This window comes from Salarias fasciatus, chromosome 10, assembly GCF_902148845.1.
Source record: "Salarias fasciatus chromosome 10, fSalaFa1.1, whole genome shotgun sequence".
Taxonomy (NCBI): Eukaryota; Metazoa; Chordata; class Actinopteri; order Blenniiformes; family Blenniidae; genus Salarias; species Salarias fasciatus.
The window spans coordinates 14003190-14066714 of NC_043754.1; the positions used below are offsets into that span (position 1 = coordinate 14003190).

The 63525-nt window shown below is 39.9% G+C and overlaps 1 protein-coding gene across 1 annotated transcript; it reads right to left on the reverse strand.

Moving 5' to 3' along the window:
* Nucleotides 1-12540: 12540 nt before the first annotated feature.
* Nucleotides 12541-40247, reverse strand: gabra1 (gamma-aminobutyric acid type A receptor subunit alpha1). The gene is made up of 10 exons (XM_030100508.1): nt 39961-40247; nt 38263-38368; nt 34347-34444; nt 33275-33342; nt 31277-31497; nt 29168-29250; nt 27235-27378; nt 25000-25152; nt 13498-13700; nt 12541-13070 (listed from the first exon to the last, which is right to left on the reverse strand). The coding sequence occupies exons 2-10, from the start codon at nt 38343-38345 to the stop codon at nt 12750-12752; spliced, it is 1374 nt and encodes a 457-aa protein (XP_029956368.1). The 5' UTR covers nt 38346-38368; nt 39961-40247; the 3' UTR covers nt 12541-12749.
* Nucleotides 40248-63525: the final 23278 nt, after the last annotated feature.

Here is a 63525-nt window from a genome sequence, read left to right on the forward strand (position 1 = left end):
CCTACCAAACAAATTGAACGTGAATCCAATGAAAAAAAAAAAAGGAAAGGAAAGCAATTTCGTAAATGACAAAGCGGCTTTTGTCTTGTTAAAGTCCACTATACATATTTTGAAATAGAAGAGGAGGACAGTGTTGTTCAGGGAGCAGAGAAGAAAGATGTCTTTGTCCTGCATTAAAAAAAAAATATAAATAAATCGAGATTTTAAAGTACGGAAATGTAAGTAAAAGGATGTATTTGAAAGAAACTGAAGTCAAAAGGGCAAAGTTGGAGACAGACAAAGAAAAGGATGATCGAACAATAATTACGCTATATTTTAAAAACCTTCCCTTTTATTTAAACATCTTTTATTGAGTTGTATTTGATATCGAACAAGTGTTTCACGCTCCACTACGTCCCTGCTACCTATGCTCCAACCATTTGAGTTTCACTGCTCGTTTCTCATCTGAATATCTCCCTCCTGCACTATTTCTCTTCTGCTGCCTATATGGCTTCACTCCCCTCCACAAATTTCCAAACTTTTCCCATTTCCCTGTATGATTGCACTCATTTTTCTCCTTCTGCCTCCCATTCACAACTTCTGCTTTCCGTTACCCGCAGAATTTCCTCAGACTCTCCTGTGAAACCTCACTCATCCTCGTTGATCCTCCATTTAAATCCGTATTCTACGACCTTAAATGCCCTTCTGCAACCTCTCCCTCTCATGTGCCTTCTTTCCCTTTACTATATCCTTTCCACTTTCTTCTTATCGCTTCGGATACTCCTGGGCATTCTGCATTCTGTTCATTATATTCTGGGAACTTTTTTTGTTTTCAGGAGAGCAAAGCAAAAACATATCAGTTGCTGACTTCAAAACAAGGCAAGAAACAACAAAAAGAAGATAGAACAAGGGGAAATATATAAAGATCTCTGGAAACAACCGCGAATCTTTCTGTGATCCAACATTTAAATGAGGACGACAGAAGAAAACATCATTTAAAGGGATTTGTGTGATTTGATGGAAACAGGATTGTGATTGCCTTGAGTCTTGTTCTTGTCCATCCACCAGCCTCTCCACTGGACTGACGAGGCTCGCCCTCGGCTGCTTCCTACCATCATTATCTGATGCCCAGTGTTCTGCAGCGTTCAACCAAGACCTAACGACTAGCCTGTTCAGATAAACCTGTCACTGTGGTGGCTCTGCAAATGTCCTGGTATATGACTAACATCGTTCTTATTGCAGAGAACAGCTTGTGGGCCAAAGTCTGCGCGCTGCACCGCGTCCGTGAGCGGGTTTGGTCAAGATTAGTCATTTCCGTTGCAGCGTTATTACAGAAAAATTATCAAATACCCCCAAAGGGACTTGTGTTTGTAATATTTGCATCCAAGCACATACAGGATTCATGTTGTTGTACATGGGGATGTGCTGGGTTTTAATAATTTGTGGAAATCTCATACAGTACGGTACTTACTGGAGTTTCTTTGTATCAGTTTGAAGACAAGCCATAACCCTAAAACCAATCAGCACCTTGTGACCAGAAGAATGAAGACGTATAACTACAAAGACATGTATTACTACACTGATGTAGTATTCTTTATTAAGCCACTTTTTTGAAATTTGAACAAAGTTTTTGATATTGTATCGATTCTGAAGTAAATCACATGACACCCACAGAGACGTTTCTCCTTCATCATATTTTTTTAATAAAGAATTTGACTCTGAATAAATCCCGGTGTGTCTAATGTTGCCGCACTGGCATATTAGGCATATACGGCCTAATATGCTGTTACATAAGCTTCTTTATGGGTTGCCAAAACAGCACTGACTTGCCAGAACACGGCTTGTGTTATCTGGCTGCAGCCATGAACGGCGGATCCATTAGGTCCTGTAACTTGTGAGTAGAGGCATTGGACGAGTTCCATGCTCCAGTCTATTGCTCCCACTGTGCAAGAGGAGGACATATCACTGCTGCAGCAGCTACACCACGAGGCTTAGTATGTGTTTCAGATTCCTGATTTTACCATTGGGCCATTATGCTTTTCTTTATTTTGTCAGAAATTACCACTTACACCGAACAAAAGTTTATTTCTGACAAAATAACGGTCTGAGTGCTACAAAGAAAGAAAAAAAAAAAAATCAGATTTCTGTATTTCAAATTGTGTGTACTTCTGCTATGGATCAATATGGTGGTTGATTGTTCACCACACTTGGGAATTTTCCATTGATCCAGGCAGATTCCACCTGTGTTCAAAAAGTGAATCCAATTTTCTACAAACCTGATAAAATCTCAAACTGTATTTGAATACTGAAACACCATCACTTTCCCATTAGCACGTTTCTGAAGACATTAAAATTTTTCTCCCGACATTTATACACAAATATTAAGTTTCCCTTACAAATATTTCAAATATTGATTCCTTATTTCCCAAACTGGATCATTACTTGTTCTGACCAAGCCTGGGTGGACAGTTGAGTCAGAAAAAAAAAAATCAGCTTCAGACTTCAGGACCCTCCATCACCACTGAATGATGAGCCGTGACCCAAAGCTATAAACACTTTCAACTTCTCAAATTTACCGAATGACGAGACCGTTTGAACCTGAGATAGCGGAATAGAAAATCCCAGTATGATGAAACACTCACAAAGGTAGAACTGTTCTCTTCCCAGAGCTGCATCACAACTGAAGAGACTTCATCAACCTGCACTCAAAAACACTGAGGCTGACCTGAGTTTCTCTGGTGTCAAATGGTGAGTGTCGACCCGCCTCACAGGAAATTAGTGCCTTCTATTATTAGGGAGTATCAATAAACCTTCAGACATAATTTAGACCCACAGCCCATTGAAAACGGGGCTCTGACCCACTTTTAGGTTGCAACCCACCAGTTGAGAAACACTGATCTAAATGAATAATGCATGGCCAAGAAAAAAAAAAAAAAAGATTTTGCAACAGTTCAGCTCAACTTACATACTGTTTTCAAGTCAAAATGAAAAACTTTTGCTCATACCACGTCAGCGCTCAGAGCCACTGAAAATGCAATTTTTGGGAAACGGCTCACAAAATGGAAGTTTTTTCTGAATGTTCCGACCCATCTCCATGGAAACTGGTTAAAAAAAAAAAAGCTTTTCTGAATCTTTAAAAATCTCTATAAATCTTGTAATCGCAGTCCAACTTGGTCAGAGTGCATGTCTGTGTGCTCGACATTCTTAATGCTTATATCGTATTGTGTATTTCATTCCAAACAAAAACCAACACCCACTTGTGGCGCAGTGTAAAAACCACGTCGTTTTCAATGTTTCTGGTGTTTCTGTGGAAATGCATAATCTTGAAAATGTTCCCACACAAACGTGAAACTTTTTCTGAAATGAAAACACATAAATGTTGAGTTTTTGCTTAATTTTTTTTTGCACAAACGGAGACTTACTTAATCCACAAAGTTACTGTTACTCATATAGATTTATATACATTTTGTCTGTATTTTTTCTCTTTTATAGCTTTTCACTTTTGTGATTTTAGTCAAATTTCTGTTATTGCTCAAAACGCAAGCCTTATTTTATTAAGAATATGTATTGAAAGTGCATCCCCATCATTATGTATACATTTTGTGAATCTTTTCCATACCAGGGTCTGTAGGTGAATGAGTTAAATCAGCACGCAAGTTTCTGTACTTCCATCAACTGTTTCAAGTTAGTATTCATACTGTAAAAGTTGCACTTTAGTTTCATTTCATTTATCACATTGTATTTTTCCCATTGTTGTAGAGTTACTTTATTTGATATTTGCTCTTTTTGTGCATGGGGGTTTTCTTTGTTGCAGCTGATGTTCCTTTCACTCTGTTGTCCTTTTTTATTTTTCTGAGTATTCTTCATTCATCTGCCCCCCCCTGTACTGTTGCTGTCTGCTGGCATCAGAGGTAGTAACAGAGGAGAAACAGCAGCAGGGCCGGGTCTTTGTGAATGGGCGAGCAGGCACAGTTGGACGAGACATACAATGAGTAGCATGTTGTGTCTTTGCTACTGCAGGAAGCCGGCTCTTTGTATAAACTCAAACAATAGGCAGTCTTACCTTGGTTGTATACGTGAAGCCATGATCTGCATTTCAAAGCAGATGAGGCGATTTTACATGAATGTATCGTCTTCTGTGTATGTATTTGTTTTGTTTCCAACAATGGAACACTTCTGCATTCCATATGGGTTTTTTCATGGGAATGTGCTTCTTTGTTGAGTTTTAAACTGTAAGCTTTTAATTATCCATCCATCCATCCATCCATCAATCCAACAATGTATTTCTTTTTAAAAATGCAGAAAAAACAGAATTCAACAAAAAAATTGCTATTTTGCCTCAAACAGTGTGTAAAATGTGAGCATTTGTTGTTCTTTCAGTGTATTGGAGTTCTGCTTTACCAAAGAAGCTTTTATCACCCTGAGAGGGGAATAAATTTTAATTTGCCCTCCAGTAAAAATAATTAGCAGAAGGAGGCTTAAATAGAGCAGAAGGGCGGTCATCCATAAGTATCAGCCACTTTCTCAAAGGTTTACTGTTCTATGATAAAAAAAATAATACCATCAATAATTACATAACCTGACATTTTTGGTGAGATATGTCTCACAAGACGACTTGGAACTTAACTTAGAATTTATACAAAAACCCAAAACAAAAAACAAAAACAAAAAAAAAAAAAAAAAACGGCAACAAAAAGAAAAGGAAAAACAATATAAGCACGATTTTTTTTAATCTACTTTAAGTTTTGGAACATGAGCTGGAACAAATTCTAAAAATGTAAAATAAGGATAGACCATGCCAATCTCTAACATTTAAAAGAATGAGGCTAATTGTGTTGTTGTATTTAACATTTAGCAAATTTATCAAGCATAACAGAGCCAGTGGTACAAAAAGCAGCGTATGCAGAAAGCAGGGGGGACGGATTTCTAATTATTTCAATCCAATATTAAAATTATATGACCTGTCTTAAGCTATTGCATTCAAATTGCAGTCCTGTTGAAACTTCAGACTTCTAAAAATCAACCAGCACTTACCAAATCTGCCAGTTGGACTGTATTTTCTGTAACATGCCTTGAACATGATTTATCATATTACAGTCACAGCAGTCCTGTTTCTGGAGGTTCTGGGTAAGAATTTCTTAAATTGCATGGATGCCTCTTCAACGAAAAAACACAATTCATGAGCAGTTTAATTAGATTTTAAAGAGAAATTATCCCCAAAAATTCAATTCATCAGCATCTTGGATGCCATGCATGCGCAGTAACCCAAATCATGTAATAAACACTGGATTTTCATTAGAAACGGCGATAAAGCAGACAAAGTGGGACTTGTGTCCCCACAATTGCTGCAAAGGAGGTAAAAGTGAGAGAGAGAGAGAGAGAGAGAGAGAGAGTTGGGGCGAGGAGGAGAAGCTAAGTAGAGAAAAAAGAGGGGGAAAAAAAGATCTTCTTCCCGCTCTCCTACCAGGGAGACGCAGCTTTATTACATAACAGTCTCAGGGTTTGGCAGCTCACATGCTTTTAAGGAAGGAGCGCACGTTCCCCTGCACCTGAAGTCTCATGGCACATTGGGAAAAGAGGCGAGGATGAAGTGGAGGCTTTTAAGCAGGGGCGGGAGAGAGAGAGAGAGAGAGAGGGTAGAGTAAGGAGAAAAATTCAGGGGAACAATTTTTAGATAGTTGGATGACTTTTTAGTGGCTTGAGGACAGGCATTAGCTGATTGCCACAAAAACCGCCCTCTGAAAGAACATGATAATAATAAAGCATGTGCAACATTTGCTGTCTTGGTTTGCTTAAACCCACAAAAGCTCAAATATCACACGGAATTAGAGTCAAGTTTGAAGTTATCGTGTGAATTCATTGTCAGTGTTTAATTCAGTCAGTTTGTTCTCTTGTGCCTGAGCCTGCTTCCCTCCGATGAAAGCTATCGCACGTTATAAATTGAACCGGGTGTCGGTGCCAACTTTCCCACGAAATCACAAGCTGCGCACAGTCAGGGATCACCCAGCAGTGGTTGTTACTCCAGAGAGAGTGTAAGCAGAATGAACACAACAGATTTACTCTTCATCTCAGTTCTGTATGAAGCTCCTTGACACAAAATTTAGAGGAAAAAAAAAAAAAACACAACAGCAACCATCCTTCACTGCCAAATATTGTGCACAAAAGAACTAGAGGGATGTTCTTTAAGTAATCTATCAGTAGAGCATATTGATTTGGGGTCAGAGGTCAGGATGGGCACGTGGCAAGGCAGTCCAGCGATATTTTGAGCAACATATTGGTGCATAATCACTTTTGGAATCCTAACATGTCAACAGAAAATGGCTGTAGTTGTTTACAGCACACTTTCAACTGAGAATAGATAGAGCTGCCGGGCAAAAGGAGAAGAAGAAGGCTTCATGGATGTAGCTAATGAGGCCGTGGAGATGGGAGAAGCAGTTGGCTCACAGGTTCAAATTCCTCTGCTGTCAGATTACTATAGGTCTCTGAGCAAGGCCCTTGCTCTCCAGACGCCTCGGCATAGCAGCCCACCACGTTGGTCGGGTTAACTATGAATAGAAGGGGTTAAATGCAGGGGTTAGAGAAGTGGGACTGGGAGTCTGCGGGTTCGAATCCCACAGCTGACGGGTCACCGCTGAGTCTCACTGAGCAAGACACTTAACCCCCATCAGCTGTCTGGAGGTCTTCAACATGGCTGCAGCTCATGTTCTATATGCATCAATAACACGTTTCCCTAAGGGGATTAATAAAATACAACTTTTATATTTCCTGGCATGCATGAAGAAATCTCTATTTAGAAAAAGTACAGGCTTCAATAAAATAGCAGCTATGTAATTATAAATTAATGTGAATCAAAGCGAAGACCACTACTGAGTTAAGAAGAGACTGCATCGACAAAAGAAAAAAGCCGTGTTGTGTGATGATGCCAGTTTGTGAGTCTCAGACTCAGAGTTGGCAGCCGTGATTCTTGATTTGTTTCTCAGTTGGTAGATCAGCTTGTCTTCCAGTGTGCAGGGTTGCTGGTTTGCCCTGTCCATGTGTGAAAGTGGACTTGAGCAAGGCACTGAACCCTCTGCTCTCAGTACTGGTTCAGTACCTTGCATGGCAGTTATCAGCATTGGTGTGTGTGTGTATATGTGTATGTGTTTGTGATAGTGACCAGCAGTGTGAAACTTAGGGGAAACACTTTTACCATTAAATACTTACCAATGCATTTCAATATGAATCTATGTAAGAAACTGATATTTTGAGCATGCTTTCCCAGAAGGAGAAAAAAAAACTTTTTGCATAAATATTTCACTGAAAGAGCATTTAGAAGATATTTTCTTTACTGTTAGTTTGTCTCACTTAGCTGGTGCAGTATTCCAGTCCAATCGGAGTCTCATTAAACATCCAGAGCACCCTGCTTGGCCACGATTTTAGTTTTAGGAAACCTTTGAACCATTCAGGCATTTTTCCATCACAGATGGTTTAACCGTTTTGAGCAAAAGCAGCTTTTGATTTATAAATTTGCCATATGGTAACTAATGATTTTATCCCTAGTTTTTCGTAATATCTATATATAAAGTTGTTTTTATTACTGTATAAAAATGCACATATTCAAATAAAGACAGAGTGCTGTTTTAATGACAGTCTGAAAATGACAGATCTTTAAAGCATATGCTTCATGAGTCATACTTTAAGCCAAGGGTGGGCAATTAATTTCCCAAAGGGCCCACATGATAAACTAGGACTGCTGGGGCGGGCTGAACTGTGAATTGAACTCAATTCTACAAAGAAAAACAGCATATCTCTCCATGTAAAGCACCAAGTTTCACAGTTTTGCTTTTCCACCTTTAAATCATAAATAAGCACTTTGATGTACGCACATGTTGACGCTTCGTGCTGTATCTGTCTGTTTTTGTGCTGTGAGTAAGGTGACAGTTTTTATTTCAGGAAGTCAACACAGTGAAGCTGGGTGAAAAGAACACCCACAAGCATGAACTCTGTACGCTGAGTAAAAATAAAGCTACCACCTTCACAGTGGAAAAACTCAAGCATTTGTATTGAATGTATTATTTCTGTGTTTTTTTTTAGATTATTATTAATATTATTATGAAATGTAACCTAAAAATCTCATTCACCCCACTTGGACTATGTAAGACTCAGAAATGATCTCAGCCAGAGGTGTCAAATATAAATTCCTCTTCCCAAAACTGGATCATAAGAGGCTCCAATGCAGCTCAGGAAAAGACAGCAAATCGTAAAAATAACAACAAAACTGTCAAATTACGTTTGTTTTCTTATGAGTAGCGGGCAGTCTAGTGTTCACCTCAATGCCACTGTCTAAAAATGCAAGTGAAAGACTGCATAATGCAGCAGTTACTGATTTTTTTTTTTTTTTTTTTTTTTTGTCCTCTTTAAAAAGACGTTTCATTGTATTTTGCAGCAGGAAGTGTCATTAAATTGGCTTTATGCTGAGACTGTGGTCATTTTTGGAACTGATTGTGGAACATTTTGCAAAAAAATGCAATTTTTCCAAACTTATACTTTATGCTACAATAGAGAAAAACTGTAAAGTCAAAATTTGAAGGATATTGTAGCTCTCATGACGACACTGGGCTTTATATAACCCCTTAACTAACGTGTTTGACACCCCCGCTCTAAACCCTTGTGTGTGAACAGTGCATTTGAGATTCCTGTAACGTGCATAAATGTGTATGTCATAGCACACAAACAGGTATAGAATTTATAACAACCACAACGTTCATTTGTTTTCTTTTTATTTAAAGACTAATGCAGAGAATCAGATTTTACAGGGCCATATCATAACCAAAAGAAACAAAAGAAAACATTTACAGAAGGTCCACCCTTTCATCTACATCCATCAGAACCTCTTGTCAGTATCATTGAACTACCGGCATACTGTATGTACCTCATGTGAGTGTGTGAAGGTGTGTGCAGATAGTGTGTTTTCTTTTAATGTCTGTGTTCATATCCTCGCTGTAACTTCTCTTATCCTAATCAACGTTTGTGCTTTAGAAAATTAGTTTATTTTTTACATTTCAGTGAAAATCAGAACATATTTTGCTTGATAAAAATACAAGAAAAACTCCAGTAGGTATCTAGGAATAACCAAAGACTCGATGTTTGAAAAGCAAATGCTGCTGAGAACTGCAATGGACCTTGCATTGAACATAATGAAATAAATGAATGGTGTGCCTACAAATGTGATATTTACATGGATGCTCTGCTTATGAGTGTGAAGGTAAAGGTTGGAAGCTCATGATTGCACTGTGCCTCATATTTCACATTCGATTTCTGGAGCATTAAATGTAGCAAAACCAGACCTGGCTCAAAAATGTGTGTATATTGTTCATAACTTTTGTATTTTCCTGCTTGAAATGCAAGATTAGAGATACTTCTAACATAAAAGTACAAAATTGATGCTCACTCTGTCAGTGTCAAAACTCTCTGGTACTCCCTATAATGTCACTGAAAATCCAAAATCAAGAGAGAAACAAAATGAAATTAATGAACCAACAGTTTCACCTGCCTCAATTTCAGTGATGGCAAACAAACTAAACAAACTAAGCAAAAATATTAACAAGGTGATCTTGATACAGTTTTGCTCCTGTTTTTTTTTTGTGGATTTTTATTTATTTATTTATTTTTTTTCACTTCAATCACTTTATTGCATGTCTCGGGAGAAAAAGTGCAATCAACAATGAAAGCCGTTTTCCCTTCAACCACCGACAAATCCAAAGCGCAAACAAAAGAGATAATCCACTGTTTTCTTTGATGTCACCCTGTATAGCCATGGTTGTGGGGGGCGGGGAGCTAATGGGTGCACAGCTGATATAAAAAGCTAAGCTTTCTGTCTTTTTTTTTTTTTTTTCCTTTTTTTTTTTAATAATAGCTTGTAAATCTGAAGCACAATGGTCAGGGAGAGAAGGTCAATGATGTGGTTCAAAGCTGTCCTTGCATAGCACGAAGCTGACTACATAAATGTAATGTTATTGTTCTTCTAAATGTGCAAAATGCATAACAATAGGTTGATAATACAAACAATATTCATCATCATCTTAGCTAATATCTTCAATAATAGAATCAAATACTGTATGCATTATGTATTTTACATATGTATATATATATTTTTCTTCATGGTAACAAACATACATACAATAGTTTAGAATTCAATATCTTTATACAACTCTTCACCCTGAACTTTGCAGTTCCTTGACCCTCTGCTTGTAGGTTAAGTGGCTGTGAACAGTAGACTGCTTGCATAATGCTTATAAAGATGTCTGCCATTAGGGGATAGACTCAGTGTTAGTCACAATGATAATGCAAATAATAACAATAGCAACAACCACCGATTAGCTTTTCAGTTCCCTCCGGTGAAAGCATGATCTATTCGCCCCCAGCGCACAAACACACAGAGAATTCTGCACAATTCTGATATACCTTTTGGCCCGTTCAGTGCCCTGTAAAACATATTCAGCAAAGCATACTGAATCAATAATGCGATGCAACGCACGCCGTAACTATTGAGTCTTCCTCAAACAAGGTTGGAGCGAGAGCCAAATGCTTCAGAACCCAAGTATGGATGCAGAATGCAAAGCCTGTTTTCCTAAAACCAAATCTAAATAGAATAGATTAAATTTACCATGTACAGCATACATATGAAACTACAAGTAGAGAGGGGTCAGTGTAAAGCTACAATGGATTTTACCCCCACACTGAGTGCCAGGTTCAGGTCCTAGAAAAGCCCTTGCTAATTAATATTGCTACATTAACATAATTTAAAATGGACTGTTCAGAAACCTTAACATGCCACATCAGAGAAGAAGCAACTCCCTATAGTGTGTCTTTTTCTAAGTCAAAAGAAAATGTTTAAAAAAAAAAAGAAAAGAAGAAGAAGAGGAAGCAAGCAATGTTCAAGACAAAAACAACAGCATTCTTTTTTCACATTTTGCGTTAGTTTCTGTTGGTTTTTCTCGGAAGAGGGATTGACATCATGCTACAAAAATATATTCATCTTCACTATCGTAGAACTACAAGACAAGTCCTCTGTGCGAAACAAAGCGCCGGCTAAAGTAAGATTACAGTGCCACTCCAACTCCGTGTCTCCTTCCTCTTTGTCTTTCTGTCTCTGTCCCTGTCTCTCGCTGTTGCTCACCAACAAGCAGCAACAAATGAGTCCAAACGGGCATGTGATACTGAAGGCAGTGTAGCTGGTACTTTCTGAGTGTTATGTCTCAATTTTCAACTGAATGGGCAATGGGGGGGGGGGGGGGGGGGGGGGGGGGGGGGGACTATGGTAAACACGGTCAGGGGACACAGTGGGATGGAAAATGCAGATGCGCCATCAATCCACAAAGTACTAGCCATCACAGCTTCAACTCTGAAAATGGAAAAGGCACTTCTCCCCCGTCTCGGCGTGCCCAACCCCTCTGTTTTTCTAGTAAGTGACGCTAGCTGGACTTTGCTATAAACGTTTTTTTTTTTTTTTTTGGGCAAACAAGGCCCCCACCATGAATAGACAAAATCCCCCCCCGAAAAGTAAATAAAAACAAACACAAACCAAAAATTAAGTAAATAAGGAGTGTTTTAATTCTAAATGTAAAATGCACTCTGGAGTTCGAGATGATTTTTACATTCTTACTAGTAACTAGCCAATCTCCATTTTATACCATTGGTATTGTTGTTGTTGCTGTTGTTGCGGACAGTGTGTACACAAACACACAGGTGAATGTTTTTTTTGTTTTTTGTTTTTTTACTTTGTCGTGAAAGCAGCTTTCAATGGAACGTCAACTTGGCGAGAAACAGTCACTTAAGCATGATCCAGACCAGTATATACTCTTTTTTTGTAGAAAGTATCATAAAATGAACCAAAAATAAATAAAGGTTATTTCCATGTATTCAATAAACATACCCTTTTAGTTACACTTTGCAAAGCTGAAACAATGAAATAATATTGACATCTCTAAACACCTGATAATATTTACAATGATTTAAAAAAAAAAAAAAAAGTGAAAATAGTTTCAATGCAGATCACAGAAATGATTGGATTCTTATTTAGTTTTTTTTTTTTTTTTTTAACCCTAAATAAATGGTGTGTCCACTGAGACATGTTTTATTGCTATTGCAGAAACCCCTAAAAATATTTCAGAATCAAATGAAATCTACAGAGAATGGAAGGTATTTTGAAACAGATTGAGCGTAGCGATTTGCCGCTGATATCAAACAAAGAAGCCACCAGTTGATCTGTATTTTAAAGAAATGAAAACAAAAGATAAAACAAGTATGCCCTGCCCATGCATATACATAAGTGCCTTTTTCTGTGTTGGTGATTCCTTGTTTGAATTAAAAAAAAAAAGATTGAAATGGCAACAAAACAACAAAAGAGAAAGAAAAAAAACATGAAAACAGAGAAACAAAAGCCCCTTCAAACAATTTGGGCTATGTGCAGCTGTTGAATAGCATTTTCTTGGCTATATATTTATAGTAGCATTTTCTTAGTAGCATCATCCCAGACCTGAACAACACCCTCTCAAAAGTTTGTATTTTTTTTTTAAATCGTTCTTTTTTTTTCTGCATTTTGTTTTTTTCAAAATCTTCAAAATTTAGATAAACATAGAAGCAATGCAACAAGTGGGAGTTGAAACCAGCATGGACACCATGTTTGTCTGAAAATAAACACCTTTTTTTCTTTTTGTTTTTTTCTCAAGAGGGATAAGAAAGAAATGAAATCATTACGGGTATAATTTTAAAAGGAATGGAAACATGGATTAGTGTGGAGTCATCCCCTGCAATTTGGGCTTCTTATTCAAGTATGTCGCCCAGTAGACCAAGTTAAAGGTTCCAAAGAGCAGAGGGAAGGCTATTCTGGCAATCCTGTCTATCTTGCTCACACTGTTAAAGGTCTTCTTGGCCTCTGGAGGTTTGGGCTTTGGCTCCTCCTTGGGCTCGGTAGGGGGTGGTGGGGCGCTTTTGGCGATTGTGGCCAATCCAGGGTCCCTGGCAATATTGGGGGCGAAGGCCGTAGCAGTAGCAGCTGGGTAGGCTGTGGTGTTGTTCTTCTTCAGAAGAGATTCCTTCTTCTTCTTTTGCTAATTGCGTTTGATGGAGAAACGGAACAAAGAGCTCAGGTTACAGGTTTAATCAAGGCTCAGACACCATTCATAAGCACGGTTACTTCTATTCTGTCATCCACGTATTTTCAACATGATAGCAATAATCTCAACAATCTATGAGTTAATGTTGGGTGCTATTGTCTCAGAAACAGCTGGAGATGACAGCGTACGCTGCTGCTAAGTGTGGCATTAAGACAACTGGAGCAGAAAGATGAACACTAAACTATTAATGTTCATTGCATGTTATCCACATTGCATTTTCTATTAGGGAAAGTGGTGACAGCAAATGAATGTTCCCCGCCTGACGTAGCTCGATCAGCAGTCAAATACCGCCCTGCTGCAACAAAGAGTGACTGAAAATAATGGCTTAGCAAGACGGTTAAAAAATATTTTTTCCGCATACCTTCTCTGGTACCACACTTTTCCCATCCCAAGCGTAACCCCTCTTGGTGAAGTAGTTGACAGTGGCAAACTCGATGAGGGCCGAGAAGACAAAGGCATAACAGACAGCAATGAACCAGTCCATAGCTGTGGCGTAGGCCACTTTAGGGAGAGAGTTCCTGGCACTGATACTCAGTGTGGTCATGGTCAGTACAGTGGTCACTCCTGCAGAGAGAAAAACAGGCAGGTCAGATACGTTAACTCTCGTCACATCTTGAAAAAGAAATGACGACGAGGCTCTTGGTCCTATAATGCAAATTACATCCAATATAAGAATTCCAAGTATTCTGCAAGTTTTTTTTTTTCTTAACTCAAGCATTTTATTTGCATAAATCTGTGCGATGAGTCCTACTGTGCCTGCTTTTAACAACCCTACAAAGGTAGCGCTTTCTTCAGATGCAGGTGGGGAGGAGATGTAGAGGCACTGCTGATAACTAATAACAAATAAAATTAAACACTTTTCTTCCCAACTGTGACTTACACACCAATGCACGCACAAGTACTATAAAATACCAAAATGAATGCAAACAAAAAAAGCAGAAATTAAAGACAGATGCCTCATTTCGAATCCTATTTCTCTAGTGCAAATCAGCATGATGCTGAAACATGAGCTCCAGAATGCAGAGCAGAGCCGCTATAGAGAGGAAGAGGAAGTAGGTCAGAGCATAATCATCAATGCAGTGCTCATTACAGAACAGGCTACCGCAGATGTTTACACTTAGAACAACATGAGTCCAAGCAATGAAAGATCCACCGGCTAAGTCTGGACGACCATGAATAACATCTGGCTTGTAGAGAGACTATAAAATATGCAGAGAGGGTCCTCCCATGCGCACGCTGCATGTGGGGCCATGGCTGTGTACAAACATATAGAAAATGCTGACTTTTATGAATAAAAGATCTACTAGAAGGTGTTGACAGTTTTTTTAAATTTGATTATAATAAATTCTATTCTCTCTAAACAGAAATAATTGAAAAAAAAACAAAATATGTAACTGATGTGTTTTCTAGTCACTAAAGAATTGAGTGGGAGGGAGAAAAGTTAAAATGATATTTGTATGAACACAGAACCCAAACAACAGGAGCGAGCAAGCGAGCGACAAAAGGCAACCTCTGAGACCCGTTTCCACGACAATGTTTCAAGTGAAACGTATTGTATTTGCAGTTTTGTTTCAGAAAAAATGAAGAGGTTTACACCACAACATTTTGATAAAAAAGTTATTTTACATGGAAATGGGATAAACGCTGAAAACGGGGTAGTTGTCATGTAGGACCACTAGTGGATGCTCTTGTTTGTTTTTGTACTGAAACCACAGAGAACAATACCCTATGAACATTAACAATGGTGAGCATGTGCATATTCGATTGGATAGAGTGGATTGATGTTACACTGACTGTGAAACTGCTAAGTCTCAGGAGTTTATCGACTGGGAGTCATGACTCTCTGGACGCTGCAATTGTTGTTATTTTTCATCTACTTGTGCAGAAGAACTATTTACTATGGCTGCAGTTCGCATAAGCAGTAGCACTGTTTCCTCTGTCAATACGGAGATGGAGCTCGAATGTTTTCAAAAATGTTTGTTTCCGCCATTTGCACGGACTTGGAAGCCATTTTCAAAAACTTGTATTTTCATTAACTCTCAGTTATCATGTCAATGCACACCCAAAAATCATAACTGGGGCACAACTTCTGTCAACAATGTGTTTGCAGTTTTGAAACGTGAGTGTAAATATTTAGTTACTTTTGGTCATATTGTGGTTTCGACTGATACGTTTCTATGTGATGCTACATATAATAACAGCATCAACACTCACCTCAATGAGCCCTTTATGAGTTTAGATATCATTCCTCTTTCTGCATGAGTTTTTCTTTTGCCCTTCCCCCCCATAGTCCAAAAACATGTTGAAGGCTGTTTGTTGACTTAAAATTTCCCACTGTCTGTCCCTCTGTGGTGTTTTCCCGGTGATGGACTGGTGATCTGTCCAGGGTGCACCGTGTCTTCCTTCCCACATTGTTTGCTCGGATTGGCCGCAGCCCCTCAGGACCCTCTGGGCGCTTAAGAAGATTGATATGATGCCAAAACGGTTCGAGCCTGCCTGGTTGCTCACTTTGTGGCTGTGTCATCAATTCGCACAGCAACTGTCCGGTCTGTGTGAATCAGCAGGTGCATCGTGCTTTTTGCATGCAGATACTGAATCATCACAATGTGCTGTTTGGTGCATATCCAAGGAAACATTTTGGGTACTGTTTTCATATTTACACATCATTTCTTTTAGGTAATACAAGGTTTTCTTAAACATCTTAAATGTTAAATTAATCTGATCTGCTCAGATAATGAAGAACAGCTGTCATAAGGTCCAAGAAAATATGGACTGAATTCGTAAAAATCTTTTGACTGCTGTGTTGTTAAACACCACTGAAATACAATATACACTGTTCCGGTTATTGTGTCCATCACTTCCGCCGAGTTTTACACTGGTTCTGAAATGTAACTGTTTCCTGTCAGAATTATGACTTTTTTCTTCTTCTTCTTTTTCTTCCCTTAGTCCTGGTCAAGTGTTAAGTGATGAATCACTGACTCCTCATCCTCCCACTCTCTTTTCACTTGCTTTGCCTTTGCTGACTTGGTGCTGTGACATGAACCATAAAGGATGAATGTTATATTCACATTACTCATAGCCGAATAAGAGGCTGGTTAGTAGCGAAAACTGAGAAAGATACCTCTGATGGATTTACGGGATTTACGGCATTTCTGGTGTTTATTATGGTAGTGAAGGGAATAATAAATACGTAGGTCAAACTTGTTTATTTCCAAGTAATTTATTGCTAAAACCTTTTTTTTTTTAAATGAGTGTCCCAGAAAGACAGATAATTTGTTGAAGTCCATTAAAATAGACAAAAATGATCAAGACAAACACCTGTTTGTTCATATGTGGCATAATTACACTTGGCAGTGGCACAGTTTGAACAAACAAAAACAAATGAAAGGTTCACTTGAAAGCGATGATATTCATATCCAGTTCAGTAGAAAGACATAACTCAGCCACCCACATATGTGATGCACGCAGATGGAGAGGCAGCACTGGGAGATTAAAGGTAGCAGCAGTTAAATGCAGGCAGCGAGATGTGCCTTATGACGGGAGTTTTGAGCTACAGCAGGTGTAATAATAGAGCTACATATTCTGCACGGCAACCACGGTCAGGAAATCCACCGCCGGGTTTGATTATTTAGAATGTATGGCAGGGAGAGATATGGAAACAATTTAGGATTCCTACCAGATTTTCCATTTCCTGCCAGTTTATGATTTAAAATTAAGTTCATCTGCAGCTAATCTATGTGAGGATGTGCAAGGGAAGTAATTTTAGGAGAACAGTATGCTGCTTTTTACAATTCAAAAACAACCACACTGACAAAACAATCATAAATATTACTTTTTTTTTGCTTGTCTTGTCTAAAACCGATAATTGATCAGACACATTCCAGTAAAAGTCATTGATGAAACACATACATTAACTCGCATGAAGATGTAATCTAAGCGGAAACACCAGCTTTGTGTAAATCAGCAGCATCATCTTGAGACTGCAGTGGAGTGACAGTATAATATCAAGGTGTCATTGCTTTTGAGCTGGGTGCCAGAACAGTCTCCTTTGGAGAACAGCCAGTACAGCGTGATTTTGCTCGCAATCATGTGCACTTGTATCCACAGCAGGAGCAATTTCACAGGCGCCTCCGATTCACCACATCCGAGCTGTGTATGTTTTACATTTACGCTTTAAAGGAAATGAAGGAAGCAATAAGAGACAGATTGCATTTGTGGCAGCTGTTGGTCTGTCAGTGTTGTTTGTCAGTAAATCAGTTAATTTTGTGGGGGAGGAGGAAGGCGGCACCACTGGGTATTACACAAGTCCTCGCAAAAGCAGCCTGATGCTCAGTATCATATATACTTTACTGTGTTTGACAAGCTCTGTTGTCATGGAAACAAGACTCCCAACTCCTCCAATACCCTAATACCACGAGAGAGAGAGAGAACGAGTGGAAAAGAAAGAAAAAGACTTTGATATTAATACTTAAAATGATGCACAGATTCAACCATGATTGAAAGACGGTTTGTTTGCACTCATTAATCCTAAAATTAAAAGGGTGTCTATCATGTGCATATACGTGTGGAGATTACTGGCTGTGCTATTCCTACCTCGAAGATGGACAATTCTGCTTTGCGTCTGTTTAGTGATGGGCCTAGTTAGGACTCATTTAGAACACTGGGAAGCTGATTCATTAGTACATGACTCCAGAGCTGGTTTTAAATGACTCTATCTGACATGTTGTTACTAATAGTCTTGAGGCTTTGAAGGCTGTTAATGAACAAAATCGCTGATCTGGAAAGTTCTAACTGGATTATTAGTGGTGTAACTCAATTCTTGAGAGTCCCTTTCACTCAATTTAGCTCAGTGTGCACAAGCAATGCCACTTGATTTATTTGATACATATCTTCTTTGTGTAAATTTTGCCTTTGCTCAGATTCAACTACTCGCACAAACACTGAGACGAGGGGAAAAGAGGTTAAAACAAAATGAAAAATACTGCCAGATTGCAAATTTGGAGAAGGTAAATTGGGAGACCTCAGATGATGAATCACAAGGTTGGCCTGACAGCTTTAAAGTGGGAAGACAGTCACTGTTGCCTCCGGGAAAGGGAGGTTCAATATGAGGTTCAAAAAGGAACATTTGGGAGGAAATACGGTGCAGACAATGTCCTCTTGGTTAATGGGTTTCGGACAGAATATGGCTTGAAGAAAATTGGTCTAATGCCTATCAGTTTAATCAGCCCATTTAATTCTTAGCTGCTGGTCAGAGGCAGTCGATCTGAAAAAAGTCTATCCTTTTTTGTGTAAAGTGCAAAATCTGTGTTTTTTGTTAAGATTGTTGATATCTCTGATAGTGTGTTGTTTGTTTTGTCCCAATTCAAGCAATAGACCACAAGTGCTTCAAGTACTCTGGTCAATCTCAAGTAAGTGAATAAGATATACTGTCCAATCATTCATTCACAACCACAGACAGCCCTCCGTGTGGCAGAGAGGAATATCCCCCTCTTTTTACCGACATTGTCCCTGAGTGCAGGCATAAATTTCCCTCTGATCAGGATTTGACTGAGTAGGCCACCAATCAAACATGACAATCAAAGTATGGGGCAAGGTCAAAACTGTCTTCTTGCTCAAACATCTAGTCTGTGGGTGCTTTGAGGATTTTAAAGTAAAGCAGTTTTTTTTTTTTTTTTTTTTTTTTTTAATGTTTTGTTTCAGAAATCATTCAACAGTATTAGAAGGTAACATCTAAACAGGAATGCAAGAATAGTTTTTAAGTGCAAATGGTGTTTACACTTGAGACTTCAGGGACTTTTAAAACAGCTACACCGAGGTGCATCATACACAGAAATAGCAAAGACGCCAAATGAAGGATGACAAGGTGGAATCCATTGTCTTTTTACATTATTGGAAGAATATTACAGGAATTGTATCTTTAGCCATGATAATGTTCTTCACCAAGATCGTTCATAAAGCATGCAAAATACACATTAGACTGTGATATCAGTTTGCCTGATGATTTTTTTTATGATTTAAGAAATTTAAATGAGGTTCTTGCATGGTTTTACACCGTGTTTACAGGAGATCGATCAGGTGGAAACGGTGTCTCTTCTGGGTTGGTTTGCTTGCATGTGATTGGCAAACAGGAGTCGAGCTGAGGAATGCTGAGCCAGTTTGTACCATGGTTTCATAGGTGGCAGAAAAAAGATGCATATCAATAAAATATCAAGTATTTTCAGCGAGAGCCGATTGCATTGTTTACCATTGTTTCAGCACGTCTCAATTTTCATTTTGAAAATATATTACAACTTATAACATTTAAGAGTTTGCCAGCATTCATAGCAGTGAATTTAGTCACAGTGGATCTGGATACTTTGTCTTTTTTTAACCCATAGGAGCATGAGCATGACAGGTCCGATCTTATATTAATACATCTGAGAGAGGAGCAGTGGTGAAACTCGTAAATCTGATGAATGAACATGATTCTTGTGTAGGGACTTGTCGAACAACTTTTTTTATGCTCCCTTAACCAGTCCCAGGAGTGAAGCTGTCTTTGCTGGATGTCTGTCAACCCTTCCCCTGCACCGTACTGCGGCTACTCATTTATTCATGCCTTATCAATAACGTAAGCCTCAGGGAAGCCTGACCCAGAAACACATTACCTACAGCGTCACTACGTCACCTCCCATTTGCATAAGTGAAGGAACCAACTGACATCTTGATTGGCGGGCGAGGCAAATGACTGTGCCTGCAACACAGCCGTGAGATTTCAGCCACACATGCACACGTAAACACCCACACACACACACATATATACATCATATAGTAGCACTGCCTACAATGCTGTCAGCCAGGAAAATTGATGGCCACCCACTGGCACACAACCAGCGTGATCAAATATAACAAACATGTGCCCATACACACGCCTCAAATCCAAACTCAAACATACACATTCACTCACACACAAGGTGTTGTTTCCTAATGAGGGGATACATTAAACCACATCATGGGAAAACCAATAAATACGCAGCCAGTCGCTGTTAAAGAGGAGAGAAGGAAGCGAGCTAATCTTCTGAGCACTTCTGTCCCTGACAGCTTAGAAACAGAGAAACGCAGGAAGGGAGGGCGGAAGAGGAGAGAGAAAGCACCAGATCAACCATCAGTGACTGTTTCCTTTTGGTTTACATTTGGACTGCAAATAAATAAATTGCCAACAGTTTTCCACTACACCGAACTAGCTATAAACTAATCAGCCTCTTAATCGGTACAGTGATAAATAAGATAACTCTACCCACTGCTGTGCTTTTAAATTGCCTATTCATCTACAGGGAAGGCTTTAGGAAAAAAGATTTAGTGCAGTGGCTGTGCTTCATAGTCACATAATGTAATTTAAACGGGGTTTTCAACGCCGTGTTTGTTCGTGGTAATATTGTTTCTGTGCCAGCTTTGGACGATTCTGTAGGACACATTAAGCTGATCACATCTGTAGTAATCACAAAGCGGCACATTGTATTACAGTAGCTGTTTGCTTCTTCTTCGTATCAGTGCGGCTTTTGATACACTGTGATGTCGCTCTGTAATAAAGACAAGAGGACACCAAGCTGTGAAGGTGTGTGAGGGAGGAATGAGTGAAGTATATTAGCACCTTTAAGTCATTTGTCTTTCATAGAAAAAAAAAAAAAACCTTGAATCTCTGTCTGTGGAGTTGTTATCTCACATGTAGCAATGGCTTCATACAGTGTTTACTTATGGCTTAATTCAGATGTAACACAACTGTAACTGAAAGAGCCACAGTGATTACATAACATCTAGCACTTGGGGCAAATGAGAATATGATGGCACAATCCCAGCGGCGATTCAAAATTTATTGATATCAAGGAAAATAGGGTCTTTCTATACTATCATTGTTGCATGTATAACTGTTTGTGAAGATCCATTTGTGATAAAGATTAATGACCATTACGGGGAAGAATGCTGCGCGTTCCTACTGCTCATCCAGTGAAAGCAAATTCTCATTATTTCACTAATTTATTAGATAATTGTGCAGCCTACCCTTTAATCTCTGATACACAGACAGGTAAAGCATTAATTTTGGCCCCTTATTGAATTTAGATCGTCCCACATGTTGTATGTGAAGAAATATTTCAAGTCTTTATTCATTCATCCATGCAGGTGGCATTATTAAAAACCAAAATGAGCGGGCGCAGTGTTGGTGTGATTGTCATTTCGGTTGCATGGTTCATCAAACCAATTATACTTTATTGACACATGAAAGGTGAACATTAGCTAATGCATAACTGGCACTCTTTCTAATGCTGAATTATGTGCAGATGATATTTTAACCTGAATGCATGTGACTTAAAACTGGTACATTTTTGACTACAATAACGTGTCAAAAAAGCAAATGGAACATTATAAATGCCCGTGTTCGGGTGCGCAGTGGAATAGTGATTGGCACGAGCTGTTCGAAGTGATGAGGTTATGCTGGCTGATCTTTTCCTTCATGATCTAACTGTTCGTATCTGTGTTGTGAGATCTACTTCGAATACATGTTTGAGGATAAATGTGTCTGCCTGCCTCTGTGTTTGTCCTGTGATGGACTGACGACGGGTCCACGGTGCCTTTGCCCATAGTCAGATGGGACTGGCTCAAATACCCCCCAACCCAAATAGAGAGATGGATAGATGTGTGTGTGTCTGTTAGTATGAAGGCAGATGTGGATATTTAGCCACACTGTGCTGAAAGAGACTGAAAACAGATATTCTAAGAGATAGTACTCCCTGAAGACATTGTGAATTCCACAACCACATAAAACTTCTGAACTGTTTCTGCCAGGGAGCTTCTTATTTCAGCTGCAATTTGAGCATAAACCCAACATAATAAAATATGGGGGTGTATGTTTTCTCACTACTTCATATAGTGCAAGAATTCTATTTTAACCTATTTGATGAACTGACTTACATATCTGCTGTCGCGCATGATGCACGTTAGCCACTTGAATGACCAATCAACTATCCTGGGACATTGTGTTGATCTGTGTGTTTATGAAAATGCGAACATGCGCTTATTTAGCTGCGTATGTGAGTGAAGGCACACGCATGCATGCACACACGACATACGTGTAATCTCATGAAGCTGAACCAGCAGTAATAGCATGAGGGACACACACATGGCCTAGATAGTTGTTTGAATCCAATCTAGGCCATCCTCATTTCTCCGACACGTGACAAGCACCGCAGGTACCGAGCCGTGCCGCACACACAGCACACACACGTACATGAAAGTACTCACTAACCTAATCAATCAGACACCAAAACATTACGGGAACAGTTAAAAAAAAAAAAAAAAAAAAAGACTGCAGAGCTGTAAAATCCGGTGTCTGGATCACGATTTTCGGAAAGCTCTTTAACTAGTGGGCCAGGGGAGACACTGACATCCATGAGAAGAAAATGAAGACGGAAAGAGAGAGGGAAGCACAGAGAAGGGAAAGAACAAGAAAGAGTGTGGGGAGAGGTAACTCAAGGACATTCTGCCTGCTGCTGTGCTGTGTTGCTACAGAGCATGCTGCAGACTAGCAAGAGCTTTCCTTTTGGGCGGTATTATGTAAGACGTTAGTGTGACAGACAGACAGATATACACACACACACACAGCCGCATACAAATACGCAGGCCAATGCGCACACACGTGCACAGACGCACACAGTCGCACACATTGATGAATGCTTACATCACACACGGGCGGGCACAAAGCAAGCACACACACACACACGCGCACACACACACACACACACACACACACACACACACACTCACTTGTAGTGAAATATTCAGAGCACGTAAATCTAAATTCATTCCGAGCTTTGTGCTTGAAATTCTGCTGCAGCGGGCCACAACTGATTAAGACTCATGTTCATCTCATTGGTGCAAAGACAGAACAGACGAGAACAGTATGGATAAATTATACAAGGATATTTTGAACTCCCACAACCAGCAGTTCAATCAGTTTTAGCATTTGATGCCCTTTAAAAGAATAACTTGGCCTTTCAGGTAACAAACCACTCTGCGTTCTTGTTGAGAATTAATCTGTATAATTAACAGATATCTGCATATGAATGTAAAATGCGTGGGCAACACTTTGGCGCTGTCAGTATCCTTGTTTCTATTTTCTGTCTGGTTGAAGTGTCAGTCGCAGCAACACGCCGTGGCGAGTTTTGGTTGCAGGTGCACTGAGGTGATGGACACCCCAGGAGCAGTGAGATCTTGTGACTCTGGTTAGTTTTGGACTACAATTTCAGGAATGTTCATCTGTATCCATGTACCTCCCCATGGTGAGCAGCTGAACGATCTTGTGGCACTGTCTGATTATGTCTGAGTGTGATCATGCCATTAAACTGCTGCTTTTCTGTGCAGCTGAGTCTCTCATCCATGAGATCTGGAGCGCCGGGGCAAAGAGTTCCATAGGATATAAAAAGCTAGCTTTCTGCGGCTCTCGGGTTCTTTGTCTTAGCCTTGGCAGACCTTGCAGGCTGTTCTTTCTTATTTTGTTTTTTGCACTCAAGCCCCTCACAAAATATCTACGTCAAAAAATCTCCACAAATGGCAATGACACCAAAATCCCCCCATATTGTCAGTTCAACTTGAATTTCTTTTGGAAATAATATATTTTTATCTTGTGGGTATTCTATGTTTGACGTGATCTTGAGCCAAGTTAAAAAAATGTATATCTAAATATCTCAGATATACAGATTAAACAACAAATCTATTGTCTCAAGATGCTAATAAGACCACAAGCACTGACCTCCACACAAAAAGAGGAAGTGTGGAGCTCCGAGGGGTTAGACTGTCATCGGACAGATGGGCCTGCCAGTTGGCTTTCAGATTGGATTTGTAATATGAATCATATGAGAAGATGGATGCTGCAGTTGGTCATCATGTTGCAGTTTCTGCACAGTCATTACAGACTCCACAGGGTAAAGTCATTAAAGAATTCTTAAAGCGTGAATGTTTTGAAAGGCTGCAAATGGGACACGTCAGATGAATCTGCAACTTCAATCCTCTTTTTTTTACCTTGTTTATATCTAAACACAGTTTTTAATCTGCGCCTTGCTTAATACTTCAGGCTGCAGCTCTCCCCTTTTCATGGTAAAAACCATTGATGTATAATTCTCAGATTGCTTAACTATCCCTTTAATGTGTTTATGCTTTTATCCATGTCCAAAAAAAAAGGAAAAAAAAAAACTGAAGATGATCAGACACAACAATGAAACTGCAGCAGCTCCTTTTTACTAAAAACATGACATTTAAATGTGTTGTTGACAACACATGAAGAGTGACAAATATCATTATATATAAAGGTTGTGCATCACTTGTTTGTGTTGTGTGCTAAATACAGAAATTCTGAGTTTGCACGATGCAGGAGTACATGAGTCAGACTGCTTTATGATGTGACTGTTTGAGAACAAGAAAACCATAATCCTTCTTTTTGCTTGATTCCTATATGAGAATGTGCAAAAAAAAAAAAAAAAGCCACAGTGTATTGTTGTAATAGAATAATTAGAGGAAAGTGCAATTCCACATCAGTATCATGTAATAGTAAGTAATAAATACAATTTAAAAATTGGCTTTAAAAAATCATAATGATTACAAATCTAGACATCGCACTAAATATTTGTTTTAATTTTAGAATAGATTCCCAATTAACTAGAAGTAATCCAATGTGTGTAGTGGCTCGCTCTATGCCACTATAGTTTTGAGCGAGTGCCGAATGTGTCAGCATTGTATCTTCCTCAGTGATTTCCAAAGAACAGATTTGAAACCTTCTGGTCATGGGCTCATTTCTCTAGCCACAGATGTTTCAGAGACAACAGAGTAGACAACTCACCAAAGACAGTTCTGGCAGGGACCGACTCTCTGTTGAGCCAGAAAGACACTTGGGAGAGGATGACTGTCATGATGCAGGGTAGATAAGTCTGGATCACAAAGTAGCCGATTTTCCTCTTCAGGTGGAAGTGGGTAGTCATCACAATATACTCTCCTGTTGTCCGCAGACAAAAAAAAAAGGACAGGTTACACAAATCTTCAAAGGGAAGTTACAATACATTATAATAGTGTTAAAGTTCATTAAGCTTTGAATTCATTTGGGTTATAGCTGTATAGGAAGACCTGTGTGGTATCACCCTTTTAGCACATGATTCCCAAATTGCTGTGGTGGTTCAGGAGTAATTAGGTCGGCTTGGTAAATGGCTTTTAAATGTGTTTTTGTGGGACCACACTGTGGTTTAGTAGATTGTACTCTTGCCACGCCATGTAAAAACCCAAGCTGGCCTTTGGCTGGAATATTGGTTCCCATATTTTCTTAGTTCTTGAACAGGTTCTCTCCAGGTACGCCTTTCTTAGAGTTCATAAGTCATAGGTGGGAGTGTGTGTGTGTGTGTGTGTGTGTGTGTGTGTGTGTGGGGGGGGGGGGGGGGGGGGGGGGGGGGGTTCAGGTGTCAGCCCTGTGACACACTAATGACCTCGAGGATACACCCTACCTTTACCAGGTATTACCTGGATTACAATCCCTACAACCTTTACTTGAATAAAGTACTTGTCATACAAGAATGTACGTTTCTTGTGTTATGTCAACATGACACGTTCTCACATTGAAAGTGTTAAGTTGCCATTTTGATGTGTAATTATTACCATTTTAATTGTGAATATTAATAACAATCTCCCTGATTCAAGACTTGGCTTTAGCTTCACAAACAATCATTCAATGGATAAACAATAAAGTGGTTCAACAAATGAACAGCGTGAACCCTTGTTGATCCCATCACTGTTTGGACACATGTGGCAGCTGATTGGAACTGCAGACCTTTTAACAATCAGCAGTGCAATAACCCTTAATATGGGGCCAGAACTATCAGGGAGGTTTTTTTTTTTTTTGTTATTTGTTTTTGTTTTTTTTGTTTTTTTTTTATGGAGGATCTGAACAATTCTGGACTGGCCAACCAGTTTATTTAGCTGATCTCAGTCTGATTGAACATTGACTGCACTTGTTTTGTTGACGAACAGCCAGTCAACAAACCATCAAGCTTGTTTCTGTTAAAGGCCATTTGGAAAACCGTGAAAAGGAAAAATACAGTCACTGACTGCAAAAGGTTTTCATGACATTATCATTTTTTACATGTTGTGAATCCTTGAATCCTAGTCAGTCGGAGTTAACATTCTATACTGTTAAATCTTTGCCCATAAACCTCTTCAAACCTATTGATGAACCTATTCGAGACTTGGCACGCTAACACACTGCTAAAGATTATATTTCAAACCAAATATGGTCAACCGCAGAGACTCAAGAGCAGAAAAATTGTAAGTTACTGTCTTTTGTAGCTGCCTTGATAGTGGAAAGTGTTTGTTTTAAAAGGTTTGTTGTGTTGTGTCCTACAGTTTTATTGTTCTTGAGTTTTATTGGCACAGTTATGGGTGTCATTTGTCAACAAACTCAATATCCAGGCATGATCCACTTCATCAGCGCTTTCACAGCCAGTCGCACACAGAATGCAACAGTGGCAGGAGCAGCACAGGGGTTTGAAGTAGTTCTAACAACATGTTGATTTTGAGGTTTTCCAGAAACAAAAATAACCAACTGTTACAGTGCATTTAAATCAAATGGGACACCGTTGCCAGTAGAAATAAGGCAAAGATGAAGGTAAAGGGATGTCTCAAGCATTGCTTTCTGCCTACAGCTACCAATTCAGCAAACAGGTCACCCATTTCATGCTGTGACTAATTTTTGCCAGTATCAATTGACCAAAATGAGTTGGTGGGGGAAGGGAGAGGTGAAATGGCCAGTTGGGAAATGAAGAATCTGGGACATGGTCTGTCATTTTTAAAGTGACGCAGTGATGCCACTGAAGATCCATTTGAACTCATGCAGTTTTCTCAATGTGCATTTTCAACCCACTGACACCACAAGTCAGAGTGAAGCGATGAATGTGGAGCGGGACATCTTTGTTTCATTTAGTAATAATAATAACGATGCTTACACATGGCCTCGATTTGAAATGCTGGCCCCTGCTCGTAAAACATTTATCTCCTTCAAAGGAAGTCGCACTGCAGCCAAACTGAAGCCTACCTGTGCTGGACTGAACCACGCCAGAATCCACGCTCTGTCCCATCAGATCGTACTGGTTTAATCTGGATCCATCCTCTGCAACCACCACCGAATTGGCAGCCCCCCTGGTCCACACGTACACCACCTCTGCTCGAGTGTAGGCATCTGGCGAGGGCAAAACAAGAGTAAAACCTCATAAATAATTTTGCTGCTGCGTGTCTGTCCTCACATGTTGCCATGTTGTATTTTTGGAGCAAGAAGGGATGCCTGATGACAAACAGATCTGAAAACAAGTGCGCCCAAACAGATTTTGGAGTTCTGTCTTTCCTCTTCCCACTTCCTGTCTTCTTGTCTAGTTCCCTCTCATCTCCACGCCAGCTGTCTTTTCTACTTTGCTTTTTAAAGATATTATCCCTTTCTTCACCCGGGTAGAGTGTCAGCGGGCAAAACATGCTTTAACCATGAACAACCTGCCTATGCTTTATTGTGTCTTCTCTAACATTGTATGATGTGATATGGTGTTGTGTCACATTATGTCGTGGCACATCATGTCACCACCCCCCCCCCCCCCCCCCCCCCCCACTCAATTTATAAGAAAAGCAAACAACAACATCCCAACAGGACAACATGACCTTAAAACAGCCAAGTCAGTCTCTTCTTCCCTTCGGCCACCCAACCTGTCAAAGCTGCAATGTGGCTCGACCACTGCAGAGGAAAGGATGGCTCAACTGCACACTGCAGCATAAGGAAGAGAGCTCATCACTAAAATATTTAGGGAGTGAGTTCAATTTAAAGGCGGTTAAGGCTCGTTCCTCTCACTCACGCTGTGCAGCTGTCTGAAGGATGGCACCCAGACAGTGTGATGCTCACTTCTCTGTGGGTTTGGTGTGTTTTAGCTCCTGGTTCTTTGTCCCATCCCCCAACCAGCCAAGCCCATTTGCTCTCTGTAGTTTTTCTCTCATTCTCTATTCTAGTCTCAAACCTCCATCAGTCTATCTGCTGTTATATCTTCCCAAAGTTGATGCAGGGACAGGGAAGATGTCAGCAGCGAGCAGCTGGCCTGAAGCCCCGGTAACAGTCGGCGCAGCGTTAGATAATTGCAGGTCTGCATTCTTCATGCATGCCAAGGTCTTACAGGGTCCTGGAAGTTCTGCAGGAGTCAAATTGGGTTGTGATACTGCACTGTCATGCCTTATCAGGCCTTTTTGCTGGGGTCATAGCTCCATTTAAGCAAGAGTGATGATGGCATGCCAGTCAAGTATTTGTGTGTGTATGCATGGAGCTTTTAGGAGCATTTATACATGTGGAGCACAGGTTTTTTTGTTGTTGTCTTTTTTTTTTTTTTTTTTTTTTTTTGCAGAATTTATGAATTTCATAAAATACAGATTTGTTGTTATTTAAAAAATAATTTGTCAGTTACCAAATATTGAAATGAATGTTTTTCGTGTGTTTTTTAATGACTGCTTCAGTCTCAAGTCAGTCATATTCACCTATTTGTGCAGACAGTCCCACACCAGTAAAGGCAGCTGTAATACCAGGTGCTGCCCCGGCACACTTTGGCACACAGAAAGGTGGGATCGAGGACTGAACCACCAAGACCTTCTGATTAGATAACAACCTCCTTTATGAGGTGAGCCAGAGCCACCTCAAACTGCTTTTTGCACCCAATGGTTTGCTCTTGGGCATAATTATCTGGGACGGTCAGTCTTGAATAAATTGGTATTGAAATGAAGTCTACACCAACTACATATTGTTTTCTCCCTGAAGGGAATTGTTTTATATATACATACTGTATATATTCAGAGGCATTGCTTAGAATAAAGAAATACTTTTATCCAAACCCATATTATAAAGACCTTTGGGATCACTTCACTGTTACACTTGTGGTTGTGACCTTATGTCTTTGGAGATGTGATAAATGAAAAGGTATATTATTTTTTTTCTGATGACTTACAGCTGCCAAACTTCAGCGGACAAGCATGGGCATCCATAGGGAAATCTTCCAGGTGCATGGGACACTCTGCTCTTACTGTAAGCCTGAAAAAGAACAGACAGTAAGCCAGAATAGCAACATGTAAAATAGGAAAATCGGAGCATGTGTTAAAGCAAGAAAAAATAAAACGCAGGGACAGAAGAGTAGGAAGGCTCGAAGAATTAAGGCAGAATGACAATAGAGTACAGTTAGGCACCATGTGGCGTTCTTTTTTTTTTTTTTTTTTTTTTTTTTTTTTTGTGCGCCAATCTCTCGGCACCAAACAATGCTGAATGAAACTGCACTTCTTTTCCCCAATCCAACAGAAATGCTCCAGCTCCCCGAGCTGTGAGCTTCTATTTCCTGACAGCTTGGTGAAAAACAGCATGTCAGGCCACCCGTGACACACTAATCTCCCATCTATCCCTCATCTCACTCATCTGTGACAGCAATATGGGCTCCGCCTCTCCCCCTCCCCCCGTCCAGTAAACATGTTGAAACAAATGTTTTACGATCCTTGCCATAGACATCTCACATTAGCATCACTCTGTGCTGAGCATCAAGGTTTGTTCTGTCATGAAGGGTTTATTTACCCGCCCTCCGCTGAAGGCTACTGAGCTACTGAGGTGCTGAGAGTAGCTGGAAACTCAGCTCGGCTGGCCGTACACCTTATCGTCTTGCTTGTGACTGTCAAGTAGCATCCCCAAAGACATAAATCATGACAGAATAAAACAATTTTATTTTTCCTGCTGAACACTGTCGTGGAAAGATGGCAATGTGTAATGAAAATGTATGCGCCTGGTGATAATATTTACTAGGGAACAACAAAAAAAGATAGAATGCAGAAATATAAGCTGGTAATAATCTAGCCGTTAAATCAATCATCAATCAACTTTGTGTAAAAAGAACCATTCATATACATCTCGTACAAAAATACAAGCTGTATTCACAGTTGCATTATACATGGTAGAGTTGATGGACGGAATTATACTGCTAAATAAAATGTTATAATAAAGAAAGCCTATTACTTCAGTCAGTATATGGAATCATAAATTCTAATAATATACACCAAAACTCCTGCCATGTATGGTGTTTTAACATAAAGGCACCACCTCTACTGTTAGCCAGTAAAATCGCCTAAAAACACAAGAGACAAAGGTCAAAGGTTCATTCATTATATGAATGTGGTTGTCATGGACAGAGATCATTAAATACAAACACTTCATGCATTTGCTCAAATACTTTTCTCTCTCTCTCTCTCTCTCTCTCTCTCTCTCACTCACACACACACACACACACACACACAAGCACCTCCTGTGCAGTGAATTTAAAACATACAGATGTTGCACATTTCAACTATTTATCATTCATATTTTAGGAAGCATTTCAGTTTTTGCCTTCAACGCCTCAGTCACATTCACACTCAAATACACTAAAATACACGAATGCACAAAAATGGCAACAGAGCTGTCATGACATTTTGCCAAGCTTCGATATGGTCTTGTCCAAGAACATGGCAATACATAGATCCAGCTGGAAAACAACGCGATAAGCCATTGCCACCTTGCTCATAACTGTAACATAAACTCGATAAGCAGAAAGACATAACCTCCCACAAATGGGCCATCAGATTTGAGTACTGTTGGATCAAACAACAGGTCCTCATTTGTTTTTGGAAACTACAGATACTCTGTATTGTTGATACACTCTGAAGAACAAATGATCTTCACGTGAAAAACTGAATTGCATGTATCCGTACCAACCAGTCAGGATAATTTCTTTCCTCCTGTAAAATAACAATAACTTGGATAATGGTTAATGATAGTCACTCATGGAGCACTATCTTTCCCTGCTTCAGCTGTCTCAAAGTGCTTCACACTAGTCGTCACATTCGCCCATTAGCACCACCACAGCAATGGCGATGGCTGCCGTGCAAGGTGTTAAATCTCCAGTGGGGGACACTCGAAGTTCAGTGTGTTGTTCAAGGACACTTAGACATTTGGACAGGGCGAGATGGGGGGTCAAACCTGCAACTTTGCAATTAGAAGATGACTCGCTCTAGCAACTCGGTTGCGAAACAAGAGAGCCTACCTCATAGTGTAGAGCAGCGTGCCCTCCTCTGTGATTCGCAGCAGCTTGTTGGGCATGGTCATGTTGTGGGCCACTGACTTCTTGCCATTGTGGAAGAAGGTATCCGGAGTCCAGATCTTGCTGGCCATCAGGTTGTTGAGACGCAGCACAGCCATGGGACCTTTGAACTTTAATCTTTCATCCTTCCAGCTCTGTCTGAAGAAGACGTCAATGGTGTACTCCTATAGGTGGATGGAGGAAGGAACGCATTGGAAAAATGTCAACGAAATAGCTGCACTCCTCACCCTGTAGCACTTTTCCTGTCTACCTTTACTTACAGCTGGCATGGAAAACATGCTGAGTAATCAAACCACACCTCACCCTCTTACCCTTTTTCCTGTCCTTGTTTTTTTTTTTTTTTTCTTATTTTCTTTCTTTCTTTCTGGTGTCACTATGACTTTCCTACAGTGGACTTGGCCTAGTTTCCCCACTGTTATCTGTCTCTTCCTGTTAAAGGCATTGGGGAACTGTGGGAAGATCTCTGGGGTGAAGGTCCGTCATTTCCTTGCTGGTATCTTTTCTCAAAAAAATGCCTCAATATGTATATCTGCGGCTGCATTTCCATCTTCATTTGTTCGCACGATCACAATCTGGTCATTTTAATGCTCTCATTCAAAAAGAGGAACGTTCAGAGTCCATTCATGTGGCTTTGCATTGTTAGGTACGTGCCGAAAATGATTATTGTTAGCATTTATCTTTGGGAAAACTTCCTCACTCTGTAATCTGAATTACACTGGACACAAAAAGGAAGAACTAGACACAAAATTAGGAGGACATTTCATTTTCAAGCTGGCTAATGACTATAGCTGAGAGCAGATTTTAATGGTTCCACACGACTGCTCAGCAGAGGAAAGGGAGCCTGTAAAAATTACAGTTCAGACTGTTTTTTTGTTCCCTTTCTCTCTTTTCCACTTGGTTCAAGTAAGATAATTAGTATGAACTGAAATCAAGCTTCAAGGTAATAAAGAAGAGAGCAGAGGGAAAGACTAGAGATGGAGAAAACATTCCTCAGTTCCTCCTTCTAGCCTTTAAAGCACAGCAAAATAGTGCTGGCCCGCATGTCAGCTCGTGCAATTAACTGAGATTATGTCAAATAGAGTAGACGTACTTCACGTGGCTATAACAAGAGTCTTTTTTTTTTTCCTTTAGCAGGGGGTAGTGAATCATTTAAATGAGATTAATTGGTTTTGGGTGCACAGGGCAGAGTTCAGATACTCTTGTTTGAACAGCTCAAGGTGGAATACTGGAAAATGAATTCCACAAGCGACTATTTATATTTTAATGGTAAATTTGAATGAATCTCGTTCTTTTTTTTTCTTTTTTTTTTTTAGATTTATTGCGACCGCTGTCAAACCATCACCGCACACATCTTGCGCTTGCCTGGAATTTCAAATGGGATGTGACAGCAGCTTGACCTTTCGAGTGACAGTGGCACATATGGTATAGCTGTGTTTGATGTAATTTAAATTAGTTTCACGAGTGAAGCGGAGGTCAACTGCTTATTCTGGCTGCTGCATTTGTCTACAAAAACATCCTGTCATTTTGTGATGGTTTGCCCACTTATCTGTTACACATCAGTTCTTGAACATCAGTATCTGTATTTCCCAGGAAAGACAGATCTGTGAATAAGTCTCTTCTTTGTTGATATCCCAGAACAAATAAACAGGATTTGAGGCCAATGTTTACAGCATATTTTCACGCTGCATACGTGCTCGTATTCAAGAGAGGTGACATTTACTGCATGTAGACCGCAATTATGAACCATGCGCCAAATCATGCCTTCCCTGAGTGACAGTTTAATTAAAATATCAGAAGTTAATGGAGTGAATCGTCAAATCGATAAATAATATACAGATTAGAGACCACTGAAGGGGGTTAGGAGGCTGCGGTAGGGATAGTGAGAATGACACAAGGAAACTGATGACCTTTACTAAAGCCAAAGTAAATCACACATCTTACCATGTCATGATCCGAAACTGGCCCAATACTGGTCACAAAAATGTCAGTCTTGACTTCAGTTACACGCTCTGTTGAAGCAGGAAATTGTCAGAGTGAGTGACTATCAGCGGCATTCATTAGTCTCTAACTACCTGCTGAAACAAGCCTGTGATCCATTCAGTTTGATCAGCAACATTTTTTCATACTTTCACATGCACATCAAAGAAAAAACATTGAAACTTATAAATAAGTCACAAAAATGTATCACTGAAAACTATTTTAAATCTCAATAACTATAATCCTGCTATTGGTTTTATTGTCAGCTGCATTACCTAGACTACGCTTCAATCTCAATAAATCTTAAAAAAACAAACAAAAAAAAAACAAACAAAAACAAAAAAAAGCTGTACATTGCTTTTTCACTGAAAAAAATGCCCCTGTGGTTCAGTCACAGACGTCCAGAACGGTTTAACAGGGGATTCATTCTGGACAGGGTGAAAGAGGGGGATGTACGAGTGTATTTGCACAGATGTAAGGGCTCGCTCCTCACGCTTTTGAAACTGGAATATGACAGAATGATTTATGAATGATACACATCATAATCCTTTTTTTTTCTTCTTTCTTTTTCTTGTAGCTGCTGAACTTCTAGCAGGCAGGCTTTTTTTCTGTGGGTCTGTTTGACGTCTGCTGCATTATAATGTGTGATTCCCCGTGTCCTTCGCATGCCAGTTGTAACATCATCTCTCTATAGGTTCTCTTGATGTCATGCTTCTTTCTTTCTCATTTTCTTTATTTTCCTATCTATAGTCACGCTCTCTGCCTTTTTAATGATGATGGAAAGTTGATCAAAGAGCGAGAGAAGTTAAAAATATGGAAAATTACAATGCAGGTTTTATGGTACTGTTTCAAAAAGGAGCTGGTATAACATAAAAGCTTTTTAATTCTTTATTTAATCACTCAATTGTCATATGCTGCAAGTAAATATTTCTACAAGAATTAGCGTTCCACCAAATCACTTTTGCGTGCATCATAGTTTTAAAAAATGGTACAATCGTGAGGGACAAAACAGATTCAGTGACTTGGATCTACTGACCTCCCAGTCCTGGCCTGAGGCGATTGTCATAGCCATCCAGAAGGCTGTCTAAGATCTTGGTGAACACTTTACTGTCACTTGTCAAGTTAACTGCTGTGCTGCAAAGCAAAGAACAAAATTTCAAATCAGGGCTAGAATCCAAAACCACAACGAATGCTGTCCACAGTGTAAGGACAAAGTTCGAGGACAAATCATATAACACACACACACGCAAACAATAAAAGCATATATTTTGATAGCAAGAGAGGCATCCCTGTTGTAAAGTGACAATCGCAACATGGAGAAAAGAAGCACTTGTATATGACCCCAATTAATTTTGCCCCTACTTTCGAAATCGCAGCACGAGTCCATGCCATCTGGAATCATGTTCAAAAGTAGACAAAAAGTTCTGCTGTTGCATTCTGTCTCTTTGGAAAAAATATGGCTGTCAGTGGGATTGAAGACTAGACCTGCACATGTGCATGTTCATGTTCACGTAGGCACAATAGAGAAAGTAGAGAATAAAATAGAGAAACCATGATACATTATTTATACCTTAATATGGTCTGTTAGCCCACAAAGGCTTTGCTGAATGTGCTCTTTGAACAAAACATGAAACAAAAAGCTTTGAGCAATACAAAACTCTCTCTCTCTCTCTCTCTCTCTCTCTCCTTCTCTCTCTCTCTCTCTCCCTCTCTCTCTCTCACACACACACGCACACACAAACACACACACTTGCAATCAAACATTGTGAATGCACGGTTTGCATCTTCATGCATAAATATTTCAGATATACATACCCTAATTAGACTATCTGGTATAAAGATTGGCTGATAGGAATGAGAGAGAGAACATGTATGTGTGTGTTTGCATACCAGAATCAGTGCACGCATCAGTGCATGGATGCACCGCACAGCCACGGTCTGTGCACATATGCGCAGGCCTTTATTTTTCACGTATATCAGTACTGATAATAATTGTTCAACGGTGTATTGTGTGGCACATCTTCTCCCTCTTGTTCTTGCCAATAGCGTTTGGCTTGATTGCATGCAAAATAAACATCAAGTGTTTGGAAACAAGCTCTGTGAGTGAAACGGCTCCAAGGAGAGGGAGAGGTCATCAAGATTTGTTAGCAGGAACTCGCAATGGGAGGCAAAGAAAAGTAGGCGGGATAGTGGGAGGGAGAGTGCTATCTGGAGAAAAATGTGAGAAAAACTCAAAAGAAGAGATGATGACACAAAAAAGAAGATAACAGATGTGTAGGAGTGCTAGAGAAGGTGGGCAAGCAAGGTTGGGAAAGGTGAGAATACTGTTTGGACTGTTACCGTTTGGAGAGACAGCGCTCACGCTCAAAGCTGCAGCACTGAGGCGGATACGTCAGCTTTGAATATGAGCTGTTAAAGATTTTACTCTCTAAATAAGCATGATGATGATGCACCATTCGCACCGCACATGGATTTGTGTAAAGGGGTTAATGCATGTCTATCGCTTTGTGTGCAATTATTCTTACTTCACACGCATCACCTGTCTGCCAAAATGGGAAATAAATAATAATGATTAAAAAAAAAATAAAAAGGGTAGCTGTCTGAAGCAGGCATGAAAAACAAAACTGTGATGAGTAATTTTGTTTGGCACCAGACCTGGAGGTAGATGTTTTGAAATACGCAAATCCAAAGTAACAATTTAGGTATTTTTCACAGATCTGGGAGACCAATTATGTATAAATATAGACAGCATCAGCTGCAGCCACAGTCCATAAGATGTGGACTGGGGCTAAATAAAAGACCTCTCCTTTCCCTCTGTATTATTAACTTTTTGCATTAATTTAAGCATTTCCACCAGATTCCTAACATGTTAAATTTATTACTGAAAGTGAACAGAAAGCAAGACATTTCAAGTTTGTGTTCATCAGTGATTAAAATATAGGTGATGGCGAGAAAAGCAAAAGTGGAATTGTACCAACATAAAACACGCACAGCGAACAGGCACATGCTGAAGGTGTTTTGCTGTTTTTGAATGATCGCTTTATTTACCACTGGTCGAAAATTATAGAAATGTCAGTCTAGTGATTTCACTGAAATTAGTGTGATGCATCATTTCGTTTTTGAACTAAGCGGTGGTGGTACAAAAGGTTATTTTCAAGGATAGTTTAAAAAATTAGGATTTAGGAAAGATGCTATGGCAGGATACACATGTTTATCAGCCAGGGGCTACTTCCTCCTAAAACATTGTACACCATCCCCATCTACAGGTCATCTGAACAGCAACAGTGCTGTTCACACTCTTTCTCCCAGTCTCTCTCTCTCGCTCTCTCTCTCTCTCTCTCTCTCTCTCTCTCTTTCTACATTTCACTGTACCTCTCACGTTCTCTCTCTTTTTCTGTCTCTCCTGTCTGCCGGATATCTAATTATAAGGCAATTTCTTTCGTTAGCGACATGCGGTATCGGAGTGCTAGGTCTTCCTGATTACCACATCTCGTTGAAAATCCCCCAAGGTGTATGTGTGACTCTGGATTTGACTTCCAAAAAGGGCGACAGGTTTATACAGTAAATCTTTGGGTGATAATTGCTTTGCAGTTTGCAGTGACAGTTCCTCAGCCAGGTAATCACTGCTTTTACATTACATGGACAGCACATCAAGCCCTGTAAATCAGACCTTCCTCCTGCACACAGCAGTGCTTGATCATTTTGATAAAACAGAGCTTAGAATTGCATATTGTTGTGCAGCATGTATTTTTCAGCTTTCCTGTTTTTGAGCTGTAATATATACCATGTATGTATATGTTACTATATACTATGTATACTATATATATATCGCATGGAAGTGTGTTTTTCAGTGTAACTTCTGAGAAATGCAAGCTGGACCATCCCAACACATCGCCATTTAAGTCAACTGCCTGTGGCAGTTCAACTGAATTATTCAAGTGTGAAGAAAATCCTGATCCCTTTAGCCTCCTTGGGATTCTCCACAACGACCAGGATGGTACGGGAGTTTAAATGATCCCATGCAGTTGTAACAGCTGTATAATTATACAATTGGAGTTTTTGGTAAGGAAATCTTAACTGTCTCCCATTTTTTTTTGTGTTCCCTTCCACACTTATTGAGATTAATCCAAAGAGAGGAGTCAGATTATGCGATGTTGAAATGCGCTACACATGACTTGCTGCCAAACATTTGAATCATGTGGGAATTATTACAGTCGCAGTCACATGATATTGGATCTTATTGCTGTCATCTCTCATCCAATTCCCATTCCTTCTCCGCTTGTTTGTCTGCTTCTGGTGAGCTGACATCCAACCCTTCAGTGCTGACACTGAGAAGAAATGCCTGTACATCCACCCCGCTATCCCTGCAGCCACTGTCAAAACCACATGTAGAGACATCTGTGCTAAATATCTCAGTGAAGCACACATCCGTCATTGTGTACAACACAGGTTTGAAAACTGAGACCATAAGAAAATTGTCCCTCAGCAGTAACGTGGGGAGTTGCTCGCACTTCTTGCTACCTCTATGCAAATATAAGCATGCAGGTGTTCTGTGGAGATGCCCCAGTTACAACCATGGAGGATAGGCTCTCTAAGCATGGACCCAGAAAATCAAAGCAGTAAATGTTTGGCTGACCCCCTCCTTCACTGAATGACAGCCTTAATGGCCAGTTTACTCTTTAGCAAGTTTTAGCAGCATTATGATTTTTTTTTTCATTTTAAAAATGGCATACAAAGCTGTGCCCAGTACAGTCTGACATAGCATACAATCAACGCCTCATTAAAAGCTTGATGATGTTGGTGTTATTTAGAGCTTTTGGAACTGTTTATTCTATTTTCACACTCTGTCGATAGCAAGCTTAATCGACAAGGCACATGCATGCAGGAATAGGTGGAGCAGCTTAATTGATTCAATGCATTACACAGATACATAAAAAGTTATGAGTTCTTACCTTTTCCCACTCAGTATGCTGTTGAGAACAAGCAAGCAAGACCACAGAAACGTAGAGGCCGCTCTGCTCCGTCCACACATCATTGCAATATGAGGACCTTTCACTGCTGGAGGTCAAAGAGAGAGATAATTAATATTATTGTTACTACCAAGTCACATGAGCTACCCTTCCATCATCACTTCCATCCTCTCATCACATCATACTGTCAAGCGAACAAAATGGTAGGACAAAATGAACAAGCAGGCATGGATGACGAGGTTACAACAATCACCACCTCCCCATAAAGAACCCTTATTTCAGATTGTGGGTCTTGCTTCTTAGCACACCTCAATGTTGCCTGACAGAACATGAATCAAACCAAATGGCCCTGCCACATGCATTGGTTCATCAAATGGCACTTGACACACACAGCCCGGGAAGATTTTACATCATCATTTCGAATTGGATGTCACATTTACAGAGACACATCTCACACCCTGGCCATGAGGGAGGCAACATTTGAATAAGTGCTGAGCGTTTCGATCATCACATAGCCAACCGGTCTAAATACCCTCTCTTCAATATAGATGCATACGGCGCGGCTGCATTTGTAGTGCATAACAATTAGAAAAATAAGAAGGAAGCACATCATCGACAACATACCACCCCCCCCCCCCGTGAGCTTGTAGCACCTGTACACAGCTTCCTAATACCCTGCAATGTGAAACGGCGTTACCGCAATATCAAACCAAATCCCCCACCTCCCAAAAAAAGGAAAAAAAAAAAAATCTGAACACATTTCCTCCCCTTCAATCATCCAGCCATGATGTCAGCGGGTCACAAAGTCTGGAGGCAATAGTCTGCGCTATTGTGCATGCAAATCACAATGCTCAAAACCACCGAGGCTATTAATATGTTTTTGGGTTGTTCTGTTTTTTTTGTTTGTTTGTTTGGTTGCCGGTTGTTGATTTTTTTGGAAGAGAGAGAGAGAGAATCGTCGATGTGTCCACGAGGGGGCCAATTACTTATATGCCCTTTAAAAAAAACACACAAAAAGCGCAAAAATGCCTCGAACGATCACTGAAACGCAGCCCACGTAAAAAGACAATACCCCCGATACTTGCTTGTGATGGTCCAAGGTGCACTGAGAGTAAGGGAGACGATGGACACACAATGATGTGTTAAAATTAAATCAATAATAAATAAATAAATAACCCTTTCGTTGACAAGGATTTATTAAAGCGAGGATGATGCAGATTAGCGAATGGAGGAGAAAATCCCGCACAGGCACACTTTCTAAGTTATTCAGAGGAAATGTCACCCTCTCGCCAGCAATATGGATATACTTGAAGTAGGGGGGGGAAGAAATTTAGCATGCAACTGGCATCCCTCTGCAAGGCTCGTCTAAATACACGCATGACGATCCGATTCGTGCGTGGCGGAGTAATTAAGCAAATGTGCACTGATGCTGTTTTATTCCGAGCGCTGTCCGCGGTGCTGAAATACAGATCCGAACCGCGCCAGTTTGCCATCAAATACCACTCAAGGGTTCCCCAATTTCGACGGAAAACTCACCCCTTCTCCCCAGTAAGAAGAAAAAAAAAAAACTCGTCTTCGATTCTAGCGATGCAACACAAACCAGCCCTTTTTTTTCTAAATCCGACAGCCTCTCGTGGACTTGCTGAGAAAAAGGCGAGAAAAACGGAGAAAATCACTCACAGCAGATGCGTCGGGGTATATTCAATGCCCGCTGTCTATATCCTGAAACTTTTGCGAATATCTTTTCTTGCCGGACTGAATGAGAGAGGAAAAAAAAAATCCTCTGTGATCTCAGATCTGACGAATTTTAGCTTGAGGCTGGAGAAGCGGCTGCTGACGATATGCGCAGGTCTCTCTGACTGTTCATTGGTGGTGCTATAGTGAGTTCAACTCTCAGTCTGTCAGCAGCGACCAAAAAAAAAAAAAAAAAAAAAAAATCTACCAAACTAATCTGTGTAACAGAGTCCCCATACAAAATAATTGTTTTCATTCACCTGCCGTGCCTGTAAAATTAAGTGCAGGGCGAACCGACATCGTCCAAACGCACAGACTATTTAATTTTAGAATAGGCTGTGCCAACCGAATATAAAGACAAGCCCGCCCATTTTATATGCAGCACAATTTAACTTCCACTGCTGTCGCCCTAATCTCTTTTCAGTGGCTGCTAAATAAAAATCCTCTTACATTTTCAACTGGGATTCCTTGTTTTTTTTCTCCCATTCGCGCGGTCACTGTTGCCTCTCTCTCTGACTCCTACGTGATGATTTTCCAAGGAGATAACGCTGACATTCACATGTATCTCTATTTATATTGAAGACCGTCTCGCTAAAGACAGGTAGGGCATCGTATGCACCAGACAAGCAATGGTAACACGGACATGAAGCACTCACAGTGAAGCAAACGGGATGAAACACAGATGCTTTATGGCTCGTACAGGCGCGCACAAGCTTCCAAAATCTTAAAGGAAAAAAAAAAATCGTGTTCGCTCACCAGTTCGCACTGATGAGACGAGCTCCTCTCTTGCGAAAAAAAAAAGAAAGAAAAAAAAATCCTCCTCGAAACACTCACCGTATCCTAAAAGCCCACGTTTCGCATCGAGACCACAGCACCGTGTCTCTGTTTGCAGCCAAATATTCTGCAGCTACAGCCGCGCCACTCCAGACTGAGAGACTGAGCACGGAGCGGCGAGGAGCGCGGAGCTGCGTGCATCTGCAAGGGAGGAAGGGAAAAAAAAAAAAAAAAAAAAAAAAACACGGGCTCATGATGATACCCGGCGTGGATTTTTTTTTGTAGTCATCGGCGTATTTCAAGTTAAACTACAAATCAGAGGACATTTTCATGGCCAAGGACTAAAGCAGAAAGAGGTGGAAAGCAAAGGGGGGCATTCTTGTGAGCAGTTTACATGATAGCGGTGGAATTAATGCATGTATAAACCTCACATGTGTGCTGTTTGTTTTTTACTGTGCCTTTTTGACAGGGGAACAACTCATTTTTGTTGTGCCTTCAGTTCTGACTGAGGGTTTATTTTCATCAGAGCAGGCAGAGTGAGCTGGCAGTGGAGTCACGTCAGTCTGGTCTGCAGTGCAACGTTCTCTCTCACTCTCTCTCTCTCCCTCTCTCTCTCCCTCTCTCTCCCTCTCTCTCTCTGCGCGCGCGTGTGTGTGTTGCCTCCTCACGCGTGTTTAAAGTAGTGCATGTGCGTGATTAGTTATGAGGGACGTCATGGGTTTGTAATGAGGAATGTGTCTCATCATTATCTATCTATCTATCTATCTATATATCTATCTATCTATCTATCTATTGATGATCACCCCCCCCCAACACACACACACACCACTACATGCGCCCGCACACGAGCACTCTGAATCCGCCTCTTAACCTGATGCTGCAGGTGCATTGCTCTTTATTTTACAGATAATTGTCACACCGCGCTAACAGGAATCCCTCCACAGCCGCGCCCAGCTCGTTCCTCGGAGTTAATGCTATTGTAATGTAAGTGAGTATCGTTTCAAGCTGCCCCCCCCCCCCCCCCCACGCGTATTTTTTTTCCCTCTCATAGCCAGACGCCACCACTGCATGTGACTCGATTTGCCCGTGCGCGCGCGTGCACGTGCCGGCATGCATAACCAACACGTGCGCGCGTGCGACTCTGGGTTTTTTTTTTTATTTTACGCGCACTCGCGTCGACGGAGAGCGGAGAGAGTGAAAAGTACGGCTGTCTTTCTCCTCCTTCTTACTCCTCCCGACGTTTTAATAACCTCCCGATCTCTCTCTCTCTCTCTCTCTCCCTCCCCCTCTCTCTCTCTAGCTCTCTCTCTCTCTCTCTCAGCCATGGACAGCTTCTTCCAAAATCAGGGCTCAGTCCGGCGGAATGTCCACCTAGACAATTAAAGGCGACTCGCCTCCTCCACAGCCCCATCTCTCTGCTTCAGCTGATGGAAACGGATAGTAAGGAGCGTGCGCGCGCACGGATAAACGGAGAGAGATGGATGACGGTAATTTAGGTGAGAGATGTGGAGGTTATGTGGGAAATAACCGCTTACTGTGTGAACAGTGCTTTTGAATCTTAAAAGAAGGGATATTGACTAACTGCACAGCCCTGCCGCCCATTTGGGGATCCATCATGGTTCTGTATGCGGAAATAATCACTTTAATCTCAAACTAACTTTAAAGTGATGTCAAAAACAAGTCGCCACAGTATAGTGACAGCTAATGTTTGTGGGGTTCAAAAAGTTATGCATCCTTAAGATCCATATCCAGTGCACATAAAAAAAATGTCCATACAGTAAAATTGACAAACAAAACCAGAGCCAAAACAGAGAAACAAAAATTGTAACAAAAACAAAATACCTTGCACAGTTTGAACCCAGTCAAAATAGGTGCAGCATACTTTCCTTATTCACAGCTGTTGTCTCCAGTTTCCTTTTCAGAACTGCTCTCCCGTTCTGGAGTTATTTGTGGTGGGAGGCTATTCCAGCGTGAAACAGCTCTGTGGAGAACTGTTTTATTCAGAGAACTGGTTTGAGGCTGAGGGTGAAACTACAGTTTGAAGCACATTTGGTATTATAATCATGTGTTGCTCTCATTCAACCCTGCATGGAACATTAACGCAACTAGACCTGCTGCCAGCTTTCTGTTCGAGCTTGAAGACGACTTGCTGTATATGCATGGTCATCGATTTGAATACGTGCCAGTACGCTTGAGTATTTGTCCAAATGCCCTTTAAAGTTGGATCATCACACATCTGAGTATACGTTCCCGTCCACAATTACTTGCACCTCTGGTGACTCGAGGAACTTTTGTTTAAGGCAGAGGTTTGCAAACGTCATGAATGTTTGCCACTTTCCTCCAGATAAAATGCATCCAGAGCCACAAAATATGTTTAACCTTTAAAATTAAAATACAATGTTGAACTATAGACACAAAAACTATGTTTTAAGTTAGATTTTATGGATTTTAATTTACTGTAAACTTGGAACAGTAGAATTTTAGATAAACGTGTTTTTCATTGTATTAGCCTTTGTTGCAGTTGCTAGATATTATGTCATTTATTATTTTGTGGATTTCAATATTCTGTCTACTTTTGTTATTGTGTATTTAGAAATTTGTGTAATTCCAGTTGTTTTAGTTGTTTTTGTATTTTTTTCATCTTTAAATGTAGTTTTTTTTCCAGTTTTAAATAATTCATCCTTTACATCCAGTAGATAAGAGCCCAACAACAGTCTGGTGTGCAAAAATAAATAAATAAATAAAAGCTTCAACAAACTGCTTCATTATAGCTAAAAAGACACATGTGCCTGCGGAGCCACATGTTGCAGACTGCTGACTACAGGCAAAATATCTTTTATGAGTGAATGACTTCTATAAACCTTTCAAAATCCCATCCACACACAGATGAGACAAAAATGGTCTGAAAATTAAGTCTGGTGACGCAGACAGTCTGAAGGGCTTCATGACTTTATTTTTAGTATTGTGAATGTCTGTTGTTTGACGCTTAAATTTTCAGTTTGGGTTCAAGCACACAGGCAGTGGATAATTTTTTATTTTATTTATTTATTTTTTTAAGGGATGGAGAGGTGGAAAACACATCTTTTTAGCTGTTTGAAGTGGACCAGTGTGCTGGTTGCATGGGAGGAAAGTCTTCGTTTGGCACGTGATGCCACTCGATTGAAGGTCCTCAAGGCTCTGCAAGGCTCTCCCCTTGTAGACTGTTGTAGCCAGCGGCATGTTTTAGCTCCAGTTAGGTCGCTCAAGACCGCTCTCTGTCCAGTAGGCAACAGCAGGCAGGACTCCCCTCTGGCTACCTCCAACTGAGACTCTAGGAGATAGAGGGAGAGAGAGATAAACCCAAGTGCAGTACTTCAGTTCAATTACTGCAGTAAAGCATGATTTGCGCTTGCCTTTTTCACCCCATGGGCTTGTGCATTTCACAGTGTCAGGAGGTTGAAACTGTGCTGCTGCTGTGGTTCTTGAACCTGGACTCTGAGTCTGCTGCTTAGAGCCTCATTTAATTTCCGCCTAGCTGCTGGATTCATCTTTTGTCCCACATCCTTCCAATCAGAATGAAGCAGGGTTTTTAACAGGTGGGGGGGGGGGGGGGGGGGGGGGGGGGGTGGAATCAGTGCAGACATTGTCACTGTTGTATTATCCTTACATGTTAACTCAGAAGAATTGGCCACAGTCCCCGTGTCCTCAGTCCGGATGAAGTGGAAAAGTCCCAACGGATGGTGCAAAGATGGGAACACACAGTAAATTAAACTGTTACTGTCCACGAAGCGTCTTCAGCAAATAAGGATGCTGGAGGGAAATGTGCACTCGCAAATACATGCTGCCACATCGGGTACCTTTCGTTCTGTCGGATTTACACAAGTGGACACAATGTCACTGTGACTTTTGTCTGTCGTTCCCATTCTGCAGAGCATTAGGAGTGACTCGCCTCAATCAGTCGTTCCAAGGAATAAATCAGACTACAACAAGACAAAAGAGTGCTTCCCCTCTGTGAGCTGTTCTCTGCAATCAGCGGTAAACTAGCGTTTTCTCTGACTCACTGTTTCAGGCTGAGTCCACCGTGATGTGTGATGCATGTGTGCAGAGTTATAAGTGCACGCACACATTTAACCTATAGGTTACCATGCACATTGGTATATGTACATACTGGACCTATGTGGAAATGTGTTTGGCTGCCTCAATGTGTTATATTGCACACAATGATGCCTGTTAATCTGAAAATGTTGTGTAAAGGAAATCATTTGTTAGTTTTGTGGTGCAATAGCAGAAGTGATATTTGTGGCCATATGTTATGATCAGTGAATAATATTCACTGTGTTACAGAGGTTTCCACCATCACTTTACTGAGAGAAATCCAGAATCAAATCCGTGGTCCTTTTTGTGCTCACTCTCATCTTACTTCAAAAGGTTTTCTCCAAGCACTCAGGTTTTCTAACACAATCAGAAATCATATATGATCCCAAACTGACTTGAGATGTGACTGCATGCATAGTTGATTGTCTGTGTCTATGTATAGCCCTGAATGGACTGCATGTCCATCTCCCTCAAGTGTGCTTTTCCATTACCTTACCCACCATCAGCTGCAACCCAATGTCTGAGTAGCAGAAGGATAGAGGAAGGGTCCGCTGCAAATGGGCGAAGAAATAAACCAGGTAGTAACAGCTTTTTGACAGCTATGCCCATCTTAAAAGAACAAGTACATTTTTTCCATATACAAGTAAGAAACAAATATTTTAAAAGTGCCAGATTTCGATGAAGCACTGCTGGCAATATTACAAGCCAGCCCCCCTCAAGGTGATTTGTTTTAAATTATGATTGTTGTTATTACTTACAATGTGTAAAAAAATATTATTTCAAGTTACAATACTTTTTGTTTTTTAACGTGACTGTAAACAACTAGAGAAACTGAAACCCATCAGAAACAGTTTTAAACACGTATGAAATTTAATTGTATCTTACAATAAAACACAATAATATTTATTCTTACAGTGTTTTCAGAACATTTAGGCCCATTTATACGACACCACAAGTTTCCATTTATGAGACAGTGGTGTTTGGAGTGACTGGAAATAGAAGTTGTTGCTCCAGGATGGAACTTGTTTGAAAATGCTCTGACACTTTCTCTGTGGAAACAGGGAAAAACGAAACTTTAAGAAAACGTGCCAACTCCACCTTCATGGAAATGTGGGAACACTCAACTTGTTGAATAAAGACTCCAGCTCCATTTCTGTGTAGACGGCGGAAATACAACTGTTCTGAAACACTGCTGCACATGCACACCACGACTGTAGTAAAGGCTTCATCTGTTCATACAGCAGATGGACAAAATTAACAATGTTGGCTTCGTGACTAGATAATTTCTGTGAAAACAGGCAACGTTTTCTCAACATTGCAAAGTGAACACTTAACTTTTTTTTTTTTAAATTAAGACGCGTAATTTTCTATTTGAAATGTTGTCTTGTAAATGGCGCTCTGTTTTGAAGCTCATTTAATACTTTCCCACATATTAAATCCTCAGCTTATCTGCAACCTATTTTGCAAAAAAGTTTTTAAGAACCTTGCAAAAGATCTTTAACTTTATGTTCATGGTTTAAAGTCACTTTTATGGAGCAGAGAAAACAGATTGCACTTTCTGAATCTAAATATCTTTATTTTGAAATAATATTTTAGCTCTCAACTAATGCAGGTTTGATCAAAATGTAAGTCTCCAATATAGATTTTTGATGACCTTGATTGTGGTCTGTGAATTCATGTCTGATTGAGGGCCTCATTCAATTTTGTGGAGATTTTCTGTAATTGCCTCTTTCATCATCCTGCATTTGGGAAAAAAAATGAGTTTGTTCTTTATACCTTTCCCCAGAGGAATTGGCTGTGAAATGATAAAGTCACAATAGCTCCCTAACTTTATGGGACTCACTGTCAGTGAAAGCCATATGGTTTTAAAAAGTCAAGATCACGTCAACTTGCAACTTGGATTTCACATTTAAACACAGAGATTATCTGTGAGAACAGAATAATTACTGCTTTTGCAACTGTGCAAAATAATATTCTCACTATGTCTATAATTCAGCAGAAGTGATTATGGAGCTGAAATATATTTAAATGAGATGACATTTGTAAGTAATTGAAGTGAGCCAAGACCCAGCGTATGCCGTTTCTGCAATATTCAAGTCTTAAGAAACCTAACAGGTGTCTGATTGCATACTGATTAACAACTGCATGCATTGACATGCGTGCACATAGCCTGTGCACACAAATCTGTGTGCATTACATATGAACACCCACTCAAAGTGTTGCCATTTACTTAAAAAAAAAAACTCAGAATAAGACACAAACGCATACACACACACAAAATGCAGGTTATAATAGGTAAATCAAAAGCTGAAGCTCGACACAGTCTGCAAATCTCTGTGGGCAACTGCATGATGCAACCAGTTGATATTTTCGTACTCAAATATTTATATTTCCAGTGAAATGGCATGTGAATAGATATCAAGAATACACTGCCCTGCTTCTTGTTTGGAATGCATAAACATGCTGACATGAGATAAAGAATTCCGAGCCTGCGAGCCTCCCTGCAGCATCGTTGTTACAAATACACATCATTTGTTCCATATACAGCACAATTTTCTGTATATATAGATCTTTAGTGGACCTCTTTGTCATGCATGAGTAGCCACCGTGTTTTAGTGGAAAATATAGTTTTCATTTCAGCTTCTGCTGTTTTGCTCACATTTTAGCAATCATGAACACTGCAGCAGTTTTCAGATTTACACAGTATTAATGGAACAGTTCTCAGTCACACTCCCTCACACTTGCTTTCTTAATCTATTGAATTCCATTCAAACACAGTCTGACATGAGCTCAAAGACAAAACAAAATATTCACCTATGTTGCACAAAAAATGTTCCACTGTCAATCAAACACTTATTCTATGATTTAAACATGCTTGAAGCATAAGATTGATCTTATTCCTTCCTAAAGAGCTTCTTCCAGGCCAGCCTCTAGTGGCAGTTGGAGGAAGTGCATTGTAAAAACAGCATGTTGCTGTAAGCCCTGGGAACTCCTGCTTGCTGTGACGGACTGATGCCTCTTATGCCTCTGAAACAATAAGCTTGTTTTAACTACATGTTTATTTTTATTTCTATCTCAGTGATCTCTTTTTCATCTCTCTAAAGGCTCCTTTCTTCTTATCCATCTCCCAAAGCACACGTATCTGTGTATGAAAGCATACACACACACACACAAACAGTACTGTGGAAGCGAGCTAGTAGGGCCACGGAGCGGAGGCAGAACACACAGCAGCGGCGGCAGCGGCAGCAGCGCTGTCACTCGTCAGTTTACATAACACTGATTATAACCCTGAGATTTAGCCAACCAACGCGCAACAGTTTAGTTTGGCCTGGGCATTAAAATCTCACTGACCATCTGTTCAGCTGCTTAGTTGCTTTCCTTCAAATACTTTTCCTGGATGCTGATTCTACCTAGTGGATCTGTGCACTGCTGCCGCTCATGCCTCAGAGAGCGCTTTTATAGCAAACTGGGAGACAAAAAAAAAAAAAAAAAATCATTTCAGGGGTTGGAATATCCTGTTTGTTGTGTTGTTTGTTGTTACTGCTGCTGTTTTTATATCTGTACGAATCGTTGCAATGGATTTTAATGGCCTTTCCTCAAGTGTTTTGGAGTTCCTTCTTTTAATTTCTCCTTGTGGCAAATGGCTTTTAAATTCTCACATAATTAAATGTGCTTTACTTGTGCAGAGTGTTTTATTGCTTCACCATGTTTTACTCGATCATTAACATTCACCCATTTGCTCACACAGCCATTCACACACACTCACAAATTAATGGTGACGGATGCTTTACAGTGGGCCAGCACACTCTTGGGGTCACTTTTGGGTTCAATGCGTTGCCTCTTGACACTTCAACACATGCTCAGAGTGAGACTGAGGGTTGAACCACTAAACTTGGAAAAGGTTAGAGTTTTGATTTAATTAGACATCAGAGTTGACTGCTTTAAAATCAGAATAACAAAACAGTGGATAGCTAACTGTGATTTGGTCTCCATAGTAAACACAGGCTTCATCACGGCTATATTCTTTCATTATTATGACTATATTTTAAAGGTACTTTTTGAAATATACAAATTGACAGTCCACACACCTCAGATCACTGTTTTTTATATCAGAAACACCAAAAACAAATTACACTATGGAAAAAGTTATTTGAAGCTCAATATATCAGTTGATTTGTGGTGATTTCTTGTTTTTATTCAGTGTGAATCCTTCCCCCCTTCTCACTCAAACGGCTGTGCTTTTACCAGGTTTGGCATTATCATTGAGATTATATTGTTAATGACATACCCTGGTTTAGTAAAGCTAAATAAAGTAAAATAACAGTATGTTTGACATTGTTGAGAATGATGAACAAATACTGACTTGAGCGCTGCATGAGTGATGACACAAAAGTTAGTATTATCCTTGCTGCTTTTACCAAAACAAAAAACAAAGTTAATGATTTTTGTGTGGTTAAATGACATTCAAATTGAAAATTTGAAGCACAAATTAATCTCCTTGTGCAAAATTCAATATTATTTGAAGACTAAATGAAACAGTTTGAAGTACAGTGTGAGGCTACAATTTTGCAACAAAAAAAAGTGAAATCCAGAGTTTTCAATATTTACATTTGCACTTGCTTTCTGGTTTTTGTGCTTTCATTCGTTTTGAAAATGGCTTTCCTCATTGTTTGACCTCGCAAATCCTATAAACTGATTCATGTTAGATTAAAAACTTGAGCATGAAGACAATACCTCTGTACAGAAGCCCATTCTATGGAGGATTACAAAAAGTCTTTCATGATCTGTTTGGTCTTTTTTACTCACTCACTTGCAAATGGTTCTTTCAAGAAAAATGAAGGATGCATCAACTGACAGAAATTACTCTTGATATTAACATTGAGACATCTGATTGTGTGTTAATCGCAAAATTAGCCTGTCATCCATCCATGCTCTTTCCTGGATCATCTTCATGTGGTTGCAATGACACTATGAAGGACACAGAAGCCTGGAATTCCTTCAACATTCCCAAGCAGTGTCGGGGGGGGGGGGGGGGGGGGGGGGTCGGGTCCCTGAGTGATGCACGAGCCAGCCGAGAGATATAATCTTTCCAGTGGGTCCGGTGCTGACCTGTAGGTCCTGTACTGGCTGACCAGGTCTGGCATCCCTCCGGGAGGTGGCCAGGTGGCGTCATATCCTGTCACAGACCTGAACCACTGCAGCTGGCACCCGTCCATTTGGACGAGTGATGACTCCACCTTGATTTACTCTTAGAAGGCTGAACCTGGACTCAAACAGGGAGGGAAGATTAGTTTGGCTTTTTCAGATTCAGCCCTCTAACGAAAGGCTCATTTAAAAACTGACTTCAGGACAAAAGTGTCATGCAAAGTCTAACTTGCACACTTTAAATCAAATCTTCAAATATCAACGAGATGGAGGTTTATGCTCCTGTTGCACTCTTCTGCGACCCTGAAAATGCACAGAAAATGATCAGTGGACATTATGTTAATGCTATAAGGATTATTTGAATCTTCTTGTGCATGAAGCTATAATTTTGGCTCCGCCTCCTCCATGATTTGCCTCCTATACTGTTGTCCTGTTATGTGAGTGCATTTTACAAGTTGGAGTACTGACGATAATGGATTATAAACTCCCTTCCCCCTCCAGATGTGATGGAAAAATTACAGTGTAACACCATTAACCATGGCAATTATACGAAATGACAGTTCCCCTCAAACATCCCACTGATCCCAAAATAAAGACAGGTGGAGACAGAGTGGAGAGACACACAGCGAGAAAGATGTTCTCTGATTGTTAGCACAAGGTAATGAAACACTGCAAAAGGTGACATTATCAACATGTGGGCTGAGAGATTCAGTGAGATTGTTGCAGTCCCTATTTCTGGAGGTGTAGGAGTATATTTATGTGTGTCTGTGTGTGTGTGCGTGTGCACGATTGAAGGAGAAACCAATGATGTCTGCTTCTGTGAATTTGAGTGTCTGTGTGAGTGTGTGTGTGTGTGTGTGTGTGTGTGTGTGTGTGTGTGTGTGTGTGTGTGTGTGTGAAAGACAAAAAAAAAAAAAAAAAAAAAACAGAGAGAAAAGATTTTTCACACATCTCCTAACTCATTAGAGCCCATCTTGTGTTCGTTCACCGAAACTGTGAATTTGTATGAGCGGGCGGTTCTGGATTGCGGTCACCACAAAAAAGTTCCTCTTCAGTTCCCACCATGCAATCAGGACTGTGATCATTTCTTTTTTTTGGCTTGCGTCTTTGCGATGAATGCCCAAAGAATGATTGTTCGTAGGCTATATCTCAAAATGTAAGCTGGTGAAATATGCTGAACAATGGCCCGTAATGCAACACTCCTGTATCACATCGGAGGAGAAGCCACTGCAAAATAACATAATTTTACACAATTCATTTTTCTGCTTGTTTCAGAAGATCACTGCACTGTGCTTTGAAACACACACAGATGTCCTACCCCATTGAATGTCTCATTAAAATGTGCGGAATCGGCGATGGTGCTTGTGCTGTTGCAGTGCGCTTTGAAGCTACTCTTGTCATGAGTCTCTACAGGAGAAAGAGCAAAAAGCTGCTTATATGTGTGAAGACATGAGAGAAACATTTCTACACTGGGGATCTATTCATATTTAGGTTCCCTGCAGAAGCAGTTGCACTTGTATTAGAATATATATGTATATCACAAAGCATGTGCATAATCCACTCATGAAATTAATGACTATTTATCCTGATTATTATATTGCACAAATAACCAAATAGGTTTTATAGAAATTGATATGGTTAAAAAATAATGCCAAGGCATACATTTTTAACTCTTGCACTAATGCATAGAATTGATTTGTTGTGCAGTAAACAAGACCTTGTTTTCCATTATTACTGTTTCCTATAAATTAAACCTGTAAGCTGCTTGCTCAAGAAAACATGTCAACCACATGCGTGTTCAAGATTAAAAGCGAATCCTGTAGCAGTTTGCTCATAAGGAATACTTAAATTCTTGGTAGAATGCACAAACAAGGTAATTCAGTTTAACACTACATTGACACTGAACTCAAAAAAAAAAAAAGGTGCAAAGATGTAGCAATTCATGTTCATGTGATGAAGTGGCTTCTGTTTCGAAAAAACACCTTACAGACATATTACAGACACATATTTAACCACACTCGATCACAGTCGAGCAGGAATAGAAGTGGGGAACTGTGGTGCTTATTTTTGCTTCAGCAAGTTTCCATCCAAGATAAGCTGCAGTTGCTCCGAATCCATAAACAGAGTGAAGAAAGAAAAAAAAAGATGGAGAGAGGTTGAAGTCATATTTGAAATAATAATACACCCGCTGGCCATCAGCAATATAATGCTAAATGATGTGAAGTGGAGAGAAAAAAATGTATACATGCATAACGTTCAACTATTCTTTACCCACAACACAATAATCACACTGCTGCACGCCAACACCACACACACTCAGAAACCTGAGATGCAGCTTGTGTGCTCCTAGTTTACTGTGTCTGAACTGAGCTGTCATCAGCCATGCCTCTTCTGCTCCTAGAGCATTTCAGAAGTAACCCGAGCATACATCTATGAACTCTGGAAAGGCATTTTCCCCAGGTAGAAGTTATTGTTGTTATTTCCCCGCTCCCTGTTGAGATGTTTCCTTCGGGGGAGTGATGAGTTTGTAATTGAGACATCAGCGCTGTGAATACGCTACAGTTGCATTGTAATCCATCTTGCGTGAGGTGCTAGGATGAATTTGAAGTAACACTGCGGGGAAACAATTGGAAAAATGATTTATTGTATTTTTTTCATATAATCAGATTTGACATAACGCTGTGTGGTTTTTAAACAATGTCAACACCAGCTTCCGGGGCAGCTGAGGTTCAGTTTGTAGAGAGGATTGTAAAGTCAAGTCACAAAAACAGTATAATATGCAATAATTTTTTTTTTTTTTTTTTCATCACCGGCTTCCACACTGAAATAGAAATTATAATAATAATAATAGAATAATTTCAATTAAAAATCAACAATAATTTTATTGAAGCAAGGTAGCAAGATCCACCAAACCCTGGTAATGGTTTTAATGAACAGTTAATAGCACAATGCACTGTATAAATACAGTAAATTAAAATAATGTTGTGTAAAACAAATTCATCTCAATTTCATCTTGCTTGGGCTGCATCGGTAGGATAGTGCCACAATGACTCCTACCTTTAAAGTTTAAAGTTTTTCTTTGTTGTGGTGCAGAGAAGCAATTTCTACTGAAAATCATTCCAATCTCAACATAAAACCAATTGTAAAGATACATGCAAAATGCAGGGAAATGTCTAGAAAACGTTTCTCGTGATTGTTGAAATAGACATGGTTTTACAAACTCACCTTGACAACATGGATGTGACTCTCATTCCAGTTGGATAGCAATAGAGCAGCTAGTTTTTATGACAGCCTCACTGATATCTCAACTCTTGAGGAATTTGTTAAAAATAAAACACTATATCAAAAAACAAGAGTTTATGTAAAAGTGGCCCCAGAGCGCCTCCAGACTTAATGGGTAAAAATCCGATTCAAGCTTTTATATTTGGCTATACACTTCCTCAGGGACAACAGTCTCAGCTGCTGGCATGAGCATCATTGTCTCCTGATTCAAAAATTCATGACTTTCAGCCAGTTTGGAAGGACAGGAAAAAGAGGTCTGTAGCTTTGTTTCAGGAAAACATCTTAAAAAATTCTCTGTGCACAGAAGACCTCAGTGGTGCACTGCAATAACTCCAAACTACTGAAAGATCAATGACTGGAGAAATGTGTTACAGATAATGAGCATCCTGATATGTTATTTCAGACCCAAAGCACCTTTTGCATTTGCTTAAAAAACATATATAACACCCTAATTACAATTTGTGGATAAGTCATGACCAGCCTGCTGCTGGCCAGTATTCAAATGGCATCATTAAAATATGTAGTCTCCTCACAAATGGTTTTTCACTTTTCCAGTGCTGAACTAAATTGTGCCTATTAAAGAAACAATACATAACGTCTCCTTGCTGCTTGACTGTAGGCGCACATAGCTGTCCTCATCTGTGTGTAAAGGTCCATTGCCACTATAACAGTACGATCACTCTTTTACCGCTTTCTAAGAGAAACGCAAGGAAACGGGTTCAGTCGCTGTAAAATGAAATGGAAAATCTACACAATTGAGAACGCACACATTGAGACAAACCTCTGGGATCATGGATAGTACTTACACATGTCAACAGTAGAGTAGTAGTAGTTTTCACAAACGCAACCTTAGCAAAACACTTGTGCCCAATGGCCCTCGAGCGTCTGTGCCGTGTGAAATAAGCCCTGCTTCACTGGCCCAAGGTCATCTGAGGTCACCCGCATAATGAAGATGGATGATATCTTGTCGTGGACGTAAATTGAAGGTACTGACAGTTATGGAGAGTTATGGTGTGTTTTTTTTATTTTTTCATCTAACAATGCAAGAATATAAATTACAAATATCTGTAAAAAAAAATCCCTCGAAAGCTTTCACTGATCATAAAAAAAAAAAACAAAAACAAACAAACATGGGGGAATTTATTAAAACCAGAGGTTAGACCACATCTCTGTAAACACTGGCGAGACTCTGCTTGCTTAGGCTACATTAGTTTGCTCCAAATGCTTTTCAACCCCCTCCGAGCCTCCACTATAGCTGGTTGACCATGATTGATGGAAGGCACTAGACCACATTGGTGAGGGAGAGGTGACCACTGGAGCTTACCGAGGTAATAGGGTGTGATGGTGGTTGAGATGACTGCAGTGGATGTATTAGTGGCACATACAGTAGAATGCAGGTTCACATTCTCTCAAACATCAATCCCATTTTAGATAAGGGCCCTGGCTGAAACATCACACAGATGATAACATTTTTTTAAATTATTCCTGTGGATATGATGTATTCAGAGAGCTTTTCAACACCTGATGATTCGAATGAAAAAGAGCTACTTTACCAACTATCTGTGCAAAATGAGCAGAAATGTCATTCACTAAGATGTTCTGGTGTCAATTTTTTGGACGTCAGTACTGACTGACTGGAAAGAGGTATCATGGGAATGTATAAATCTGCGGGTTAAAGGTGTTTGAAGGCACTGTCACATTAAATCATCTCCCATTGCACCTTTTTATTCTCCTTTTTTTTTTCTTTTGAGAGCATCCCTGTGCTGCATGAACATTTGACATTGATGCAAACCATCTGAAGTCAACGCCTCCTGTAGGACAAGTCAAGGTCAACTGAATAAAACAGTTTTAAGTTCAAGTTCATTTGATTGTCTTCTTGCAGGTAAATGTAGAAATTTGAGTTAATTTAAGGTTTTCAGGTGTGCAGCAGTGCTCTGTGCTTCAGCCAAAAAAAAACTAAGCAATTGTGTGTGTGTGTGCGTGCATGTGCACACGTGCAAATGCAGGTGTAACCTTCGGTCTGGGAACTTTTTCCTCTGCTTTGGAGCATAGTTTAGTTTCAGCAGTTTTCTTCCATTCTGTTTTCCACTATGTAAGTATAAAGCCACATTCCTGAAATCTTTGAAGCACATGAATGAAAACATCGTCAAACATTAAAAATCAAAACAAAACATACATCAAGGAATCCTGATTCCTTGGTTTTTTTTTTTTTTTCAAAATTGATGAGGCAGATTTCAATGGAAGCGTAACATCTTACAGGAGGATGCTTGTATAAGAAGGACTTTTTAAAAAATAGATATTATCCTTTGAACCTTCGTGGATTGATGTAACATGGAGATGACTGCTTTGGCACATGAATCTTGTATATTCATGTATTTTTCATCTTTTTTTGTTTTTTCAGTAATATCTTGCTGTTTTTCCCTGATATATATCATAATATAACTGTTCTCAGACAGGTCGTACAGTTTTATGTGTTCCAGTGAACACTGTATTTCAGTGTTACAGATCAATGTAGAGTGACTTCTGTATGTTATTCTCTGATTGTGACATTTGGAACGTTGTTGGCATTGAACTCTAAATGGTGGCTCTTGGCCGTAGTTGTGAAAGTGAACAGGAACACACGTGCCTGTCTTTGTCTCTGTGCTGCAGTCTGTGGACTCCATGGATGGATAGATGGATGGATGGATATATAGAAGGACACTGTTTGAATTATGAAAGTCATATATACGTGTATGTCCCTGTAAAAAAAAAAAAAACAAACTCTGTTTTGATTGTGCTCATCACTCAATAAATCACACAAGCCCTGAAGTCATGAATTAAGTAATCCTCTACAGGTTTGTGTGTGACATGTATTTCCCCCACCTGAAGCATTTCTGACGTTATGATGTGGAATTGTCATATTAATGCTTTTTCCTGATGCCAGAGGCCAAGACATCAATCTTTGAAAGGGTTGTGTTGGACGCCTAAAGCTATTTGGTGAGATGACCTGTCATTTTTATGATCGGGGCGCTTGTGTCAGAGCAACTGTGTGAATTCCAAGAGCTTTGCAGCTGATCACCAGCGCATCTTATAATATATACAATTATGTTATTACAGATGTTTTAACTTGATTGCGTTTGATTTGCGTGATCCGAAGAAGGACTTCACCACCTCACAGACTTAGTCTGACTAGAGCAGGTACAGGAGATGGATGAGTGGGTGGATGGATGTTTGGCTGTGACTCTTTTTTTTTTTTTTTTATGTTTTTTAAAGCGGAAGCAGATTTCAAGGTAGATGATTCTAACCACAAGTGCACCAGGCACAGACCCATCACATTCCCCGCCCCCCCTTTTTCCACACATCTCTGACATTGCAAGGTGTTATTGATCTATTGCTGAAAGGACACCGCAGCAGAGGTGACACCACTCATATTTACTCACATGTTGGCGTGCAGCTGATGCTTTCACCCAGCGCTCTCTGAAATGGACAGGGGATTCTTCGGCAACATGCTCGGTGACAGTGAGAGCAGGTGATCCCATCAGACGCTGAGGTGAAACAGCTCCAGGGGGGATTCAGGAAATGAATATTGAAACTTTGCTGCTGCCTCTGTTTGAACATTCATTCGTCTTTGGAGGCTTATGGATGTCAAGCTCAACATGTGACAGTGGGATGGCTACTGCTCAACACACTAAAAAAAGAAAAAAAATCAGGCTTCAGTGTCAGTGTGCAGGTATCACACATGGCTCATCATATCAGTTGTGCATCGTATTGAAAGACTTTAACCGAAAACTGTGAATGGCAGTTTATCCTGTAACATCATGAATAATCACAGAACTGATTTCATCCTTCTCAACACTACTTGAAAGATAAGCCAGAGTAACCAACATCAAGCCGGTGATTTGTATTCAGGTTTGTATTAGTTATGTTGAACATTTTTGCTTAGATTTGAGACATTTCCTTCAAGATAAGTTGTTATTATTGGTTTATTTGTATATAGTTTCCCAAGAAAAAGCTCCTGTAGACATCAGCAGATATTAGCATTATTACCAGATTATTACTTGCAACAATGCAACAAGTAATTCATAAAATTGGTTATGAAACTTTGACTACACAATGTTGCTTTTCCCTGAATTACAGGAGTAAGAGTGAATAACCCTTGTGTTATGCTGTATGGCTTCTACATTTGCCTCTAGAGCCTTCAAGAAATAAATCAATAAGGCTCACAAAGAATCAAGACATTGTTCTTTAAACATTTATGTGCAGAGAAAAAGCTGTCTGAATAAATACGGAATTTGGATATTGTGACATTTTACCTCCTAAGAACTTTGTGTTGCTTGGTTCCTCGCCATTGTCACTTTGACCGTCAATTTATTGAGTCTTGTTTTTCCTTAAAGTTCACCAAAATGAGCGAACAGGCCTGTGATTTTGTGGGTGTGATAAGTGGGATGCCCACTCTCCCTGGTTGGTGTATTGCCCTTTCGCTGAATTGTTTTCCAGAATGGTTAAAATGTACCTCCCTTGTCAGTGTTATAATTCAAGTCTAAAACAAATAATTATGTTTTAAAAATATAAGTCAGGAAGGGGAGTAAACTGTGATGTATCAAGAGTGAAAGTAAGCCCTCATTTACACTAAAGTCACTCCACTGCGGAGGCCGCCGTTGTTGTTATTCCAGCATGTGCAGCAGGGTTACTTTGTAGAACTACTGAGTAGTAAGTAATCAATGCATGACTTTTATTGCTTAATACTCGGATGGAGATTTTGTAGAAACCAGAATGGTCAATGCTGAATAAATGTAATAAAGACAAACTGACATGAGACAATAAGCTTCACAGGTACAGCAGTTGCAATGTCAGCCCTTACCCAGCTGGCTGCCTCTGTTGAAGACCTCTGAACTGCATGATCCACTAATGCTGCAAGTCCTACAGCTTTTAACATTCTTTACAGATATATTTCTAAAAAAAAGTCCCACATCCTAAGTCCCTCAGCCAAGTATTATTGTGAAGTTTGTTACATGTGGATTGAGATCAAGTTGAAAAACAAGACTCTGATTCATTGAGTTAAATTGTCATTTACTTGTCTTTTGATAAGAAAAGATAGCAAAGCAAACACAGGAGCTTTTTGGGTAGAGTGTCTGTGTTAAATTGCTTGGGAATAATGATTTTAAACGCATCTATTGTTGCCTGAGGTTTTCGGGATGACAGCCAGGCTTCGGATGGCGACGGCTTGCCCTGAAAGTCAGGCCTAAAATGATATATGCTGATGTGAAATATGTCAACTCAACAATGGCCTGAAGGCTCCCCTTGGAGCAGGTATTTACTGGAGCACAGTCAGCATATTGGACGAGGCTGTAAATTGGTTGATGTGGAATACAGCTGCACAAATCCTTATGTGCTTTTCTGTGGGAACCAATCTCTGACAAGCAGCCTGTGGGTTCAGAGAAAAGTGGCGGTTGGACCTCATGGGGCTCTGTGATCGTCAGCATCATCATCATTATCACCGTTCTCACCATCATTGATGCCAGCCAGTTGATGTACTGCACATACATACTCTTTTTTTTTTGTAACGCATCCCAACTTTGATCTGTTCCTGTAATATTTTTTTTATTTCTAGTTCTCATTTTTTGTTAATCAGCTGAGCAATGTTCGTATCACTCCGGCCTCTTCATCTTTTTTTTCTTTTCATTTCACATACAGTTTTCATCTATCCATTTATCCTTTAGACATCATCCATCCGTCCAGTTATTCAGCCATAAACATACATCTGCCCGTCCTTCCATTCCCCCAACCCTGATTTTTTTTTCTATCCCAGTGTCCATTACATTAGGCCCCCATCCCTTATCCTGAGTTCACCTGTCCGGTTGTATGTCTCTCATCCCTCTGCTTCCTCCTTCAACCCCTGGGCTAATTTATCTTCTTCCAATTCACTCTCGGCTCACCCCACTCCCACACTAAATTACTCTGGGTTTGCTATTTGTTTCCTATCCTTTACTCGTTGTGTCTTCTTCACACATTTTTCAGTCTTTTCCTGCTCTCCTTTTTTTCCATTTCACAGAAAATGAATTTTTCTTTGTTTCATTTCCCAACAAAAAGATAGATTTCCTTTCTCTGGCTCCGTTTTTAGTCTTTGCTGCTCTTACACACACTTTAGAGAAATACTTCCTCTCCTTCCTCGTTCCTCATCCTCAATTCTATATTTGCTTTTGCTGCTGGCTTGCCACTGCTGTCCAGCTCTTCCCATGTCATTGCCTCACTGCAAGCTGGAATTTGCATTTTTCTTTCATTTTCCCATCTGCCACATGTCTGTTTGATCATTCATATATGTAAGCACTTTTTTTTATTCCCCATTGTCTGCTCCTCTTTGCTGATTTGGATCCCAACTTCCTCCATCTTTAACATATTCCCAAAGATTATTATCAACAATCAGCATCACTCACTAACGCCATGTTGTCTTATCTTTATTTTATTTTTTTCTTTTGCCTCTTTCAGTCTCAAGCCTGCTTTCCTTCTCCTTTAATCCAACATGCCCCCTAGTGTGCATTATCTCGTCTCATTCAGATTCAGATTTCATGACCCTGTAGTAAAAATGCATGGCCAGTCATACAATAACTTTTACAATGCTTTTCAGAAACCTATTTGAAGCTATCAGAAAAGCTTGCTGTGAAACGGATGCAGAGAATTTCAAAGCCATCCTGAAAAATGTTCTGTTTTCTTTTCTTTTTTTTCCCCCCTATTAAGTCATGTCGCACTCAGGCCTGAATTACAGTGGAAAAAGAATATGTCACAGGCCATAAATTGCCACGAAAAAGCTGTTTAATTAATGTAAGGGGGAAAAAAAAAATCAATCGTACTCATACTGTAAGCTCAACAGGGATTATTTAGGTTTTGCTTTCAGCCTGGTCATGCAGAACTGCCCACCAGTGGGGGACACACAGCTGCTTAGCCTGCAACACATTATGAGAAATCCCAGCTTCAGACTGAACTCAAGCAGCTTGTGTATCATCTCGAACCACAGATCAACAATCCCTATTTACTGATGGAAAGTCATCTATATGCAATACTTGAAGGGGGAATCCATCCTCTTTTGTGAATAAATTGTGATTAACACAGAAATAGGGGAAGAAGAGATAAATCACAACATCTATATCCACATGAAGCAGCATGAAAGTAGCTTTATGATATGGCTTGTCAAACAATGTAAAGCTGAAAGGGGAATAATTAAAGGGGTTATGAATAAATCTGTGAGTGGTTCAGGCAGAAGGACGTGAAGGATTTGCAGATATCACCACTAATGACACAATTTCTGGCCAATCAGGAATTTTCCCTAAACCGATGTGTACAATCTGACATGAAAGCAAAAAAGAAAGAAACAAATTCAGTGTCATTTATGTCTTCAAACTAACAAGAAACTTTTAATGATTTAAACCAAACTTTCTGGTTTGCATTGCACAGCAACACTATGCCTGCAGCTAATCGAAACTAGAAAACAATATTTTTTATTACTCATATTTCGATGTAGTTGGGAAAAGAAAAAAAAAAACTATCTGGCTGATGTTTTAAAAAATGTATTTGGATTTTCATACTCTCAATTGCATACTCATCTGTCCAAACAGATGGCACCATCCGTCGAAGTCTGTACATAATTAGTTAGGACTTCCATGGCTTAAGGGTGTTTTTTTTTCCATTAACATGCACTGTCAGCACACTGACTTTTTGTTCCAATGCTTTGCACATGATTTTCACTGCACTGCCTGATTATTCTTTAGGCACAAGTCATATATATACAGTATGTGCACAGATACAGAAAGCAGTAGAGCTCAGTTTCTATCATCATCACTGTGTTACTGCTGGATCACCAGAGAAGTCGCTCATTTTAGTTAATTATTATATATATTTTTTTTGTACCCTAAAGAAATATTTATAGGGCTGAAAGGAAATAGGGCAGTAATCTTTTCTGTGATTCAGATTATAAGCCAAATTACAGTGAGCTTGACATGCTTTTAGATATAACTTTGGATCCTTCATATTCTCCCTGCTCGACCGTTTGTTTTCTCCGGGTATTACTGTTTTCTACCACACTGTGAGAACATTCACTCGGGGTTAATTGGTGTCTCATTTGCCCATAGGCATGAATGTGTCTGGAGTGGGACATGTCACCAGTCCATAGCTGCCTTTACCCACAGTCAGCTTGGATTAGTTCCAGCTCACCCTGTTGTGGCCTAAATTTTGTAGAATCAGAACATCAAATGAAACACTGATAGGTGCTCAATGAATACTTGGGAAAAAAACATTTAGGAAAGTTGAAACAAGATTTTGCAACCTCTAAAATCTGCTTGTATCCACTTACAAGAGTCTTACGTCAAATTTCTGTCAGTTTGATTTCAATGTGTTCAAGACCATTAAGGGTTGCAGGACTCTACTATAATGGCAGCATTGAACTTTAAAAAAAAACTTTGGGGTGATGGTGACAGATATAACAGGCTCATCTGCATCTGTGAGATTAAACTATTTAACCAACTATGAATTCAACCACTCATCCTTCCATCTAGCTCCACAGCTGCTCTAAAGCTCGCTGTTTGTATTTTTCTTCAACTTTTTTCAATCCTTCTCTGTACTCTCTTTCTCCCTCTGTCTCTCTTGCTTGCTCTATTTTTTTTTTTAAACCATCCATGTTATGAATGCCCCGCACCATTGAGCTGTGAGGTTTTTCCCTCGACATCCTGACAAGGAGAGTCAACCTTGGCAGAAGACTTTATGTAAGCAATTCATTAGCTTCTTGGTTCTGGACCCCTGACACTGGTATGGTAATCAGAGCGGCTGCTATGGTGAGAAATTGCCCAGAAAAATAACGATTTCACATACAGGCTGGAATCACTCGCCAGGACATGTCACAGAGCTGTGACTGCGTCTCTGAAAGCGTTGTGAGATACAAAAGATCAACGTCTTTGGAAGGAAATGTTGAAACAACTTTCCTAATTTTGCTGTATAAATTGTCACAGAAGAACTGTACAAGTTATTTTATACTTTATTAAAATGCCCTATTGATGATTTAAGTCTAATCATCCGTGCTCGGCAATGTCACAGAATATCCCAAACAAGGGTGTCAAACATAAGGCCACTGGGCCAAAACTGGCCCGCCAAACTACCAAGTCAATTGTAAATATGTCAGAAAAAAAACCATTGATTCCTAACAAAGCTCTCAGGAGTATCAGGCACAGACCTGAGAACTGAGCTGAGAAATCAGTAATGGTGCCATGAAAACTAGCTACCGCAGAATAGAATTAACTTCAAAGCCACGAGCTTGATGCGACAGCTACAGGAAAAGTTTTTGGGACAATTCACTGTATTTTCCACCAAGAGGTTTCATTAAAATTGGCTTTATGTCAAGATGGCAGTTATTCTTAGTAGTAATTGGTTGGTTTTTACAGAAAAAAAAAACCTTGACATTTTCATCACATATACTCTGTGCCACGACAAAGAAAAACTATTCTTAAAGTTATCCTGAAGCTGTCTGGACTATTCAAGGTGAAATTAGGCTGCATGTGGCTGCATTCTGAACTGAAATGTGTTTGACATTACTGGTCCAACACATGATCAGTGCTGGGCAGCATCATGGTTCATCTAGAGGTGCGGTAAAAGCAACTGGAGGCTTCATCTTTGTCATACGATCTATTGAAACACAACTTTCCCTTCCTGGTTTATCATTGACTGTTCAAGTCATGATATTGTATATCCAGACACATCGCAGAGACAAATGAACTTGTTTTTTTTGTTGTTGTTTTTTTTTTTTTTTTAAGTAGGTTATTTACTTCTGACCCTAACTGAGCAGAACTGACTTCTAGAAAACAAACGCCACTGGTAAAACTTCTCCCAAAACTACTTATCATAGTAGTGAAAAACATTACATCTATTGAAAACAGGTCAACATCACTTTCATATCACAAACATTTAACCGCATCCTTCTACTCAGATGGACTTTGTCTCTTTTTAAACTTTGCCAACGTGTCTGTGATTGTTGCAAGGTGGAATTGAATGCAAATACATGTTTTTCCACAAGCTGTCAGCAATCCAATTCCTTGTATTTGGCATCAAATTTGGCCTTAAAAAACATCCTCCAAAAAATCTTCAGCTCAGTCTGACTGGAAATGAACTGACGGGAAAGCAGATGGTTCTGTTTTGGGATTTACATCGAGGCTCGTGTGTTTCCGTCAGGTTGTCTGTGAATTGTACGGTCAGTGCCAACTTCCACAGTTTGTTGCA

Bases quoted from the DNA above. Each gene is read 5' to 3' on its own strand.
- gabra1 (XM_030100508.1), bottom strand. From the start codon at position 38,345: ATGATGTGTGGACGGAGCAGAGCGGCCTCTACGTTTCTGTGGTCTTGC. The intron at 33,343-34,346 runs GTCAGTAGATCC...CTGCTTCAACAG, and splicing joins CCTCAGGCCAGGACTGGGAG to AGCGTGTAACTGAAGTCAAG. The intron at 31,498-33,274 runs GTAAGATGTGTG...ATCCACCTATAG, and splicing joins CAGTTTCGGATCATGACATG to GAGTACACCATTGACGTCTT.